The sequence below is a fragment of the Ipomoea nil genome, unplaced genomic scaffold (assembly GCF_001879475.1).
Source record: "Ipomoea nil cultivar Tokyo-kokei standard unplaced genomic scaffold, Asagao_1.1 scaffold2280, whole genome shotgun sequence".
NCBI classification, from domain to species: domain Eukaryota; kingdom Viridiplantae; phylum Streptophyta; class Magnoliopsida; order Solanales; family Convolvulaceae; genus Ipomoea; species Ipomoea nil.
In genome coordinates, this window is record NW_017618708.1 from 5663189 (window position 1) to 5735277 (window position 72089).

At 40.0% G+C, this 72089-nt stretch overlaps 2 protein-coding genes across 3 annotated transcripts; one reads left to right on the forward strand and one right to left on the reverse strand.

Moving 5' to 3' along the window:
* Positions 1-3226: 3226 nt before the first annotated feature.
* On the forward strand, positions 3227-5129 carry LOC109150689 (protein CURVATURE THYLAKOID 1B, chloroplastic). Of its 2 annotated transcripts, XM_019298662.1 has the most exons (7): positions 3227-3593; positions 3676-3785; positions 4003-4089; positions 4277-4339; positions 4653-4690; positions 4834-4915; positions 4957-5129. In XM_019298662.1, the coding sequence occupies exons 1-6, from the start codon at positions 3413-3415 to the stop codon at positions 4892-4894; spliced, it is 540 nt and encodes a 179-aa protein (XP_019154207.1). In that variant the 5' UTR covers positions 3227-3412; the 3' UTR covers positions 4895-4915; positions 4957-5129. The 2 variants fall into 2 exon arrangements, with proteins under 2 accessions (XP_019154207.1, XP_019154206.1); XM_019298661.1 differs by having other exon boundaries at positions 3228-3593; positions 4834-5129.
* Positions 5130-7348: 2219 nt separating this feature from the next.
* Positions 7349-37812, reverse strand: LOC109150685 (caffeic acid 3-O-methyltransferase-like). Its single transcript, XM_019298656.1, has 7 exons — positions 37803-37812; positions 31042-31048; positions 27126-27135; positions 12623-13057; positions 8568-8878; positions 8365-8429; positions 7349-7810 (listed from the first exon to the last, which is right to left on the reverse strand). Exons 4-7 carry the CDS (start codon positions 13054-13056, stop codon positions 7514-7516), a joined length of 1107 nt encoding a protein of 368 aa, XP_019154201.1. The 5' UTR covers position 13057; positions 27126-27135; positions 31042-31048; positions 37803-37812; the 3' UTR covers positions 7349-7513.
* Between the last annotated feature and the right edge of the window lie 34277 nt (positions 37813-72089).

A 72089-nucleotide genomic window follows, 5' to 3' on the forward strand; every position in this document is an offset into this window, starting at 1 on the left:
ATATAGGTTAAAAAGTGACCCATAGACATCAAAATGGCAAATGTTACTGTGGACCATGGTGCATGTAGCAATGTGGTTCATGAAGTAAGTATCATTTTAATTACACTTCAGTTTCATTTGACAATATTGTTCTGTTTTCAGTTTCATTTTTCACACACACTAGTTTCATTATAGCAATACCAAACCAAAATATCATTTTAATTCTACTACAGTTTCATTTGACATATACATTATTGCATGAGCTCCATTTTGTAGTTTTATTTTCCACACACGCAAGTTGAATTATAGTAATATTAAAATACTATTTTAATTACACTCTGTCTTCATTTGACAATATATGTTATTGTATGACTCTGAATTTTATTTTCATTTTCCATACACACAAGTTTCATTATAACATAACTAAAGTATCATTTTAATTATACTACAGTTTCATTTGACAATATACGTTATTGAATAAGCTCCGTTTTTTAGTTTCATTTTTCACACACATTAATTTTATTACAATTTCATTTGACGACCATGATCCATGCTATAACAACTACATCAAAATATGTACAAACCTCTCGGCCCCATGCGGGCTAACCTATGCAAACCATGTATGCTCATCATATATAAAAGGCCCAAGTAGGAATGCTCCTCAGACATGCACCACATACTCATCTCCCAATTTGAACCCCTTCAAAGGCACTGTCAAGGTCAAGTATGGTTCACTCCAACACGAGGTCAAATCAAGCTTTACAATCCATCAATCCAAACAAACGCATAAGCCTTCCACCCTCAAGACATAGGTAAGCCCCATCTGTACAACCTGTATCCTGAACCAACCTCCCTTGTACATATCTCTGTATTTTGACCAAGGAAAATGTAGAAGAAACATGTGAGGTCCTACCGGGAGTCAAACCCAGGTAACTAGATTCAAAGTCCAAACTCCAAAGTGCTAACCACTACACCATAGAACCATTATATAAATTAAGAACATTGAGTAGATAAATTGTGAACATTTAGTATATAAAAATTGTGAACATTCAGTGTATAAATTGTATAATTTTTGAAAGGTGGACCCGGATCCACAGAATAATTTGTCAAAAAGATCACAAGTATTTTCAAAAACTTGTCGATGGTATTTTAGGATCGGTCGCAGGGGGGCAAATACCAACGCGTTTGCACTTGACGTTTTGTGAAATTTTTTCCCTAAAATGCCTTTATACTTTTTTGTTTTTAAAAAAAGAGCCAACTTTGGCTCCTTTAACGAAGCATTTTGCGTCTGACTGCTTTCCCAACAACGGATGTGCAAGCTTTGAATGTTTGGAGCCTCCGTACAAACTCACACACATTAAACACAAAAGTCAGACGAAGACGAAGACGAAGACGTATATGATGAAGAACAGAGAGAGGGGAAGAGAGGATTAAGGGAATAGGAAGAGAAGACGAAGACGTATATGATGAAGAACAGAGAGAGGGGAAGAGAGGATTAAGGGAATAGGAAGAGAAGACGAAGACGTATATGAAGAAGAACAGAGAGAGAGGAAGAAAGAGAGTATTAAGGGAAAAGAGAGGAAGAGAAGATGAAGACGTATATGTACAGGAGCAACAGAAGCACATTAACATTACACACTCACGCATATTAAGTACAAATCTCAGGCACATTAAACACAAGACTCAGGCACATTAAGTACAAAACTCACGCACATTAAATACAAAGTTCAGACACATTAAGCACAAGACTCACGCACATTAAGTACAAAGCTCACGCACATTAATCAACCGCACGGGAAGCACCCAACCGCACTAGAACCTTTCAAATTATATATATATATATATATATATATATATATATATATATATATATATATATATATATATATATATATATATATATATATATATATATATAGAAGAACGCTCATATGCGGCGGGGTCTTACGGTGCGGCGGTGCGGTCAAATTCCAGAATACACCAACAGTGTTAACAATATGCACCAACAGTGTAATAAAAACACACCCCAATGAAGTGTAATAAAACATCACAAAATACACTACAGACTCAAAAAAACACACCATATAACTCACCACCCCCAATGGTGTATTTCCAAACAGTGTATGGTGTTTTTACTCACACCTAATGGTGTGTGTTTGGTGATGCAGGGCTCTGTTTACTCTGTTTTGTGTGGTGTATTTCCTAACATTGATTGTGCATATTTGGTGAACTATTGGTGTTGCCGCACCGTAAGAAATAACCGCACCGTAAGACACTGCCGCACCTGAACCCGCCTATATATATATATATATATATATATATATATATATATATATATATATATATATATTACTATTAAGGAATAAAACTTGCAACACATGTCTTCTTAACCATATAATTGAAAGACAAAAGAGAAAGAGATAAAAACTATGTTATGATTCACTTTTTTATCATGACGTATAAATCAAATGTATCTTTGATTAATTTTTATTATTGCATTAAATTAAATTAGTTTAAATCCCATGGTAATGGTCTAGAGGTTTTTAATTAAAATTGTTAATAGTAAATGTTATTTTTCAAACTTAACATCAACTTAAAACTATATAGGAGGATAATAAGATCGAGTAATAATTAATCGAAATTAAGTTTCGGCTCAGATTGGAGTAATGCTCCCGACCTTTAGCTTATTTGAAATGCATGCACAAAAACGAGATTAAGTTAATTTTAAGATCAAACGCTTATCACTATGCCAAAACGCATAACTAGTAGGGAATACATAACTTTATTTTCTTATAAACTGCCATTACATTTTCAAGAGTCAGAGTGTTAGACTTGGCCCTTGCCAGCCTCCTCTCAATAATCTCCTAATCACATGGTACTGGACTTGACCCTTACTGTCCTCCGCCAACCGTAATTATAATTTGAATATAAATTGGAGGAGTAGAGTAGTAAGGTTGCATGAGTAGATCCATCGAGGTTAGGTCATTTAATTTTTAAGTTAAGAAGCTAAGCTATCATGCATGCAGCTAGCTAGCACCATAGAATTCCTATCCGGATGGGAATAGGCATATATCCGGGCATGTGAGCATGGACATTAAGTATCCGGATGGGAAATAGGTAGGGTAGGATGGAATGAGTGGTTATCCAAGTCCGTGCTGGATGGGGATTTGGATTGGAAATGGGAGGTCAATATCCAATGTGGTCTGATAGCTAGATTTCACCTAAATAACTTTAATTCCTTGTAATTAATCCATCATTTCATATCCCCGGAGGTAGTGTGGAGTTTGGACATCTATCAAGCTAATTAAGCTAGCTTTCTAGGTGGGCAGGCCAACAATTAAGTAGTAGCTATCCTAGCTAGCTAGCTGCTGTGTCTTTGGTTTAGTAATCCGATCCGATCCGTTCCTAGGGAGAGAGAGAGAGAGAGAGAGAGATGGCATCCACCACTTCCCCCATATCAATATCATCATCCACTTTGGTTGACACCAAGGCGGCTCTCCGTCACACTACTGCACCTGCAGCTTCTTCACAATGCGTCACCCTTCCCACCCTCCCTCCCCCTGCACCTGTCCACTCTCAAACCACCAGCCGCGCCGCCAGAACCACCGCCTACTGTACGTATATATCCTCGATCTCATCTCCCGCCCTCCATTCACTAATAATTTATTAATCAGTATGTATTTATGTATGGTGCAGGCCGGAAGATTGCGAGGAATGTGGTGGCAATGGCCACTGGGGAGGTCGCAACCGCCGAAGTCGCAACTACTACCGAGTTGCCTGAGTTTGTCAAGACCATTCAAAAAACTGTATGTAATTTTATTTCTCTTTTATTTTATTCTTAATTTCATTCATTGCTCTATATATATATATATATATATATATATATATATATATATATATATATATATATATATATATATATATTTATATATATGTGCAGTGTGTCCATCCAATCATTATATTCATTCTTAATTAATAATTAGTTTGAATTTATATATAACTAATTAAGTTGAATAATTACAGTGGGATAAGGTGGAAGATAAATATGCAGTCACTTCCCTTGCTGTTGCTGGAGCAGTTGGACTTTGGGCTTCCACCGGAGTTGTCTCCGTATGCCCCCCCCCCCCCCCCCCCCCCCCCAACCATTACTTACTTAATAATAATTCCCATACATAATTAATTAACTAATGACTTAATGTCATATATATGAAGTAGTTAATAATAATTCCCATATATGTAGCTTAGCTTGCTTATTAGTTACGTTGCATAATATTATATTGTGTTGTGATATATTTAGGCACTCGACAAGCTTCCCGTGGTTCCTGGTCTTCTTGAGCTTGTAGGAATCGGCTATACTGGTGTAAGTTTAATTAACCTTAGCTTATAGCTAACTTCAATTCCTGGAATCTACCTTAACTAAAAATTTTAGACTATATATATGTCATCAAGAAATAATGTCTATAAGGGTACGTAATCCCAATCAAAATGACTAAGAATACAAGTTTAATTTGTATTCATACAGTCACGAATTCAAATCTCAGCCTTCTTAGTTTGAGTCGGTTTGTAGTAATTGCGGGTTTAATTTCCACCAAAAATGAAAATAGTGTTTATGTGTGAGTACTGTACCAATTCTGACATTGCATGTTGAATAATATTTCTCAAATATAATGCAGGTATTTGTTTACAATAACCTGGTGTACAAACCAGATAGGTAATCTTTAATTTGTCTTCTTTATATTAAGATGAGTGGATTCAACCTATAAATTATATATGTACTATATATATGTTGCTAGCTACATTATTTAGTGCATTTTAATCATAGATTAATTTGGTTATTTTGAAATTATATTACAGAGAAGCTTTGATACAGAAGGTAAAAGACACATACAAGGAAATACTTGGAACCAAAGACTGAAGTGATTGTGAAGCCCAGCAGCCTGCCCAAATAAAAAGGTCATATATGTGAATTTCAATCAGACACGCTTTGATTTGAGGCGGCGGCGCCATTATTGCACCCACCCAAAATGTAACTATATATATGTTGCTTCCACTTCCATAATTTTTCTAACAAAATAAACAATGTCCTGAAGACATATATAATTAATTTTCGGTCTGATCGATATATTTGAATTGTATATCATCATATCTTTCTTTCTTCTTTATTTTATTACCAGTATGCATGCCACCTATAGCTACAATTCGCATTAAACACTTGCCCATATAGACATGCATATAATATATATGCTTTGAAAACGTACAGCAGAAAAAATATATATATATAGACGGATCAGCTTAGACCAATGGCTTGAATGGGGTGGCATTTTTTTAGTTTCCTACACCAAGTATATTTCTGTTGTGCACTACTAAGTGTTGGTTTGTGCGCAGTGTACTTAGTTGTTGTCAATGGTGCATATTAGTCTGTAGTGTACATGGGAATGCTTGATGGCGCATTTGGACTCAAAGCACCATCAAACTTATTTAAATGTACCTTCAAGCATATTTAAATGCAAAGTGCCATTTACATTTTGACTAACCATAAAAAAAAAATCAAAAAAAATCAAAAATTTCAAGAAACTCATTTGGGACTTGCGTTTCTTGTCAGAAACGCATATCCCAAATGAATTTTTTCCAAAATTGTACATTTTTTAAAAACTTCATATTTTTGTCATTTACTCCTAACTTCTTTCTATTTAAGTCATTAGCCCTATATTTGACTATCCCTACAAGATAATACAAGGATCGTAGAATTTAACACAGATCGAATTTGAAATATTATTCTGTATATATATTTTTCAAATAATATATATAATGTGTAATTATAATTGTTTTTCCATTTAAAGAATAAATTGGAGTAAATTATCAAAATGGTCCCTCGACTATAGCGAAAGTATCAAATTGGTCCTCGACTTATTTTTTGACTGATTAAGTCATCAACTATTCAATTTACGACCAATTTGGTCCTCCGTCAGTTTAGATGTTAAGTCGCCGTCTCTTTTGAGGGCAAAATAGATCTTTCACTCTTTTCTCTTTTTTTTTTTTTGTTTTTTGTTTAACTTGCGTCGTTAGCGATACGAAGAGGCAGAGCAGCCGCAACAGCTAAGCAAGTGGCGACGGTGGGACTCCATAGCTTGGAAATGCCAATGGATATGGTGGCGATTGGCGAGCTCTTCAACAAATCCATCAACATCATTATCTCGCCAATTTTATTTTGTTAGATTTCAGATCTGGCCGACTGCACCACTACACTCCACCCTCGCCATCAACGTACGCGCCAGCCGGATCGGAAGAAGACCAGAGGTCGCCGAATCAAGCCTAAGGCCGCTTAATCGGTCAAAAAAAAAAGTCGAGGATCAATTTGGTACTTTCACTATAGTCGAGGGATCATTTTGGTAATTTACTCAATAAATTGCATTAAAGTTTTGACTTATTAATTGTTTTTATATATGCGGGGGGGGGGGGGGGGGGGGGGGGCATTGCACGAATGAATGAATTACTAGCATCCCGGGCAGCCAGTTGAATTTAGGCAATTTATATCGTGCACTAGGGCGCACATTGCATTGTGTGCCTGGTGCAAAACGACGTCGTTTTGTACTTTTTTTTGGAAATTCCCTTTTCCGTGTTTGTTGTTAACTTCTTTAAAAAAAAAAAAAAAAAACTCATGTTTTGAAAATGTACATAATTGTATAATAGAATACACATACTCTTTTTTGAAAAGATAAAACACATAATCTAACATAATACATAATACACATAAACTTTGAACTCTTAAAACAAATCTCCTATTTCGAATGTACATAATTGTATAAAAGAATGTACATAATTGTAAAAAAAATGTACATAATTGTATAACATAATGTACATAATTATATAAAAGAATACACATACACTCTGTCACGTGAACTCCCCACACAACTTAACAAAACGACGTCGTTTTGGGCGGGACAGGACGCACAATGTAGTGTGCGCCTTGGTGCACAATATAACGATGGTTGAATGGAAAAATTGTAATTTATACCCCTCCATAATATGTCAATTATCAATGTCACCCCTGAATTATTATTGGTGTAAATGTTACCCCTTAATTTTTAAAACGATACATATATTGCCCTTCCCAAGTGTAAACGTTGCCTCTCAATTTTCAAAACGATACATATATTGCCCGTCCTGTATGGTATGGGAGGGACAATATATGTACTATTTTGAAAATTGAGGGACAACATTTATACCACTGATAATTCACGGGTGACATTGATAATTGAAATATTATGGAGTGACCTAAATTACAATTTTCCTTGTTGAATTTATTTCCAATCAAGTAAGGAGTATTTGAGAAATTAAACATGCGGACAATCGTATTGAAAAATGAAAATTAAAGTCCAATAACACGCAAAATCCGATTGCTCCAGAAATATACAAATAGTAGGAAAATAATTAAAGAGCGCAGCTGACATGCATGCATGCATATATGCATCCATCATCCATCGCATTGCAGTGCTTATTTAAAGTTTAAACCATTCATGCAATGCAATATAATCTACTTGTGGAACTCAATGACCCAAAAGTTACAGGCGAAACATTCCAGTGTTATGCCTTTGAATCCAGACCCCATTGCCAAGGCTCGAAACTGCTGTTCAGATCGCTCCTTTCCGCCAGGGTTTTGAGTCAACATAATCAGATCCGTTTGGGTGACGCTTATTACAGAGGCACTGTTCTCAGGCTTTGGTGGAAGAATCCCTTCTACTGCTATCACCTTTCCGTTCTCTGGTAATGCCTCGTAGCAGTTCTTCAGAAGCTTCAGGCAATGCCTATCACTCCAGTCATGAAGTATCCACTACATACATATATACATATATAATATATGCACATGATGATGATGAAGAATTTAATTAAGGCCGGCCGGATATATTATATTATTATGACCATTAAATTAAAATATCAAATTGGAATTTGAATTAGAATGAGAATTAAATACTTGATAATTGGAATAGATTTTGGTGAAATTAAAGTATTTTGCATGTTTGGTAGTGATTACCAATGTTTGATTATGTATAACCTCATAATTGCAATAATTAAATAAATGTTTTAAAAATAGAAAAAAAAAATCAAGACAATTGATCGAGAGATGAAGGGATGACAAAATGAGGAGGTATAAGACTAGACTAATGAAATATATGATATTGATTTAAATTAGGTAGGTAATGGGTTTTGATCTTATAGACTAGGGATAATATAATCAAATCGTATATCATCTTAAAAAGTTGTCAACCAAACAATGTGTATTGATTTTCATTTGCATTCCTTTCTTGTGTCTAACCCCATGAACCAAATTAAACTAACACACCCTAATAAATAATAATATCATGTTAGTTCACCTACTATACGTACCTTCATGAATATAGCATCTCCTTTTGGTACACTTTCAAACATATCTCCCCCAACATGTTCAACCCCTGCATATATATAGTACGTAAATATGTTTGCATTATATTATATGAAGAATCAAATAAATAAGGTAGAAGGAAACTATTATTATTAATAGAGTCAATATATAGTACTAAAGAAAAAAGAGTATGATATAGGGAAGTAACTAGGATAGGCAGGTGCGGTATGGATAACATGCGGCAAATCAAAATTGATCCCCTTTATCCCTGGATATTTTTCAGTAATTATACTGAGGGTGACACCAAGCCCACCACCAACATCAACCAAAGTATTGATGTGTTCTAATCCTTTGTACTTCTCCAGGATGCTTTTGATTACGACACTTGTGTGGTTCAACATTGCCTTGTTGAATACATGGTTGAACCTAGGATCTTTCCCCGGATACTCGAATGCATGTGTTCCATGGACCCTGTCAAAGGGAACTCCTCCTTCAAGTACAGCGTCTTTTAATTCATACCTGAGATATATAAATATGATCCACTTCAAATTCCTCATTATATTGTATATATTGACTATAAATTCATCCGAACCGAACATAACCGAATTAAATTTGATTCGAATATAGAATGTCAAAAATATCACCTAAAATTTTCAGATACCTGCAATACAATTCGAGTATCACTCCAACCCCTACACGTAATGCTGACTTTATCAAAGAACAAAGGTCTATAGCAGTAGAAGTTGATCAACAACAAGATTTTGAAGATGACATATTATGTGATGTCATAGCAGGAAATATTGGGTAACAGCACAACTTAATTTCAACAAGCTAAGGAGAAAGAATTGAATTTTACAAGCAATATGACTATACCAACAACAAGGTTAAAAGCAGAGCACAAGTCTAAGAGCAAGCTAAGTATGACGCATCAGATGTGTGATAGACAGCTGTCACAACACAACTTCTAAAACAGCACCACGACTGTGATGACAACAATTAAGCCTTTCAAAGCAGTAAATTTTTTTACCTTTTTGACTATTTAGTTAAATTTTCAACCTACCTTTATATAGTGTTCAAAAGTTAACTTGTTTAGTCAACTTTTCAAAAAAAAAAAAAATATTCAAACAATTTTTAACTTTAAAAAGTATATTCATCCTACCTCACCCTCTACACTTTTCCCATCCAACCGAGACCACCAAAACTCAAATTCATACAATATATTAGTATTGTATAAATTTAAATTTAAAATAATATTAATTCTCACAATGGATCAGATTTAGATCTTATACCTCGATCTTTAATTTTGATGAATCTATAATTAATTTAAATTTAATAAACATTATATATATATATATATATATATATATATATATATATATATATATATATATATATATTCTTTGTTTATTTTCTTTAAAAAAATTTAATTATTGTTTTTAATTGTATTTTTAATGTAGTTTTTTAATATATAAATTTTATATTAAAATATATACTACACTTAACATTATTAAAAAATTAAATTTAAAATATTTTAATTCAAACCTCAGATACATAAAATGAGACAAAGCAAGTATATAGCAATGCTACAATCCCTCCTATAAATTTATAATTCTCCAACAAACTTCCCTTTTGAGGTGTCATCATCAGATTGGTAACTAAATCCCCCTTATACTAATACTAGTTTTTTACGCGCATTGCGCGATTGGGATAATGCCCAATGCTTTTTTTTAAATAAGTACTTTAAAGTATATTAAGACAGGATTATATTGAAATTGTTCATGCATAGATAATTGAAGGTTGAATTTGCGTATTTAAATAGGTAATTTTTCTCCCGAGTCCCCAACCCCAAGGGCCCCCCACACTCCGACCCGATAGAGCATTGGGGGAAGTTGTAAATCACGGTGACTCAATGGTTCAGCAAACAGGGCCAAATGCTGATACGCACAAGGAATCTGCCAACTTTGGACATAATTCTCGCACTGTCGCCGCCGAGGTTCAAACCTTCGTTTCTTCTCCCAAATACTACCCACTAAACCATTGAGCTAAGCTCATGCGGGTTAAATAGGTAATTGTTAACAAATGCAAGATAATATAGTCAAGATTGATTATAATTGTCAATAAAATAATTGTATAGGCATGGTTGAAACCAAATACGGGACATAAGGGATAACAAATAAAAATTAGGACATAGAATATTAAATGTATACTAATATTGTTTGAGGAGATTCCGACATTAGGATTTGTGGTTAAGTTTTATTAAGACTTTAATATTAGAATTAGATTAATGGTGTAGTTATAATTCTATATTAGACTTTAATATTAGAATTAGACTAACGGTGAATTAACGGAAAAGTTAAATGGATAATCATATAATTAAAGATAAATTAGAAAATCTTAAAAGAAAAAATTAAAACCTGAACAATATGAACCATTCATTTGATTTAATAATTTGGCGGTCATTTTTTCTACCCAATGTTAATAATTAAATAAATTCACTGGTCAAATCCGCTAGTATAATCCGCTAACCGCTAACTGCTGATTGTCAAACAAGGACATTGCGAGGTAGTTCTCACTTCAATTTGTTGTGTGATTTGAATACTCTCGTTGTCACAAAATCTCTCAAGTAGTTAATATGGTTGGCTTTATTAATTATATTTTTTTTTAATTTTTTCATGGTATTAATAAAATACTTGGTAAATAAATATATAGCATTATTTTGTATTATAACTTTGATATTTAATTAGAAAAATAGTGCACAAAAAAGATAATAGATAATGTAGTGAATATAATCAATTGATGAATTTGAATGTAAAAATTTTTACATTTGAGAAAAATAAAGACAATATAACTAATGAAAATATTTCTTTTAATTAATTTATTGATAATTAATAAATTATTGAATAAAGACATTGTAAGGATAATGTAGGCGAATATAATCAATTAATAAATTTGAATATAAAGAATTTTTATATTGAAGAAAAATAAGGACAATATAACTAATAAAATTATTTCTCTTATTTAATTGATTGATAATGAATAATTTATTTTTTTTTGAATAAAGGCATTGTGGACACATAATTCTAAATTAAAGAAATGCATATGTATTATTTTTTGTTGTAACTACTAAATTATTATTTATATAATTTAATAAGAGTAAAATAGAGTACTAATTATGCCAACTTTGATTGGGATGAGGTTCGAACCTAAGACTTTTTTTTTTTTATTGAAATCAATGAGTAAGTTAACGGTGAACTAACAGCAATTCTTAAAATTTTAACGGAATTAGTAACGGTGTGTGGGTATTTTAGGAAATTTTAGTGTAAAATTTAAATCTGATCAATTTTTTAATTAATCTAAGCCATTCATTTGATTAAAATCTGTGACCGCCATTTTTTCTACCCATTATAGGCCTAACTCTCTTGGGCTCTTATTAGTATATATATATATATATATATATATATATATATATATATATATATAGTAGATAGATTTGGGAGTTGCCAATGTCCCTAAAAATGACACCCCTTATTAACCATTGATCTCAAATAATGTAGAATTTTTTTATCTAACGTAACATTTCTATTTATTTTTGTTTTTAAATGCCCTCAATTTTTAAACGAATTACAATATTGTCATTCTATTGACCACTTTTCTTTTCTTCCTTCTAGACAAAATTCCTTTCACTTTCCCTTGGATTTTTCTTTCTTTTCTTTCCTCTTTTGAGGACATCCCCATGTGGTTGTTACAATGTTACCATATTCCCCTCCATTTTTTACTTTTTTATTTGTTTTTTCTCTCCAAAATTGAACCCAAAGTTAGACATTTCTTCTTCCTCCTTTCCCTTTTTTTTTTTTTGGGTGTGTTTCTGCAAGTCCATGCCTAATCAAAGACTTGGCTTTTAGCTCTTGAGAGAGCTGGAGAATCAAAGACATAGCACGTCTCCTACTTCGACGCCAACCAAGGATTTTCCGGAGATCAAAGACAAATGAAACCAAAACCCAAAGCACTTCCAAGTTCCTAATTCCCAACAGTGACATTTGTGTTTCTTGTATTACACGAGATAAACGCAGGTGACATTTGTATTTTAGGTTCACCAACAATAAAAAGATATTTTTAAAAATTATTTGGGACTTTGATTTCTGATAAAAATTTTAAAATTATTCACTTTTTAAAAACTATTTCATTTTTGTCATTCATTCCAAAATTATTGAATTGGTATTGTTGTGTTTGAGCCAGATTGAGTGAAGTGATGATGGGACATACCAGCTGTGGATAAAGACTTTGTCTTGAAGTAGTGCTAAAAGGGGCCCCAGCGACGCACCATCTTGGTTGCGGATAAAGTATTTGGCCACCGGTGCAAGGCCGTAAAGTCTTGTAACATCTTCATCTCCGGCGGCGGCGGCGGCAACAACTGAGCAGGTGAGGAGATTGTGGGTGGCCAGGAGGCGGAGCATCCGATCCAGCATGGCCGGAGCATCTGGGTTTTTGGTGGGCATTTTTGAAGCGATCTGAGAAGGTGATAGTTGAGCACCAGATCCGGCACCGTTTATGATCTCAAACACATCCAGTTCCACCGCCGCCTTCAACACCATTGGCAACGATGCACTAGTCACCAGCTGGACTGCATATGCGCACTCTTCTTCTTCTTCTTCTTCTATCTCACTCTTATGCTCTTGCTGGGTCGACGCCATTTTCATTCTTCAATTCCACTTAATTGCCTTTTATTTCTTTATTATATATGTGTACTACGAGAAGAAATGATAGTGGAGATACTATACTATTTGGAAAGCTGTCTCATTTTGCACACACTAAAAAGTGAATGCCTACACTAAAACACTGCTACTAGCCGGATTTTTAACATAAAGAAAGACTTCTTTTTTTCCTGGGTTATTACTAGGATATATAAGTCCAACAAAAAAATAGTATTATAACTAATTTTATTGGGGTTGTGTTAAAGAAAGACTTTTGTAGAACATTTGATATGCATATATAAATACTACATACAACAGTACTTGGGTGGACCTAGTGGCTAGTGTGATCATCCACGATTGTTTAAAAATATTTATGTCCATATAAGGTATACACATGATCATATGATCCTCAAATGTTAACATGTACTAAGGTATACACATGATATGATCCTCAAATGTTAACATGCACTAAATCAAAACAAGTAGCAATAGAGGAATTGCTAGTACGTATGAAAATGTAGCCTTTTTTTGTTTGGCTAGATGACAATTAAAATATCACACACAAGATCTTTTTTTTTTTTTTTTTTTTTTTTTTTTTTTTTGAAAGCACACACAAGATCTTTATTTACATCAACATTGAAATTCAACTTTTGCAAGTTTTTATTTTGTGATACTAAGCATGTATTGGAGAATTTAAGCAATGTCAACGCGCGAGCTGGAAACCTTTTAAGAAATACGGATACTACGGGTGTATGACTGAAAGGAAGACTGTGCAATGTTATAATAACACTACCTCAAAAGCGTTATTTGTCCGGTAAAGGTGCAGTCAGAACCTTGGCAAGCTTTCGACAGGCTACACAGACTAACTATGCTTAGTTCGCACCAACTATAGCATAAGTGAACCTGACTTTGCTCAGATGATTACACAAAGGGATTAAAGAAAGAAGGATAAGAAGATGATTGTTGAGTGTGTTTTTTTAACAAAAGTAGATAGCCTTTATATAGCAATGTTGCATACTGTTACAACCATCCACAAGGCTACCTACGTTTGCGCTGCTTCAATTCACACCTTCTCAACGCACATCAGCCATAATTAATAAACCTATGAGATTTGTGGCCTTTCATTTTGCTTAGAAATAGGCAAGAATAAACACATGGAAAAAGATGGATATTTATGGTTTAATTTGGACCACAGAAATCTCTCTCTCTCATAATTTTCCAACAACCCCCCACAAATTCTGAGTTGAGACGCAAAGATTTGTCTGAGCTATTCACAAGAAATAATGATCCCACATATATTCAAAGTAGAAGGCTAAAAGAAATAATGTCTGAGCAATACAAACGAGTTGATCTTAATGTTTGTGTTTGAGAACTTGAACTGACATGTAGTGACACTGAGTAATTTTCTTCCCGAGAGTGATATGAATCTTGAACTCACCGGTTAGATAAACTTTGAACTCTAATGCACACACCAACTCTAAGAAGCAGGTTCTACGAAAGTCAAACTCTTTGACTTCTTATGAATACCCTTAGTATTCAAGTCTGTTATGCTTATTTCAATATAGACCTCAATCCTGTCAAAGTCTATTTCAACATAGACTTTTAACTCTGACAAGCCTTATCGTATTATAGATTTTTATGTCTTGTCAAGTTCATCTCAATATAGACTTTTAACTCTATCAAGTCTATCTCAGTATAGACCACCTTTAAAGGATTATAAAGTAGTTAGTTAAAGACATAAATCAGTTGTAAGTCTTTTCTTTCTATCATAGGCACTGTTCTTTGCAATGCAAACGATAGTTTGTGAATCACAATGTATATGTAGTGAAGGTGTTGGACATCCCGACAACTGCACGTTTATCAACATATTTCTTAGTCACTCAGCTTCTTGGGATACCCCCATTATCTTCCATAAGAGAGGATTAACCCTTTTTCACTCAAGTTAGGGATCTCGTTAGGTCTACCTCAAAAATAGACAACCCCAATTGAGTATAAATCACTAAGAGCACTTTTGTACTCAAGAATTATGCAGTGAATTCATTAGGCCTGTCTCAACAAAACCACCCTTTTCATAGGGTTATGAATTCATTAAGAGTCGTAGCTCAACCTCACACGTACACACATTGTAGGGATGACCAATTAGTGTACTACTTTGTGATTCTTTTCATGGCTTCGTTTGACCACAAAAGTGGGATCCACCACGAATTCATCACCTCTTGGGCTTTAAGCCATTCCATCAACAATTCGACAACTAACCTCATAATTAGCCTTCTCAATTAAAGTAAGTTGATCTTCTCGATCAAACTTACGTACACTTTGACGAGTACTTTATTTACTCATAAATAATTCCTTTAAGATTTTCATGTTCAACATGAAATATTCTCTTTTACCATTATTGTCGGTACCACATAGAGACTTTTAGGAAAGAAATATATCATGAGTTAATTACCCCCACAATGCAACACTTACAAATACTTTTCTCAAAAGTATTTGATCTCTTACCCATATTGATCTTTGGCACCCATCATTCGCTCCTTTGTAGACTGAGTTTAGCAAATTTGTTTTGTGAAACATTATAGTAGCTCCACACTTTAACTAATACATAATCAATAGTTGAATATATTTCAACAAACTTGGTTATCTCAACCCATCATAATTACCCTTTAAACAGGAATTATAGGTCTTTCAAGATGACTCAACCAAGAATTTAAAATAATATATATAAATGCTCATCGTTCGTAAGCCACAGAGATAATGTTGTCTATATGCTACTTCAAGTTGGACAACATAATCACAAATTTCACATAATATTCTTAAGAGAAGTTAATCTCATACGCAAAAAATATGTCCAAACTGACATTTATTAGGGAATATATTCAACAAGGTGAATTCACAAAGTTATTCCACCTGCACAACTTTTCCTTCACTTGAGGAAATTAAAAACTCATATAAAGCATTCATATGATGCAGATCAACATTACTATTGCAGTACTTCAACAATTTCTATTGCAAGACTTTGATTGTTTAATAACATATTAAAGTCAACCTCATTTCAGGTGAATAGATCAAGTGGCGCTTCAACTGGCCTGCATGATCAACATCATACTTCTTAAAAACTCACAGGTCGAGTGGTGAAACCAAAGTTTACTTAAAAACCATCTTCCTAGACAGAGTATTCAAGAGCGATGACTATTCCATGCTATCATCAAATTGCAATTAAAGCCTTTGATCTATGCTCTTAATTTTATACGACTAATTGCAGTACAAAATTTGAGCAATATCTATGCCAAATTCATTTCAATAAATGCCATTAGCATTCAACCTACTAAAGAAATAAGTACTTCTAAGTAATCAAAATTTATGAACAGATACTACATTGTAATAGAGCCAGTAGCATTAAAAAAAAAAGTAATCAAAATTTAGACAACTCAACTAGTATTCAGTACTAAGAAAATCACATTTTTTGCGAGCCCTTAGAACTAGAGAAAATTAGAGTTACTCAAAATAACTACTTATTTAAAGAAATGCAATACTCATCTTGCTCTGTCAGATTGACTTCTACTAGTTTTTCCCTTGCAATGGTAGCATTGGTATGCTCGGTGTCCTTGCTTTCCGCACACGAAACATCTTCCTTTGAGCTTCTTGACTTTTCCACTCCTTTTGTTATAGTTATTACTTTGAATTTCATTTTCATTGGCACCGTACTTTTCTTACAGCGATTCTCAAATGACTTTTGCCAAGTCTTGTTTGACATAGATGTCAAACAATTTGTCATTCATTTGTGACAGAAGGTGCCATAACGCTGAAAGGTTGACTGTTGCTTAAATAACGCTTTTAACTGTTGGAGAATTTAAGCAATGTCAACGCGTGGGCTGGAAACCTTTTAAAAAACACGGATACTATGGGTGTATGACTGAAAGGAAGTCTGTGCTGTGTTATAATAACACTACCTTAAAAGTGTTATTTGCCCGCTAACGGTGCAGTCAGAACCCTGGCACGCTTTCGACAGACTACACAAACTAACTACGCTTAGTTCAAACCAACAATAGTGTAGGTAAACCTGACTTTGCTCAGATGATTACACAGAGGGATTAAAGAAAGAAGGATAAGAAAATGATTGTTGAGTGTGTTTTTAACAAAAGTAGATAGCCTTTATATAGTAATGTTGCATACTGTTACAACCACAAGGTTACCTACGTGTGCGCTGCTTCAATTCACACCTCTTCAACACACATCTACCATAATTAATAAACCTATGAGATTTGTGGCCTTTCATTTTTCTAAGAAATAGGCAAGAATAAACACATGGAAAAGGATGAATATTTATTGTTTAATTTGGACCACACAAATCTCTCTCTCTCAAAATTTTCCAACAACATATCCTAATCTAGCATGCATACCGCCAGGCATTACATGTATTTTTCTCACTACTTCATGATGATAAGGATAAACAAAGTCTACAGAGTAAAGTTCTTCTTGTAGCCTAGCCAAACCAATCTTCTTTCCATGGAGTTGATCTTGTATAAGGAACTGATAAGAATGAAGTAGCAAGCTATAATTAGAACCCTTAAAAAGCTTGCCAATTGAAATCATATTATAATGGAATGCAGGACAAACGCCTTCTACAAGATTAGATTACCGTGGCGCTATATTCATCATATCGGCGATCTGAATCGGTGGCCGTCTTTGTCTGATTGAGACGACGATAGAGGTGGGCGACCCACCACCGGAACCTCCTAAATCGGTTGAACAAATTGTGCAAAAATTCTTAGATGATTTGCGTTGCACTGGGTTCTCTGCCCCTACGCCGAAGATTTCACACTTGGAGGCCGGCGTTCTTTCTACGACGTTGCCTTCCACATTCAAGGCTGTTTGCCAATTATGTATGCCCATTCGAACTTTATTCTGAGTTTGACACAGCCGGAGCGAATTCCGGCGACCCTGCCGCCTGAAGGTCGATTGAGAGGCGGCGATGGACTCGTGTCAGCATCCCTCGTTGCTACTGGTGATCGGTCGACGTGGTAGCTTCTAGGCTAGTCAGTTTCGCTACCGCTCTCAAAGCATCAAAATAATATAGTTGCTTCTGGGTTGTATATGACCAACCTTACTGACCATTTGTTATGGAGTCCAATGTATAACATGGCGTGTTGGGAGCCGCTTTCCCCTTTTTTACCTGATTTTAAAATCGTTGTTGTAAATATAACGGTTTCTGTGGCCATTATCATGATTTCCCGCTCCCATGTTTCCTACACTTCTATATTATTGTACATGTATATATATATCAACGTTTGGTAATAATGAGAATTATATGGGTTTGCGTGTTATGTTTCTATCTCTGCCCTCTGTATTTACTTTACCTATGTTATGCTCTCTTCTGATCGAGATTATATAGCATCTACGCGAGGATACTATCAAACTCATAACATGTTATCAACACGATGGTTCTCCATCAATCCTTTTTCAATGTATGATCCCATTATACAGATCGTATCTGTAATGATTTCAACAAATATGATGATTATATTATATACCTTAATTTAAATAAGTTTTATTGGTTAATTTTATTATTTACATTTTATATCTTATCAATTTGGTATATTTTGTTATATTAGGACTATATAACTAAATTAATAACCTATATTAGTTATAACTCTAATTAAGCTTATATTAGTTATTAATATGAATAATTAGGTTTAGTGGTCCCACATGATTAGTGATTTTACTTCAACTGCTTTTCATTCTTTTCTTTCTCACGCCAATTATATTTAGGGTTATGCATTATTACTTTTATTTCTTTGTTTACATACGCAGGTTGCAGCAGCGAAGTGAGATGGAGAAGGCGCAGGGACGACGATTTTGACTGGTTTCAGCACAATTTTTGGAGAAAATTAGCAAGCTTTGGAATTTGAAGATGAAGGCGGGTAGAGAAAGATGCGGTAAGAGCAGTAATTTTAGGGAAGATTGTTGATTTGAAACCTTATAAAAGGAGAGCTATTCTGATGTATTTTTGGCAGATTGTTCCTTCAAATTCTTAATATTTTAGAATAGTTTACTCTATGTCTGGCTAGATTTTCTTAATCTAATTCAAGGGATTGAAGTTTGAGTTGTGAATTTTGGGAGGTTCTATTTCAATTAATTTGTTGGATTCATGTACTTCCTATGCTCATGGGATGGGCTGGGAGGCTGATCGCTAGCCCTTATGCGAGAGATCCCCTCTAGCGACACTATAAATCCCGCACCGATTTCGATCGGCAAGAATCCGCCCACTGGAGAAAATTCTGTTGGTAAAATAGACTGATAAAGTGAAAAATAAATAAATGCTATGCCATGGTATAACTACTGCCATAGAAGCGAATTCGCCGCTACCGATGCAGGCTCACAACAGTGGCGTCACCCCCGAAGGTTAACACAGCAATCCCCTTCTCTGTGCACCCGGAGCAGGGATTGGAACATACACAACATTCTCAAAGTGGAAAAGGGACAAAAGAGTTAACAAGACAATGTTTGTCTATGTGTCCTAACTCAATAACACCTCACCTTAAATAGAAAAAGGCCAAATAATTAGGACCATATACTGCTTAACAAATCTTGACCATTCACCACATTGTGGTGACCATTCACCACCTTGTGGTGAATAGTAGACTAAGAATAAGTTATCAGTAAAATATTGGCCACACACTTGCATTTTCCCAACAGTCCCCCACAAATGCAAGGGAATGGCAAGGATGCTAGTGAACGAATCTTGAACTGGCACGTAGTGACACGTGGTATCCTCTGATCTAGTGAGTGAACGAATCTTGAACTCTTAGACTAGAGGTTTAAACCAAGTGACATGCATCACACCTTAGATTTTGTGTAAGTTTCGCGAAAAACTACATGTATATTTAGTCCAACTGAACTACGGGTTGCTCATGAGTGCTCTAGAAAGATAGCCCATTATCTTTCATAAAAGACGGCTAACCCGTTTCACTCAAGTAGGTGACTTCATTAAACCTATCTCAATATAGACTACCCAATTTTGGGTATGAAATCATTAAGAGCATTTTATGCTCATCCTCTCAATTATTAAGCGGTGAATTCATTAAGTCCATCTCAATAGGACCACCCATCTCATAGGGTTATAAATTCATTAAGAGCGGTAGCTCAACCTCACTAGTACACACACACTATAGAATGACCAATTAGTGTACTACTTTGTGATTCTTTCCATGGCTTCGTTTGACCACAAAAGTGGGATCCACCATGAATTCATCACCTCTTGGGCTTTAAGTCATTCCATCAATAATTCAACGACTAACCTCATAATTAGTCTTCTCTATTAAAGTAACTTGATCAGATCATCTGATTCATCTCGATCAAACTTACGTACACTTTAACGTGTACTTTATTTACTCACAAATAATTCACTTGAAATTTGCATGTTCAACATGAAATATTCTCTTTTACCATTATTTTCGGTACCACAAAGAGACTTATAGGAAAGAAAAAGAAATATATAAGAGTTAATTACCCTCACAATGCAACACTTACAAAAATACTTTTCTCAAAAGTATTTGATCTCTTACCCAGATTGATCATTGGTGCCTCCCAGCATTGGCTCTTTTGTAGACTGAGTTTTGCAGATTTGCTTTGTGAAACATTATAGTAGCTCCGCACTTTAATTAATACATACTCAATAGTTGAATATATTTCAACAAACTTGGTTATCTCAATCCACCATAATTACCCCTTTAAACATAATTATAGGTCTTTCAAGATGACTCAACCAAGATTTAAAATAATATATATAAATGTTCTGTTGGAACCGTTGGTAGAAGTTTCGGCCATGGGTCCCCAAGTCTCGGCCTCTTAGGCCGAGACCATTGTAGTTTCGGCCACACCCAGTGGCGTGTGTTGGAAAATTGATTCCGAAGTTTGGCATAACTTAGCCCGCAAGGCCAGCCAATTTCCGGACAACATTAGTGCCCGCAGGTGGCGGCGCATACGAGCTCGGGCTTGATCAAGTCTTTTTCAATCTCGTCTAGTTGGAATTTGATTTGCACATCACCCCCCCCCCCCCCGCGCACGCGCGCGAGAGAGCCTCTATGCTATACAATTCTACAAGCTTCAAAAGAGCTTTTGTATATAAGGGGGGAAAATCCTCATTCCAAACCAATCTGGGACAAAGCTCACTTTTTCCCTTCATTTTTCCAACTCAATGGGTTTACTTTAAGAATCAATATCTCATTTACCCATTATCCGTTTTGAGCGTACAATATATCAATCTCTTCGTCTCACTACGAAGAATCCGATTCCACTTTAACCCGGCCCAAATCGGAAGTGAGCCCCACTGATAATTGTACCACAAAATAGCCACTTAACATGCCATTTTAAGCTATTTTTTCCAACATATTCATTGCTGGTAAGCCACATAGATTATTAATATCATGTGAAAGTCAAACTCATTTAACTATGTCTCAATAATTGATTACCACACTACCCCCACAATTCTCGTAGTGATCAAGCTATTTGATTTCTTATCCATATCTACTTGATTTCATATCGAAATATTTGCTATTGACATTGATATGGTGATTACCCATGCATGTAATCTATATACAACATCAATGAAAATACAATATTATATTTTAAAAAATCACAAAAATATTTTCATGTAGCTAGTCATGCCATTTATATACATACTAGCATTTGTACGCGCGATGCGCGAAAACCTATGCCCAATATTAAAATATTGTTAAGTAACAAAATTTAAAAAATTATCATAATTATGTTCATAACTCTATATATCGCAATTCTTAAAGTGATGATACTTTTGAATTATCATATATTTGAATAATATAGTGATCAAAACAAAATAAAAAAAAATTTATATTTTTATATAATAATAATTTACAAATAATTCTAAGCTAACACCCACATATATGATATATTGATATGTATACACAAATAATATACATACATATTATATATGATAATTAAATTAATTGTTATATGATAATTTTAATAAAATGATAATTAAAAATAGGAAAAATATATGATAGATGTAGGTGTATGGTAAGATTGATGGATATAATAAATACTAACGGTGTTATAACGGTGTAAGGGTGATTTTGTCCAATAAAAATGAAATGTACAATAATTAAAGCAAAATGTATATATTTATTAGCATATAAAAAAGGGACAAAAATCAAGGATATAACTTGTATTGACACATATTATGTTTTTAATTAGATATGTAGATTTATGCATGTGTATGCAAATCATATACACATTTTAGACTGAAATGCATAATTAGTCCCTATGCACATCTTATGGATATAAGAGAAATTGAACAAAAAAATAGGCTTTAGTGTATGAACGCATTGTTTGAATTGAAACTATCAGTGTTTGTCTTTTAATTTGTTCTTCATTATTCATACACTTACTTGTGTTGAAAACACACACACACATAGGGTCCGGATAAGGTGAGGACGAGAGGACTAATCTTGTGTGTTTTTTTTTTTTTTTTTTTTTTTTTTATTTGGATGACCCAAATTTGAGTTCCTAAGATGACATGGATTGATTTTTTTTGTTAAAGTGGGTAGTAGTGTCTTTGATTGAGTGTTCGCCCATGCAAACTAATCAGTATTTTTTTTTGCTCGTTCTTTTGAGTATAATATTGTCTATATTTGGATGGTCGTGTATATATACAAATGCCTGGATAGTACAATTGTGCATTCGTGTGTACTAATTGTGCAACCTAGTGTTGTAAGTTGTGCACCAAAGGCTAGAGAGTTGTGCATTATAGCATATAGTTCTGTGCATCGTAGGACATTGGGATGTCCACTGTAGGATTTTTTGGCGGGGTTTGAATGCACAACAATAAAGTTATCGATGCACAACACTCAGTATAGGAATGCACGAATATTTTGTATAGGAATGCACATCTTTTAATAAGACTGCTTTACCCTAAATTTATATATTTTAATATTTTAAAGGGATTTGTGTCCTTAATCCGTGTGATTTGTTCCTTTTAATCTCAGTCATACATCATTCTGATTTAATGGTCTAGATTAGTTCTCACGTCCTCACCTAAGATTAGGTCCTCACCTGATCCAGACCCTCTCTCTCTCTCTCTCTCTCTATATATATATATATATATATATATATATATATATATATATATATATATATATATATATATATATATATGATTATTTTCAAATACAAACCCCCCTTAAAATACAAATCTCCCTTAAAATACAAACTGTGTGCATATAAGTATGTTAATGTGTGCACGAGCTAATTCCAGATATTATTGACAGTGTGCATGTAAGTATGTAGACTTGAAGATATGAAGACTTGAAGCCAAACAGGAAATCTTCAAGTCTTCAAGATATGAAGACTTGAAGATGGGGAACTCACGAACAAGAGAGCAGAAAATTTGAAACTCATCAAGGAGATCGAATAGAGCAATTAAGCTTGAAAGAGCATAGAGCAAAAATCTCATTTGGTACAGAGCATACCAAAAATCTTCAAGTGAGAAGTGAGAAAAGAAAAAGAACTCAGAGAGCTTCAAAAGAGAAATATTCTGAAAGTTCTTAAACAGAGCAAAGCAGAGCAAAAATATCAAGTGCTTTACTTGATATATTCAAAGAGAGAAAACACTCAGAGCTATCAAGAGAAATCATTCCAGAGTGTTTATCTTCATCAAAGAGACCTGCGCATCATTGAAGATCATCTACAGAGTCTCAGAAGTTGGAAGCAAGACAACACTTGTTTTGGAGCAAAACAAGAGAAGGGAGGAAAGTATCACGGAGCTGTGAAATCCTGGATTGTCACACGGAGCTGTGAGATCCGAAGCAGCAGTGTAGGAGGCACTGGGCGTGATTAGTGCGGGCTTTGTGATCAAAGCACTAGATCACGGGATACGTTTCTACCGGAGTGTGGAAGACAGGGGGAAAGTAACGCGGAGTTGTGAAATCCTGGGATAGTAGCGCGGCGACGTGAAACCCGAAGCAGCAGTGTGGTGTCACTGGGCGTGATTAGTGCGGGCTTTGTGATCAAAGCACTAGATCACGGAAATTCATTGTATCTTGGAACCAATGAGTGGTAGATATAGTGAATTGCTCTTGGAGATAAGAGCAAGTGGAGTAGGAGGATTACACCACCTCGCGAACCACTATAATTGTCTTGTGTTCTTTACTGCTTTCTTTACTTACTGCTCTTTACATATTCGCTCTACACGAGATATACTGCTCACACAATCTCACACACACTTTATGTTTATTTATTTCCGCTGTGCACCATACTCTAACAATCTAGTTAATTAAGAGTTTTGGTTTATCTCTGGCTTAGCAATTGTTGTGCTGTGCGAAAAAGTTTGAAAGTCTATTCACCCCCCCCAGACTTTCACCTTACCTCTTTCGGGACCAACAATTGGTATCAGAGCGGGCTGTCTATTTAGGCCAAATTGCTATCTAAGCACGTGCCTAACTGGGTTAACCGTTTCTGACTGCTAGACAGATCCATTCTACAAAGTGTGTGAATTGGATTAATCTTTCATATCTCTCGTGATGATGATGAAGAAAGATTTAGCTCAAAATCTATTATTCTCACTTGATAAATTTGATGATTGGAAAGTTCGTATGCAGGTACACTTATCGGCCTTACACGATGAAATGTGGGAAGTTATTTCCACTGGCCCTATAGAAATATTAAAAGTCAATACGGCGTTTGTCCTATCCCCGGATGCTCCACAGTACGTACAAAAGTCAAAACCGGAATGGACATCGGACGATAGAACGCGGAATAATCTTGACAATATTGCCAAGGATATTTTATTCAAAGCCGTAGATGATACAATATTTCCGAAGATCCGAAAGTGTGCCACTGCCAAAGAAATATGGGAAACTCTCATCAAGATTGGCGAAGGAGATGAACAAGAAAAAGACAATAAGCTCACAATCGCCATGAAGAAGTTTGAAGATTTCAAAATGCTCTCAAATGAAAGTGTTGCAGACATGGAAGCTCGAATGATCAAAGTTCTTGGAGAGATTAGTGATCTTGGCAAAAATATTAGCCAAAAAGAAATTAATCTCAAAATCCTACGAGGCTTACCATCTGCATGGGATATGAAGGTTACGGCTATGCGCGATCACCGAGATCTAAGAGTGTTGTCTACAGACAAATTATTTAGTGATCTAAAGGCATATGAGTTCGAAATGAAGGCCAAAGATGATGATGTTCATGAAGCTCGAAATGCTGCTCTAATGGCCGAACAACCGTCAACCTCCAGGTCAGTAGAAAATAATGTTGATTTTATGACTGACGAACAGTTTGCTCTTTTTGTCAAAAAGTTTAGAAGGTTTTTGCGAAAATGAGACAACAAAAATTCCGCTCGTGGAAAATTCATCTCTCGCATAACACAAGAAGAAAAAGTCGAAGAAAACAAGGATTTATGCTACAATTGTCGCAAACCCGGACATTTTAAAATAAATTGTCCGTATCCGATCGTTAGCAAGTATCAAGGCAAAAATGTTGAATCTACGCCGAACAAATTCGAAAGCAAAAGGTTCAAGCGCGACAAAAGAAAAGCTCTCGTTAGCAACGAACCAAACGAAAATGATGATTCGGAGGATTCATCATCAAGCGATGAAAGTTCATGTTCGGATGATGATACGGCGCTAATATGCAAGTCAATTGAGTTGAGTACAAGTGAAGATTGTCTTATGCCTCTTGACGCAGAAGAAGAAGAGGTAACATCTAATTCTTTCAATTCTGTTAATTCTTCTTTTACTCGTGAATCTATTGACAATCTAATGCGAGAATGTCAAGAGATTATGCTCACTCATCCTCAATTCAAGGAGAGCAATAATATTCTAATTCTTGAAAAAGAAGAAATGAATAAAAAATTGCAAGATGCTTTACTTGAAGTGAGTAAATTTGAAGAATGAAAATATTCATCTTCAAGAAGAGTGTAAAGCTAGAGAGGTTAGAGAACATAATCTTAGAGCTACTATTGCTACGTTCACTAATTCGTCTAAAATAATAGATAAAATGGTGAGCATGCAAAAGCCATCAGGAGATAGAACCGGAATTGGTTATGACTCCACATGTTCTCAAACCCCTCAAAATCTGACTAATTCTACTACTACTTTAAATAATAAAGTTCAAGTGGTAAAATTTGTTAAAAGTCAGAATAGCACGATGAGACAAGGACTTGGCTATCAAACAAATGCAAAGTTGAAAGTTGAAAGGCCGAAACAATTCTATGATACGGCAAAGCAACAAAAATTCATCAAGCAAAGATATGCCAAAGAGTCAAGTGCAAAAAGATTTCATAGAAAAGAGGGAAGCTTTTCTAGAAATAAAGTTGGGAAATTTCACCCCACTCAAAAGGATTGGTTGTGTAATAGATGCAATGTTTTTTATATACCAAAGCAACCATTCTCTTCCCAGGTGCCAAAATATAAAAATAATTTTCAAAACCCGGCGCCAAAAATGCTTTCTAAAGTGAGTTATGATTATCGTGTCTCTAATGGTTACAAATCGCCTCATCTTAATTCTATAAGATCAAGGTGGGTTTGGTTACCAAAAATCACTAACAGTAAATGACCCAAGCAAATATGGGTACCTAAAGTTAGTTAATCATTTTTGCAGGATGTTTGGTACATCGATAGTGGTTGCTCCCGCCACATGACTAGAAATAAATCATATCTAGAGAATTTCAAAGAAATCGATGGACCAAAAGTTATATTCGGAGGAAATCAAAATTATGGAATCACAAAAGGAGTTGGCACGATCAAGAAAAATGGTTTGAAGATTGAAGATGTTTCTTTCGTTGAAGGATTGAAATTTAATTTGTTGAGCACTAGTCAATTTTGTGATAAAGGCTATCTTGTAGAATTTTCTAAAGATAATTGCCTAATCAAAAATGAGCTCACAAATGAGATTATTTTATCTGGAAAACGGCGAAAGAATATGTATGTTGTTGATTGGAGCACAAGCAAAGACTCAGTGTGCTTAATGGCCAGAAATTCAAATGAAGCTAATTGGGAATGGCACAGAAAGCTCAACCATTTAAACTTCAAGACTATCAATCAACTTGCAAAGAAAAATCTAGTAGAAGGCTTGCTAGATATCATATTCAAGAAGGACCAAGTGTGTGATGCATGCCAACGCGGAAAGCAAATCAAATCATCCTTCAAATCAAAGACACACGAGTCAACGTCAAGACCGCTAAGCTTACTACATATGGACTTATTTGGACCGGTTGATCCAATAAGTGTAAGTGGTAAGAAATATACTCTCGTTGTTGTTGATGATTTCTCCAGGTACACTTGGACCGTATTTCTCAAGAAGAAAAATGAAGTTGAGCAAGTTCTACCGAAGCTGTTGAAGCAACTACAAAATGAGAAAGAATTGCAAATATCAAAAATACGAACGGATCGCGGAACCGAGTTCGTGAATGGAGTTATACAAGCTTTTTGCAATTCACATGGAATTTCTCATCAATTATCTGCCGCAAGAACACCGCAACAAAACGGTGTTGCTGAAAGAAGAAACCAGACGCTCAAAGAAGCTGCACGAGTGATGATTAGTGCTGCCTGGTCTCCCGAAACGATATTGGGCGGAAGCTATCAACACTGCTTGTTACACGCAAAATCGAAGCATGATCCATAAGCAGTACAAGAAGACGCCATATGAGCTTTATAAAGGGAGAAAACCAAATATTGGTTATTTTCATATTTTTGGATGCAAATGTTTTATTCATATTAATGATAAATTGCATCTAAAAGCTTTTGATGAGCGTGCAGATGAAGGAATTTTTCTGGGATATTCAGCTACCAGCAAGGCATTCAGAGTTTTGAATAAAAGATCAATGGTGGTTGAAGAATCCATACACGTGGTATTTGATGAAAAATCACAGATCAAAAATGATGCACTGGACGAAGAAATTGCACAAAATGGTAACAAGTGTCATATTGATTTTTGTGATACTAATGATACGTGTGAAGATGATGTTTTGCAGGGAATGGATGAGTTGGAAATTAATTCTCTAGAAAATCCCATCCCTCATCTAGAAGAAGTTGGAAATTCTTTTAATAATAATTTTGGGAGTGATGCCTCACGTGAGAATGAGGATGCAGTACAAGTTGGTGATCCAATTAGTGATCAAGTTACTGGTGAAGTTGGTGGTCAATTACAAAATTGAATTAAATGTGGAAATTCGAACCAACTCTCCCAGTACACAACAAATGGATCCACCCAGTACCATGCACCCATTTGAACCAGATTTAAGATGGCTCAAAAATCACCCTCCAGAATTAATCATTGGGAATATTCCATGAAGGCGATGAAAACAAGATCGATCTACCATGGAAGCATTGTTCACATGTTATCTATCTCAGATTGAACCAAAAGAAATTGACGAAGCTCTCAATGATCCGGATTGGATAAATGCTATGCAAGAGAGCTCGATCAATTCAAAAGAAATGATGTTTGGGAACTTGTTCCAAGACCGACGAACCACAATGTTGTAGGAACCAAATGGGTCTTCCTGAACAAAGCAAACGAAGAAGGCGTGATTGTTAGGAATAAAGCAAGGCTCGTTGCAAAAGGATACTCTCAAGAAGAAGGAATAGATTTTGATGAAACTTTTGCACCGGTGGCCTCGACTTGAAGCAATCAGAATTTTCCTAGCCTACGCCGCACACAAAGATTTCACTGTTTATCAAATGGACGTGAAAAGCGCATTCTTGAATGGTCTACTCGAAGAAGAAGTTTATGTCGAACAACCCCTAGGTTTTGAGGTAAAAGGCGAAGGTGATAAAGTCTACAAACTTAAAAAGGCATTGTATGGGTTGAAACAAGCACCTAGAGCTTGGTATGATACTTTGTCAATGTTCTTAATAAGCTGTGGATTCACCAAAGGCCTTGTTGACAAAACTCTATTTAGAATTCAAGATGGTGATCATATTTTATTAGTGCAAATATATGATGATATTATTTTTGGAAGCACTAACAATTCTTTGTGTGAGAAATTTTCGAAGCTTATGCAGAATAAATTCGAAATGAGAATGATGGGTGAATTGAATTACTTCTTGGGCTTACAAATCAAACAACTGAAAGAAGGAGTATTCATCAATCAAGCAAAGTACACCCGCGACTTGATAAAGAAGTTTGGTCTTGATGGAAAATCATCGATCAAAATTCCAATGAGCACATCAATAAGGCTAGACAAAGATGAAGATGGAAAGGATGTTGATCAAACAAAATATAGAGGAATGATTGGTTCACTTCTATATCTTACTGCAAGTAGGCCGGACATTTCTTATGCTGTGGGCCTGTGTGCAAGATTCCAAGCAAATCCAAAAGAAAGCCACCTCACCGCAACAAAGAAGATCATACGATATTTGAAAGGCACAATCAATGTTGTATTGTGGTATCCAAAAGGTACAGATTTTACTCTAACGGGTTTTTCAGATGCGGATTTTGCAGGTTGCAAAATAGACAGAAAAAGCACTTCCGGGACATGCCAGTTCTTGGGGGGAAGGCTTGTTTCTTGGTTCAGCAAAAAGCAAAATTCCATCGCAACTAGTACCGCCGAGGCCGAATATATTGCTGCAGGAAGTTGTTGTGCGCAAATTTTGTGGATGAAGCAACAATTGAAGGATTACGGAGTTAATTGTGATGACGTTAGTATTTATTGTGATAATACTAGTGCAATCGCTATCACTCACAATCCGGTGCTTCATTCAAGAACCAAAAATATCGACATTCGACATCATTTCATAAGGGATCACGTTGAAAAGAAAAATCTGAAGATCGAATATATCCCTTACGGAAAACCAAGTTGCTGATATTCTCACAAAGCCTTTATGCGAAACGAGATTTTCTACCTTAAGGCACGAGTTGGGAATGATCGAAATGAGCTAAGTATCACTGGACATAATCTCTCTATTTAAATTGATACTTGTGCTCAAACTAAATTGTTTTATGTGAATAAATTGTTTTACGTATTTGCATGTATGTTTTTATTCGAAATTTTTATATGATAAAATTGCAATATGTGTTAGGATCTTATTTGTGCATTTGCAGGTGTTATTTAACGTGAGATCATATGCCATGCAAATTAATTTGATGAAATGTGCAATTCATGATTTATTTGATGTTTTGTTTAAAATTTCATGTTTTAATGTGTTAATCAGTTTTTGAGTATGTGTTCATGTTTCTGTAAATTAACTAACTTGTTTGCATGAACAATTTGCTCTAAAAATGATTTACCGTGTTTGTTTAAAAATATATGTGTTATGTGCAAAATGTGATTTAAAGTGTTAATTGTATATGTGTTTCGTATATATGCAGTATATGTGATATAATTTGCAATAAAATGTTTTAGAAATCTAGAAGTTAATATTTTTGTTAGTTTCTAAAATATTTTGGAATCTGATTTGTGTGCTTTTTATATAAAGTTGTTTCTAATTATAATTTAGGAATATGTGTGTTAATTTTGTTAGTTTCCAAAATGTGTTTAATTTTTGATTGGAAATTACGGTGTATGAGTTTAATATAATTGGTATGTGTGATTAATTATTTGTGGAGTAATTTTTGCTACTAACGAGATGTTTGAGTGTTATTATGTTTGTGGTACACGAATTTGAGAAGGAAATCAGGAGATAAAGGAGGATAATCAGAGTTTAATTGGGCATCAAACTTCCACCCATAAACTCTTACCCTTTCTAAACCTCCACCCAACCTAAACCTCCCCCCATAATCCTCTCCTAAATCAAATCTTTCCAAACAAGATTTACCCCCTCTCAATCGACACCCCCATCTCGCCTGTCAGAAATCTACTCTCTTAATCGATCCCCACAAACAAATCTCAAGGAGATCAGAACCCAAATCCTTCCTAAGTGTCTCTTCAAATCTCCACCCTCTACACCTTACATGCATTGGGTATTTCTAAAGAGGTGTGAGCATTAAATGCTATTGTCTGCTCATGATGACATTTTCTCTTTCCTCGTAACACTATCTATCAGATGACTCATCTACCCTAAACTCACCCAATCGACACACATCAACCAAAGGGTACAATTGAGAAGTCTCATATCTCTCACTTAAATTCGAAAAACCCCTTCGAGTCGTCCTCCTCATATAAACCCCTCACTCATATCTCAAAAACTCTTTCAAGACCTTCAGAATATCAGAAAACTCTCTCTCAAATTATCTCTCCTCGATCAATCGATTTGATCATCATGGCTCAATCTAGAAGAAAGCAAATTGATCCTATTTTTGCCCTCTCGCAACAAGTGACGAATGGGATGGTACTCAATCCTGAATTTTTCAAACTAGGTTCTACCAACAAGGACACGACCGAGAAAATTCTTCAAGCTTTAAAAGATTGTGGACTGTTTGATTTCTTCACCTACAACTACTTTGGAACCTTTGAAGAAGATGTAGCCGAATTTTATCTACATGCAGTCGTTGAAAAGGACTCGATTAAATCTAAAGTTGGAGGATCAGAAGTTTCGATCACAGAAGATGACATACACAAGTGCTTCAACTTTCCTGAATCTCAGATAATGCCAGAATCTCACAGCTATGTTGTTCAAAATTTTAGGGAACGAGATTCGTGGTCCTACGGCTCCAATTTTCTCTGATGTATCCGCTCATAAGAATGTATTGAAGTTTGAATATGAGATGTTGGTGGACATGGTTTACAAGATTCTTGAACACAAACTGGGAAGTACTGAAGATTTGACTGCATGGACAGTGTGCTTGATGGACGGAATCATGAAATGAATAAAATTCAAATGGGCAAAATTTATCTATAGGAAGATGGTTATTTTTGTTCATGCTGCCAAACCAATGAAGAAACCCGCTGTAGTGGATCGATTCTATCAAAATGTTGGATATGGTCTCATCATTGGAGAACTGCTAAGGAAGAAGACAATTCCAATGAGAAAACACAAAAATATTGGAATTTACAGAGCTCTCTTCAGAAAATTCAGTCTTAATTTTGGAAAAAGGTCAAGCCAGAGAAGAGGACAAGAAGGTGGGAGTTCTACAAGTTCAAAAACACCTCAGAGTTCCAGACCGAGAAACAGCAAAGCAATCTCAACCTCAAGTAATCAAATGGGATCAAGCAATCGATCAGGAAGAGATCGAAGCCATCAGTACGGCTATGGCAGTTGTTCCAATCAAATATGCGGAACAAAATTTGTTGGCCGAAGAAGTTAACGATACTACAAGAATGGAATTTGCAGGAGTTGATGTGCAAATTTCGAATGATCTACAAAGAAGGCTCTCGAGTCAATCTGCAGCCGAAGGAAGTGCAGGACCTATAGTTTTTGACTCAGCTCTCATTCAAGATGATCCGGAGCTGTTGAAAGAATTGATAATGGTGCAAACTTGGAGAGAATGGAAACTTGAAAGATATCATTCTTTCATGTCAAAAATCACCCCAGATTTGATACGGAGTGAAGATTTTTCCTTGGAATGGTGCGGAACAAACGTGATGCTAGATGCACTCAACATGGATTTAAATCAAGTTTATCACATGAAGCTACACGAGAAGGCAGCCAGACAAAAAGGAAAAGCACCAATAAAGGGAGGCAGTACGGCTCAAGACCGTTTAGCCGAACAAGAACGACAGAATGAAATTTCACTTCAGTTAGCTCTGCAAAGGTCAGTTTATGACACACATCATTATCCAGGTAACACATCTCTTGTGGATAATGAAATTTTTGATGAAAGAACTGAAGGGACGGCACTCATCGATGTACCAATCATAAGCACTAAAAATCATATGGACATACCTGTGAAAGTCCATGATGCTTCTTTATTAATATCTGATCTGACCCCCACAACAACTAATGTGAATCTGGAGTGCAATGAACAACTTGTGGGATCCAATGAAGCAGAAGTGTCAGTGCAAGAAGAAATAAGAGAACAAGTGTCAGAAGAAAGAAGAAGAGATATACCAGTTGAAGTTGCAGTAGAAGTTGCTACTGAGAGTAGACTGCAAATCACAGAGGATTTATCCAGTGTATTGCCGGTACACCATACCGAGTCTACCATGCCTACCATGGACCCTGTTCTAGAAAATGAAGAATTATTTGCAGACAATTACACGAGAACAGAAGTCCTAGAAGAACAAGTTGGTGATCTCAATCAAGAAGCCGAATCACCTGAAGAAGAAGGGATGCAACTTATTGATACAGTTGTTCTCACAGATTCGAATAGAAGTCCATTCGGATCTCCTCAAAACTTTGTGCAGATGAATGATCAAGATAATGGCATATTTTCATCCTTATTTGCCAAAGTGGCCGAATCCAGTGATGTTGTTTGTCAAACAATTGGAGAAAAGTTGGTTGAACAAAATCAAAAGATGGATCAACAACACACGGATACACGAGTCAATCTGAAGGAATTAATGGAGCATCAAAATATCATGAAGACTCAGATTGACAAAGCAGAAAGAATTTTGAAAGGAGAATTAACAAAAGGCTTACTTGAAGTGATTCAGCTCATGAAGAAGGAACGTGAAGCAGCTGAAAAGATTAACAACGAACGTCACTTGAGACAGATCAAAGCAATTCAAGACCAAGAAAGCCGAATCAACAAACTTGAAGCTGAACTCGCAGTTACAACAAACAAGCTTGACAACGTGCAAACCGTTTCCATTGAAACACACAACAGTGTTGAAACTGTGAAGGCAAACCAAGACCGAGACTTTAAGACCCTTGCATTTTTTGTTGATAACGCCAAAAGGGGGGAAGAAATTCTCAGTCACTTGGCTTTGCAACAACAAGAATTTATTCTTGGAAGCCAACAAAAGCCAGTAATGTCTACTCAAGGTAAAGGCCGAAGCCGCGGACAATCCTCACAAGGACCATCTCAGATTGGTTTTGCTCAGTTCGCGAATCCTAGTCTTGGTACGAGTACATCGAAGGTTGCTGAACAGATTGGCTGGTTTGAATGCTCTAAGGGTACCGCCACTCAGACAACAATATGGACTAAGGAAAATCTACCAAGCATGATCAAGAAATGGCCTGCAGCCGATCAAGCCCAATGGATCTCGGAGAAGAATAAAGAAGAAGAAGGCAAAAGGAAAAGAACCGAGATGTGGTATGAACTAAGAGATTTCACCGAAAATATGGGCATGAATCTTGGAGAAGAAAGAAGCTTCGAAGAATGTGTCTTATGGTGGGAAAACGGAGTTCTTCCGGGCAACAATATCAAAGAAGCTTTTGGACACTATATGGCCGGACAGCTTACAAAGAAATTTCAGAATGCAAAGTTCAAAGATGATTTCTTCAAGCCCAGAGGACATGTCAAGGAAATTTTGAAGAAAGACTCTGGTGTGAAGAAACCCAGAAGGTAATCTGAAAATTATCTTAAGCTGATATTTTCAATCTTCGAACCTCTATTGCGTTTTTCTCTATAAATTCGAAATATATCAATAATAATTTCCCATGGTCTATTTTGAGTCTTTAATTCTATTTGTTTAATGTAATTAGACTTTCGTGAATTAAAAGACAAGAAACATGTCAAACGCACGACAAAATTAAAAATTGATGATGATCAAAATAAAAATAATTCAAGATGCGTTTAGGAGCTTGTCTAAAAATTTAATTCACAAGTTTCTTTTGATTGTATCTAGAATACCATTTGTTAAACTCATCTTGGCTTTGTCAAATAAAATTGAGCAAAAAGATTATTTTTCAAAGACTTAAAGCCAATGACTGAGTGTAGGTTTTGGCATTATCAAAAGGGGGGAAATTGTTAGGAATAAAGTGTAATGGTTTTGATATGCCAAATTTGTATTTGTAGATCCCCCAATTTTATTTCATAGGTCTAGTAGAGTCTTAGACCATGATCGGGAAATTATTTAAATTGGAAAAGAGAAACAGAGGAAGATGCATGAAAATAGAAGAAGAAGATATAAAGCCTAAAATCAAGAATTTGTCTGGAGAAAATGACAAATTGAAGAAGAAGATGAATGATATGAAATCACGTCAATGCTACTCAAAGAAGATATCCCAGAAGAATTTTCGTGAAGAAAATTAGTATTGGAAGAATGCATGAAATTGACTTGGAGATCAAGCATCTATGGAAAGAAAGGAGTACATCAAATGTGATTGGAGATTTTATCAAAAGTTGTACGGACGAAATGGATGATGCTTGATATATTATGCGAAATGGCTCAAGTTCGAAACTCATTATCAACAATTTTACAAGGTAAAATTTGAGAAGCCAAATTAAATTAATCTGATGGAGTTGGGCGCCGATTACAAGTGGAAATTGGGAAGCAATTTCACTGGGGTGGCAATTGAGATGCAATTCCACTTGGGAGCCGATTTCATAGCAATTGAAATTCGAAGCAAGTTTGGAGCCAATGTATTCAATACCAGGAGAAGGATTCGAAGAAGACATAGGAGATAGGAGAAGTCGCACCAGGAGCAGTTTGGGAGCCAATTGCAAGTCAAAGTCAATTGGGAGCCAATTACAATGGAGAAATTCAAATTGGGTGGTGCCAATTAGCCAATTGCAAGTCAAAGTCAATTGGGAGCCAATTACAATGGAGAAATTCAAATCGGGTGGTGCCAATTACAAGCCAATTGAAATTGGGTCTCAATAATTAAATTAATCTGATGGAGTTGGGCGCCGATTACAAGTGGAAATTGGGAAGCAATTTCACTGGGGTGGCAATTGAGATGCAATTCCACTTGGGAGCCGATTTCATAGCAATTGAAATCAATTGAAATTCGGAGCAAGTTTGGAGCCAATGTAGAAATTCAATACCAGGAGAAGGATTCGAAGAAGACATAGGAGATAGGAGAAGTCGCACCAGGAGCAGTTTGGGAGCCAATTGCAAGTCAAAGTCAATTGGGAGCCAATTACAATGGAGAAATTCAAATTGGGTGGTGCCAATTACAAGCCAATTGAAATTGGGTCTCAATAATTAAATTAATCTGATAGAGTTGGGCGCCGATTACAAGTGGAAATTGGGAAGCAATTTCACTGGGGTGGCAATTGAGATGCAATTCCACTTGGGAGCCGATTTCATAGCAATTGAAATCAATTGAAATTCGGAGCAAGTTTGGAGCCAATGTAGAAATTCAATACCAGGAGAAGGATTCGAAGAAGACATAGGAGATAGGAGAAGTCGCACCAGGAGCAGTTTGGGAGCCAATTGCAAGTCAAAGTCAATTGGGAGCCAATTACAATGGAGAAATTCAAATTGGGTGGTGCCAATTACAAGCCAATTGAAATTGGGTCTTAATTACAAAGGAGAAATTCAAATTGGGTGGAAGTTCACAACCAATTTGAAGTCTGAAAACACCCAGACGTGAGAATGAAGAAGATGAAGATGAACTTACAGTGAAAATATTCTCACAAGGAAAAATACTAGTTTTAACTAGTATGGGATTAAATTGATGAATATTTTTAAATCCCAAAGATACAAGAACCACTTCAGAGCTAATCAGAGAAGCCGTTCTACACCCAGATACTCCCACTCAACGTAAAACCAGAGGAAATATCAGATGAAGTTTGGGAACCCATTTACATGGAGATGAAGCTCTAACAACGGCTAGCTTATCCTTTCTGACATCTTTGCAGAAGATAAGATAAGATCTCTGACAAAAAGATACAATATTTCAAAAATGGGAGCGTCTCTTTCCAACAGACAGATTCTCATTACCAGCTATAAAATGATGAAGATATGAAGACTTGAAGATGGGGAACTCACGAACAAGAGAGCAGAAAATTCGAAACTCTTCAAGGAGATCGAATAGAGCAATTAAGCTTGAAAGAGCATAGAGCAAAAATCTCATTTGGTACAGAGCATACCAAAAATCTTCAAGTGCGAAGTGAGAAAAGAAAAAGAACTCAGAGAGCTTCAAAGAAAATATTCAGAGAGTTCTTAAACAGAGCAAAGCAGAGCAAAAATATCAAGTGCTTTACTTGATATATTCAAAGAGAGAAAACACTCAGAGCTATCAAGAGAAATCATTCCAGAGTGTTTATCTTCATCAAAGAGACCTGCGCATCATTGAAGATCATCTACAGAGTCTCAGAAGTTGGAAGCAAGACAACACTTGTTTTGGAGCAAAACAAGAGAAGGGAGGAAAGTAGCACGAAGCTGTGAAATCTTGGATTGTCACACGGAGCTGTGAGATCCGAAGCAGCAGTGTCGGAGGCACTGGGCGTGATTGGTGTGGGCTTGGTGATCAAAGCACCAGATCACGGGATACGTTTCTACCGGAGTGTGGAAGACGGGGGGAAAGTAACGCGGAGTCGTGAAATCCTGGGATAGTAGCGCGGCGACGTGAAACCCGAAGCAGCAGTGTGGTGTCACTGGGCATGATTAGTGCAGGCTTTGTGATCAAAGCACTAGATCACGGAAATTCATTGTACCTTGAAACCAAGAATTGGTAGATATAGTGAATTGCTCTTGGAGATAAGAGCAAGTGGAGTAGGAGGATTACAACACCTCGCGAACCACTATAATTGTCTTGTGTTCTTTACTGCTTTCTTTACTTACCGCTCTTTACATATTCGCTCTACACGAGATATACTGCTCACAAAATCTCACACACACTTTATGTTTATTTATTTCCGCTGTGCACCATACTCTAACAAGCTAGTTAAGAGTTTTGGTTTATCTCTGGCTTAGCAATTGTTGTGCTGTGCGAAAAAGTTTGAAAGTCTATTCACCCCCCCCCCCTCTAGACTTTCACCTTACCTCTTTTGGGACCAACAATCTCTTCATTTCATTCACCAACTGTCTAAACACAAAATCTCTATCTTCTCTCTAAGAAGTGGTAGCTTCTTCTCCAAGCTAGAATTTGGGCATCCTAGATCTTGCAAGTTGTTTTCCAAGATTCCTACTTTCCTTATCTTGAGCATAGGGGAGGGTAAGATCCTTGATCTTTTGGTGTTTTTAACCTCCTTTTAGATGTCTTTTTCTAAAAATAGAATCTTTGTTGTCTTTTGGTTTGTTTATGAAGTTGGTGTGGAAGAAGAGCTTTAGGATGGGCTTTCTAAGGGTGAGAAAGAGAAGTTTTAGGCTACAAAGGTAACCCATGCTTTACAAAACCTATTTTCTTATTTATATGATGATTTCTTGGCTTCTACTTGTGATTCTTGTGTTGAAATGTGAGATTTGATTCATTGTCTTGTGGTAATGCATGTTTAGAGCTTGTTCTTAGGGTTCTTGAATGCCATTGCTTGGTTATTTCTAGGGTCCAAGTCATATTGTTGTTTTGTGTGAGATTTTGGGTGTTTTGGACTTGAATTTGGACTTGTTGTTGAAAATCCCCGAAGGGATTATTTTGGAGTACAGGGTGTACCTGCGGGCAGGGCCCTAACCGCCGCGCCACCCGTGGGAAACGTGGCCGCTAGGGTTGTGTACCCTCGGGCGGAACCGCGGGTGGTTGTCCACCCGTGGCCCCACCCGCGGGTGGTTGTCCACCCGTGGCCCCACCCGCGGGGAAGATGTATGATGATGGGCGGGGATTTGTTCCCTGTGATTCTTTTGACTCGGTATTGATGTTTTGACCTCCCGATGTTGTTTTATTGGGCTATTTGTGAGTCTTCTTGATGTTTCGTATGTATAGAACGGTATGTTAGGAATCCATGTAGGATTTGGTGTCTTAAATCGTGCTAAGGGTCCAACCTTTGTATTCGTTGGACTATTGTGAGTCTTTAATGTTCTATGGAACTACTTTTGGTTTACCCGTTTGATGAGCATGCTAGTTTGATGTTGAAATGCTAGTGAGTGCGGTTTGTTCTTTCCTATTGAGATTGGCAACTTGTGTTGACCATCATTTGGTGTCGAATTCTGATCCTTCGTTGTTGAGTACGGTTTCATATCTTTGTTTTGATCCATTGATTGATTCCTATGATGTGAACGTATGTAATCGTTGTACCCTTTAATTGATGCTTGATTAAGGTTATTGTTGAACCTTAGTCTTCTTGGTAATGATGATGACTTGTGTGACCATGATTGAAATTGGTTGTGTGTTACCTGAGTAAAGGCTAATATGTTGGAGGCTATGTGATTGAAATTAATGGTACTGTCGTGTACTGAGAGTTCGGCGGTATGTTAGAGGCTATGTTGGAGGGGGGACGACGGTCCCTGGCGGTACAAGGTTGGACTCAGAAGTACAGGGTGGCACTCGGGGGTAATGGTTGGAACTGAAATAAGGCCGGAGGTAGCCATAAGGTTGGAACAGGGCATAAGGTTGGAACTCGGAACTGTGATGCTTGTGACATGTAGTTTTCACTGTGGCATTTAGTTGCCAAATGTGTGAATGTGTATTCTTTGCTATTGAGCATGTCTTGATGTATTCTACTTTGTGATCAGTAGAATGCATCTCGAGTTGTATTGTCTTACACGTTTCTTGTCTTGTTGCTGTCGTAAGGATTTTGATTTCCTTTCCTTTTGAGAGTGTGAATGAGTCCTTGAAGTTGACTTTTGTAACACCCCGTGTTACGACCCCTAAAACCAATTAATCATTTAATCAAATATCCGAAGAAAGAACTAAATTACAATAATTAATTTAGGAAAGGCCCACCATAGTCCGTGGGCCCTCACCCCTAAAACCCAACCCCTAGCCCTAAAAGGAATAGAATTAGCAAGCCTATAATATTAGTTCCTAATTAGGACTCCTAGGTATATAAATAGGGGACTTAAGAGGCACCTAGAACCCCCACCACAATAATCCCTCACCACACAAGAAGTTCCAAGAATTCCCTTAGGAGAAATCAAGAAAGAAGAAAGCTTCAAGAAAGACCCTTCATAGCCAAGGAATTAATTAAGGCTAAAAGGTAACCCATGTCTCAACAAAACCTATTTTCATAGCTATTTTTTTTTTGGTGAAATTGAAGCCCTCCCAAGAGAGCATTATCTAACCCTTAGAAAAGGAGTGTTGCAGGCATCAGCAAGAAGCAGGTTGTGCAGATCAACCGGAGGGTCTTCGAGGAAGCTTGTCCCCCAATCCGCCTCCTGACCCCGATTGGCTAGCCAGCCCGCACATTTGTTCCCTTCTCTGTCAATATGAGAATTCCGAGTAACCGTGATCCTTTCCATTAGATCCAAGCAATCTTTAACGAGGGTATCTAACGTGTCCTTACGAGTAGCTTCGCTGGTCAGAATGGCCACCACCGCCGCTGAGTCCATTTCCACCCACACCCTAGCCAGGCCTTCTTCCAGACAGAGCCGTAGACCCTCCCTCAGGCCCCACAGCTCCGCCGAGAAGCTATCTGTAAGCCCGATTTTTGTCACAAAACCCTTAACCCAATTCCCCTGAAAGTCACGAATGAGACCCTCGGCGCTAGCCATACCTGTGTTAGCTTTCATAGCTCCGTCCGTGTTCAGTTTCATCCACCCTTGTTGAGGTTTCTCCCAAGAAACCCATTTCTGATGACCATGCAACGTGTTTTTGTGTTTGGCTATATAACACCGCGCCTCCATTGCCATGTTGCATGCTGATTTGATAATGGACGCCGCATTGACTCTGTTGCCTATTTTCATAGCTATGATTCCCCTCTTAGGATTTCCCCCATATTCTTGTGTGTTGATGATTCATTTTAATGATCTTGATAATTGGTGTTATGATTCCATGGGTGACCTTGATGATAAGAGGTTCTTGATGATTATATGGTGTTCTTGATTTCTTGATGATTATATGATGTTCTTGATGTTTATATGATATTCCTACCGAATCTTGATATTAGAAGATGAATTGTGTTCTTGTTGATTTAAAAATAATTAAAACCCTAGGTTATATCGTGGAATTCGTATGGTATTATTCTTGGTACATGGGGTGGGAATTCGCATGTTTGGGTGTTGATTATGTTTAGAAAAGCATGATAGGTTATGTGCCGTATGTTCTTGTTTTTGAATCTGTTAACTGTCTACGTGTTGTTGTCAATTGCGTTTGAAAGTGTCTAAGCATGGTCTCGGGTTCCACAATGGTTCCCGGGGCGTTTTTCTGTGATAAAAGAGTCAGTGGGGGGTAGGTGGGGGTAGGGGACCCGCCACCTACCCGCGAACTATGATGGTAACGCCGGCAGCTGCCCGCCGGGCACCCGCTGCCCGGAACGCTGCCGCCGGCGGGTGACCCCTCACCCACTGGCTACCCGCTGGATTTTACCCCACCTCGGGATTTTGGCTTCCCCGTTTGATGTTCCCCCGACCCCCGTGGCGTCCCAACGGACTCCGTCCATCGTGCCTATGTCTAGTTTGATATTTCGGGTACCGTTCGCAGGTTGTATGATTCTTATATATTGCATGCTAGTTGAATTGGTATCCCGTTGACCTAGGTAAAAGAAGTATGTACCCCTTAGGAATATTCTTAGTATGTGAAGGATCACACATAGGTTTTGTTATACGTTTTCTCCCCCTTCCCAATGTGTTAATGTGGGTTGCATGTGCTTGCTATGTGTTATGTATGCATGATACCCCAATCCGGTTGCGATCAGATTGGTTATTCCTGAGCTGCGGTTCAGAAGCTGGCTGTAGTCAGATTTACAATCTAGGGCTGTAGTCAACCGTTTGGTTGCGATCAAACGTTTCTACATGAGCTGCGGTTCATATTTCCTGGCTGCGGTCAGATGACATACTCTTGGGTTGCGGTCCACTGTTTGGTTGCGATCAAACTATGATGAGCTGCGGTTCATCGGTCGGTTGCGATCGACCCCTCCGTGTTGCGATACGGGGTAGGGTGCTGCGGGGCCGTGTCAGAGCTATATGCGCTGACCCTCATGTATGGGCATGCGATTGGTCCTGTGGTGCCAACAAAGTGTGCTATGTGATGAGATATGGATGATTGGATTGTTATGGAAGCGTGACCCTAGGATACATGCTAGTAACTGTATATGCTTGTTTATGACTAATGGCTGTGCTTATCTCTATCTGCCTGTGAATTGTGCATGCTTGATTATGACTGTTGGTTGTGCTTATCACAATCTGTCGAGTCTAATCCCCGTTTGAAAGCTAGAGTCTCTTAGGATATATCTTCATGCTTCGAAATGGTTTTTCGTATATCTATGTATATATCTATATGTATTGTATTCCAACTCGTTGGAGTGGGTTACCAGTATCTCTCGCTGAACAGATATATTTGGCTTTCAGGCACAGACGAGTAGATCACTGGAGCGCGCTAGAGGTTTGGGGCGTAGATTAGATAGTTTTTCCTTTCGGCCTGCGTGCCATGAATTTTAGTGATACTAATTGAGATTGTTAGAATCTAGCCTGTGCACCTGAGTTCTCTAGCTCAGGTGTGGCATAGCACCCCGTACTCTTTATATTTTGTAGAGAACTCAGGTGTGGCATAGCACCCCGTACTCTTTATATTATGTTTTGAGAATTAATGAGATTTCACCTTTATTATATGAGCTCCAAAAGTTTAAAAATTTCGGGTTGTTACAGTTGGTATCAGAGCCTATGTTTGACCCTAGGATAAGACTATTAAAACAAGCCTTAGGACGAAGACTTGAACTCTAGGTACTTAGGGACATAGGACTCAGGAATCTTAGGACGCGCGGTGAGACTGTGAAACCTACACATAACCTCCCCACACTTTATCTCTCCCTTATCTAAAGAAAACTTTCCCTCGCTTATCACAGCAAAAGAAGAGCACCGAACTCTAACTTAACGTTCTTACAAACGCTGACCCAGAAAGACGACAGCATGGTACCAAACAGAAGACAATGAAGGACTCCAGAACCCGCCGCACACGACCCCCTGACCCAAACCCTACAACAACTAACACAAGTCGCCCAGGCACTAAGTAACGTAGCTCTTCGCAACAACAGGCCCCCGCCCCCTCCAACAAACGCGAACTCAGACGTCGCCCGACAAGTTTCGAACCATCGACCACCCACGTTCTAAGGAGAAGAGGATCCCGTAATCCTGGAGGAATGGATCCGGACCCTCGACAAAATTCTAGGGATAGTAGAATGCCCGGAAGAACGTCGCGTAGAGATAGCCTCGTTCTACTTCGGACACGAGGCCGATCTCTAGTGGATCCACGAGGGGCCCGCTTACCAACAGGAACCAGGGTTCGACTGGGAAGACCTCAAAACGCGACTACGAGAACGATTTTACCCAACACACGTAAAAGCGTCCATGTACGAAGAGTTCCTCCATTTGAAACAAGGGACAACTATCGTCATGGAATACCATAAACGATTCCTCGAACTAGAACGCTTCGCGCCAGAACTAGTCCCCACCGAGGTTACCAAAATAGAGAGATTCGTATCAGGCCTCAACTTCGAGGCCCAAAAAGCACTAGTAGTAAGTAGACCTCGGACCCTCAACGAGGCTTACTCCAATGCCGCAAATCTCTATCGAATCCAACTACTCCAACGTGGGGTTCAGGAACAGATACGAAAGAGAAACACCGGAGGTAGAGCACCACCGGTGAAAAGGACGAGAAACGACACCAACACAAGACCGAGCAATCTGACCAACCAAAGGCCGCCCGTAGGGAACAACGAAGCTAACACAAGGAGCTTCCCTTGCCCGAAATGCAACAAAAGCCATAGGGGTAAAGACTACATGGGCAATCCCTGGCGATGCTTCAACTGCGGTGAAGAGGGGCACAAGGCCTTCCAGTGCACTCAACCCCAAAAGCCACGCCCCACCACCATGGGTCAACACGGGGACACCACCCACCAAGGAAACTACGGCGCTCCTGGGAAAATATTCGTCATGAGCCGCACCTAGGCCGACCTCGGGAACGAGAGCAATCTCGAGGAGGGGAACCTAACCCCAGAAGACGAGGACCGCGCAAACCCCGCGGAAGAAAACCAAGAAGATGAATTCTGTCTAGGATAAACCGGCAAATTCCTTGTAATCACCTTCGTAGTAAAACTACTTACTTACCTCAATTACTTCGGAATTTTTATAAATAAAAGATTAGATCGAAATCCGATCCTATTTACGAAGATAAAACCAAAATTATATTACAAGACAAGCCTCCCACCACTAGAAGACAAAAGAGGGAAAAAGACAAGGACCACACCCTCAAAAGCCAAGTGTTATAAATGGGAATTGAATAGTCGACCTCCCACACACAAGATCAAAGTCTTAACCACTAAGCTAAGAGTGTTTCTTAAAACCTCAAGGGAACACTATCTTCTTAATGCCCCCCATCAAACCCTAAAACCCACAAAACCCCCAAATCAAAAACCCTTTTTCTTCTTCCTCTTCCTCACTTTCCCTCCTTCCCTCTCCCACTCACCTCACTGTCCTCCCCCCACGCCGAGCCCCACGAACCACCGCCGTCAGCAACCAGACCACCGCCAACCGCCCAGACCACGCCCTACCGTACGCCGCCCTCGCCGCCGGAGAATGCCCGCAACACCAGCGCCGCCCGCCACCTACCCGAATTCCACCCGCTGCCACCACTGTCCGACGCCATCAAGGACCGCCGCTCCACCTCGCCGAGCCGACACCGGAGCCCATTCGCCGCCGCCTCCCTCCCAACGAAGAAAGTCGCACCGCCGGAAAACTCGCCAGAAAACGCACCGAAGCCCCGCCGCAGTCTCGCCGGAAAAATCGCCGGAAAGTTCGCTGGAAAACTCCGCCATCAAGTGAAGCTTCACAATGCCAAAGAAACCCCTCGGAACCTGCACCCCGAAATGGAGCAACGCCGGTTATAACGTGATCGGAGGTAAAGCCCTTGAACCCGACCAATTTTCTCCGAAATTGGTTGATATGCTTAATCACCAAGGGCTTTTGGATACGTATCTCACCATCAAGGGGGATACATACCCCGTATTGGTGAAAGAATTATACCAACATCTAGTAGCCACCAAACGGGGTGATAAGCTAGAAATCACCACCAAGGTCCGCGGCAAGGAAATCATACTCTCCGAGGGCCGCTTGGCCAAACTTTTAAAGTTGACCACCACGGGTGTGTCAAACTACGATCGAAAGGGGTGGATTGATACCCAAAATACGGGGTACAAGGACTATCTCGGGTACCTACTCAGAAAAGAGGAAGGATTCACATCGGCCACACGACCGAATAGGAAGTGGTTATCGGCGGAACAAAAGATATTGGTTATGATTGTAACCGATAGCCTTTTGCCCACAAACAATAAGAGCAAGGACATGGGGAGTTTAGAGTGCACCTTTTCTTATCTCTTGAAACACAAAATCAAGTTCAACCTACCGGCCCTCATGCTAAAACACATGGAGTTTTGCAAAACAAGCAACCGACTTAGCCTACCCTACGGGATGATCTTAAGTTGGATCATGGAGAAGAAGGGGGTGGACCTAAGCCACACTGAGGTTAAAACCGCGAATGGCATGATCTTTAACGCCCAGAACCTCCACTGCAATGATATCTACTACACTGGAGGGGGACATTACCTCACCCTCGAAGAAATTTGCCTCAAACCCGAGGAAGAGCGAAGAGAATTGGTCGACCAATTGGACATCTCCAACAAAAAGCTCAAACGAGCAATGCAGGATTGTGGGGGTCTGGAGGGAAATGAGGATCAGGAGGGGGATGACGAGCCTATCCCATCGGTGTACCCACGATCGGGAGGGAACCCAAGGGAGCAAAACGAGGGTTCGGTCAATCAGCGCATCCTAGCGCAACTCAACCGGCAAAACCAAATCATGGAGGAAGGGTTCTCGTCCTTGATCCGTATGACACGCGCGTTAGATCAGAGAGTGGCAGCAATCGAGGCCGCTTTGGGCACTCGCGGGGCATCCAACTCCGGAGCAGGAGACCAAGGTAGACCCAAACTTTCCTATCACCACACCACCAGAAGACCAGTCTACCCCAGCTAAGACAAAACGTGGGGCCACATTCCTAACCAGGAGGCCAAAATATTGGATGTCCAGGGGTGAAAGAATGGATTAACACACCGGGCTTCGGGGACAAAGGCCCTCGTAAGTGGGGGAGAGTGTAACACCCCGTATTATGACCCCTAAAACCAATTAATCATTTAATCAAATATCCGAAGAAAGAACTAAATTACAATAATTAATTTAGGAAAGGCCCACCATAGTCCGTGGGCCCTCACCCCTAAAACCCAACCCCTAACCCTAAAAGGAATAGAATTAGCAAGCCTATAATATTAGTTCCTAATTAGGACTCCTAGGTATATAAATAGGGGACTTAAGAGGCACCTAGAACCCCCACCACAATAATCCCTCACCACACAAGAAGTTCCAAGAATTCCCCTAGGAGAAATCAAGAAAGAAGAAAGCTTCAAGAAAGACCCTTCATAGCCAAGGAATTAATTAAGGCTAAAAGGTAACTCATGTCTCAACAAAACCTATTTTCATAGCTATGATTCCCCACTTAGGATTTCCCCAATATTCTTGTGTGTTGATGATTCATTTTAATGATCTTGATAATTGGTGTTACGATTCCATGGGTGACCTTGATAATAAGAGGTTCTTGATGATTATATGGTGTTCTTGATGTTCTTGATGATTATATGATGTTCTTGATGTTTATATGATATTCCTACCGAATCTTGAAATTAGAAGATGAATTGTGTTCTTGTTGATTTAAAAATAATTAGAACCCTAGGTTATATCGTGGAATTCGTATGGTATTATTCTTGGTACATGGGGTGGGAATTCGCATGTTTGGGTGTTGATTATGTTTAGAAAAGCATGATAGGTTATGTGCCGTATGTTCTTGCTTTTGAATCCGTTAACTGTCTACGTGTTGTTGTCAATTGCGTTTGAAAGTGTCTAAGCATGGTCTAGGGTTCCACAATGGTTCCCGGGGCGTTTTTCTGTGATAAAAGAGTTATTGGGGGGTAAGTGGGGGTAGGGGACCCGCCACCTACCCGCGGCCTATGATGGTAACGCCGGCAGCGGGCAGCTGCCCGCCGGGCACCCGCTGCCCGGAACGCTGCCGCCGGTGGGTGACCCCTCACCCACCGGCTACCCGCTGGATTTTACCCCACCTCGGGATTTTGGCTTCCCCGTTTGATGTTCCCCCGACCCCCGTGGCGTCCCAACGAACTCCGTCCATCGTGCCTATGTCTAGTTTGATATTTCGGGTACCGTTCGTAGGTTGTATGAGTCTTATATATTGCATGCTAGTTGAATTGGTATCCCGTTGACCTAGGTAAAAGAAGTATGTACCCCTTAGGATTATTCTTAGTATATGAAGGATCACACATAGGTTTTGTTATATGTTTTCTCCCCCTTCCCAATGTGTTAATGTGGGTTGCATGTGCTTGCTATGTGTTATGTGTGCATGATACCCCAATCCGGTTGCGATCGGATTGGTTATTCCTGGGCTGAGGTTCAGAAGCTGGCTGCAGTCAGATTTACACTCTAGGGCTGCGATCCACCGTTTGGTTGCGATCAAACGTTTCTACATGAGCTGCGGATCATATTTCCTGGCTGCGGTCAGATGACATACTCTTGGGTTGCGGTCCACTGTTTGGTTGCGATCAAACTACGATGAGCTGCGGTTCATCGGTCGGTTGCGATCGACCCCTCCGTGTTGCGATACGGGGCAGGGTGCTGCGGGGCCGTGTCAGAGCTATATGCGCTGACCCTCATGTATGGGCATGCGATTGGTCCTGTGGCGCCAACAAAGTGTGCTATGTGATGAGATACGGATGATTGGATTGTTATGGAAGCGTGACCCTAGGATACATGCTAGTAACTGTATATGCTTGTTTATGACTAATGGCTGTGCTTATCTCTATCTGCCTGTGAATTGTGCATGCTTGATTATGACTGTTGGTTGTGCTTATCCCAATCTGTCGAGTCTAATCCCCGTTTGAAAGCTAGAGTCTCTTAGGATATATCTTCATGCTTCGAAATGGTTTTTTGTATATCTATGTATATATCTATATGTATTGTATTTCAACGCGTTGGAGTGGGTTACCAGCATCTCTCGCTGAACAGATATATTTGGCTTTCAGGCACAGACGAGTAGATCACTGGAGCGCGCTAGAGGTTTGGGGCGTAGATTAGATAGTTTTCCCTTTCGGCTTGCGTGCCATGAATTGTAGTGATACTAATTGAGATTGTTAGAATCTAGCCTGTGCACCTGAGTTCTCTAGCTCAGGTGTGGCATAGCACCCCGTACTCTTTATATTATGTTTTGAGAATTAATGAGATTTCACCTTTATTATATAAGCTCCAAAAGTTTAAAAATTTCGGGGTGTTACAACTTCTCTCTTGGCATTGAAATGATATATACTGTATTCCATTTCGAAAATGGTTTTGACTTATACTTATCTATATATGCTATTTAACGCGTATTGATGGGTTACCAGCAATATTCGCTGACCAGGTGTTATCCCCATGCTATGTTTTCCTTGTTCTACAGGTTTTGAGTAGAGCCCCGAGTGTGCTAGACTTGGAGCATTAGATAGTTTTGTCCTTGTCTAGACGTTTTGTAGTTGGCCTGTGAGCCTTTCGAGCGGCATGTGTGCCTTGACTCTTTATACTTTGATGTATGATTTAGTTTTTCCCGCTTGTGCATCTTTTTGGGTTTAAGATGTGGCATAATGCCCCCGTATAGACTTGCTTCCGCTTAATGTTAATGGTTTATTAGATTGCTTTTCTCTTGCAATTAAGTTTTAAAAATATGGTAAAATCGGGGGTGTTACAGACTGGGATAGACTTGCACCACAGATTTCGGTATTCTTGCTCTTTACAAACTCTTTAAGGAGTCCCTCGAATACTAGAGCGATGACCATGGTTGTAAGAGGTCCTGATCTATCCTTGGTGTGTGTCTTAGGGTCTCGTAAGTTCATAGCACGAGTTCCCAACTCGACTTCTTGGTTTGCACGATTCTCTTTGTCAACCATTCCTAGTTGGTCGGATCGTAGAGGTTAACTGTGGCTTCGCGTTTCACGCGATCGGTGGTATCCTTTCAAAAACGTGACGTGGTCAACGTTGTTTACCAAAGTCAACATTTTGAGACAACCCATGGTTCCCTACCCAAGGATTCACGCTTGTAGGTCGGATCTTGTTGACAGTCAACAACCCTGCAACCATCACAATGGAGTTGGTTATGGTCCAACTTTGTCTTTCCTTGTCTTGGTTAACGACAAGCCCTCTGGTTCTTCTTGAAATCTGGCTCGTCGTCCATTCCCCGTTTAATCCTCTAGTGATCACAACGCTTAGGGGCGGCTTTCTCTTTCTTGGAATGCATTTGATCGACTGCCCTTGTCATTGCATAACATTTGGCGTCCTTGGGTGTCGCACGTAGTGGTTACGGTCTCTTGTAAAACCATCAAGGCTTTTGTGCAAAGATAAGATCTTCACTACAGCGGTGCTTAGTGCACGACACTTTCCATGCATTCGTAACTTCTGCCTAATCCGCCGATCCCTACTTAGCAACCATCTTAATATCGAATCAACGAACACCAATTCTTCTTTGGGCAGAGCAAGGGTTTTACTCTGCTCCAAGGGTCTTAACAGGGTTTCCAAAAGAGGGGAATATAAACTTAGAGAAATTGCAATGATTCCAATGCTCATAACAATTTAAAGTTTCCAAGGGCTCCGGTTAGGTACCACAAAGAGTGAGCAAAGGCATAATGGATGTGAACTGTTTTCAAGAATAATTAAGGATTCGAGGTAGGACTTTCAACAAATAGAGATATAAAGACGCTGAGATTTTAGGGCGGATGATAGTTGAAACTGAGGAAAAGGGGTCACAAGACATCGCAATGTACTTACCTTGTACCAAGGATTTAACTAGCAGTGCCGTCCATCCGCTACTTCACTTTCTGGTATTAATTAGCGTCCTAGTTCTCTTTCCTGTTTGTTGTAGTCGTAACCTGCACTTACCGAGATAAAGCAACTTATCAGAAGGTGCACGCCACTTTCTTGAATTGGGGGTCGTGGTAGCTGACTCCAGGTTTGTGAGTATTGCAGTCTGTCTTCTTCGAGTTAACCTCACGTCCCGACGCAAACACCACATCTTAACTGCTTTGCTTTAGCAGTCATCCAAGTCTTCCTTCTCTTGGTCACGGTCTTCATCAAGTCTTTGGCGGGAACTATAACGGGGCGACTTACCGGGTAAATGTACATTACCTGTTTACGGAAGTAAACTTATCTACTCGCACCCTTACCTGGTGCCTTAACTAAAGGAACTGAAGCTAGGTAAATAACAAGTATAGGAAACTTAAATGAAAGCGATAAACTCACAGTCTCACCGCGTGTCCTTAGATTCCTATACCCTAAGTACTTAAACACCCTAGAGTTCAAGCCTATTGTCATAAAGTCCTTTCCAAAAGATCTCAAACACTTAGAATTCAAGCCTAACGTCTTTAAAGTCTTATCCTAAAGGCATTGTCCTAGGGTCGAACTTAGGCTCTGGTACCAACTGTAACACCCCTAATGTTTAAGATATTTAAAACCTATAAAATAAAGGTTGATCTATTATTATTTTCCAAACAGAACATAAGCTAAACATGATAGTCAGGGTGTTATGCCACATCTGAGCTAGAGAACTCAGATGCACAGGCTAAACTATCTAACAAAGCATAAACCACAATTGATATCTAAGTACAAATCAAGGCACGCGGTCATCTCATCAAGGCTAGGACTATCTAAGCTAAATCCACGAATCCAACTAGCACGCTCTGAGCTACTCAATTGTCCATGAAAAACATTCGGTGTAACAACCGTCAGTGGATAATGCTGGTAACCCACTCCAACGCGTTAAGTACAATATAGGTAGATATAAGAAACTAATTTTGAAACTGGAATACATATATACTTATGAGACTCTAATTTAAATCCAAGATCAAGACACAAGGCACATTAGCATACTCAACAGTATAGAATACTCATAAGAACTAACATGCACCCTAAGAACACAATACAGGACATAACAGGCAAATAAGTATACAAATAACAATTAGAGGCAACGAAGGCATTCAAGACAATCAATTAACAAATAGTCATCAAAGCACGCAATTCATCTTCCAACCTTATACCAAGTTCCAACCTTGTAGCTCCCCTCCGTCCTTATATCAGTTCCAACGTATACCTCCAGGCCACCCTTATATCACCACTCCTTATTCCTCCGGTCAACTACATGCCCCCACCGACAAACCGCCTATCAACCACCAACATATCAAGATGGTGCGGTAGTGCCATTCACATGATCCGCACCTCTAGTGCCAATATCAAGGGGTTAGCGCATATAGCTCTAACATGACACCGCAGCACTTATAACTTGACCCATTCTCAACGGAGAGCTAGTCGAAGGTGGGTGTGTGCCTTCAGCACAGTCACCGCTATGGCCTGTACCTTTAGTATAATGACCAGGCACAAGTTGTGCCAATCTCCAACAAATAATTTCCACCAATCACAATCTCAACATCATCATCATCATCAGTCACACCGGCCATTGCGCAATGACCACGATACTCATCACCATTCAATCAATCAACACATAATCAAATAACAATCAAGACACAACAACAACGACACGTATTACACATAAATTCCTAGGACAATACCTAAAACACCAAACGAGACTCAGACACGAGAAACGGGGTACAACGGGACACGGGGAAAAACATCACGAACCACACACCTTTTCCAGCGGGTGGGTGACCACCCGCCAGCCACCCGCCGGTGGCATCCTACTGTTCCAGCGGGTGCTGGACGGGCAGTCGCCTGCCCGCCAGCTATCCGCTGGAACAGTACACGGGCAGCGGGTAGGTGGCGGTCACCCCTGCCCCCACCAACCCCCCACTGACTCATAGGTAACTTTCGGTCCCGAGATCTCTCGTGGAACCCGAAACCATGTCCGAACACATTATGACAACACCACGTATTCAATTAACGGGATTAAACCAAGAATCATACCAAATATGTTCTAACACGACTCCTAAACATACCAAGACTCCACATTAATCATATAACGGTTCGGGCGCATCCGGAACCAGAAGAATATCAAGAAATCTATATTCAAGGTCCTAAACACAAGTCCTAGGCTAGACTCAACACCCGATCATGCATAATCCCACCCAAATATAGCAAGAGCATCATAATACGAAATTCACGATAAAAACCATAGGGTTCTAGACATAATCAAAATACAAGATCATTCATATAATCAATCATAATATCAATAACATCAAGATTATCACACAAACACAATATAAACCCTAAACAAGGCTCTATCAAGACTCAATCACAGAATTACACGTACGATTATCAAAGGAGCTAATGAATAAGATATAGCAAAGAAAATAGGTTTTGTAAGACATTGGTTACCTTATTCGCTTATCAATCCAAAACAACGTCATGGGACCTGTGAATCAAATCACACTTTGCTCAATTAACAATTAAACTAGATAAGTAAAACTATCTTAACTAACTAGGGTTCAAACCCTAGCCAAACCCCCAATATTAAACACGCTTAACCATTATCCTAATGTCTCAATTACCATTATCCTAATGTCTCAAATATTACCCTTTAATCAACAGTAAACCACTAACCACTCGGACGTACGTATGTATCTCTTCGTATAAAGGTAATCTTATACTCTATATATATATATATATATATATATATATATATATATATATATATATATATATATAGAGGCGGGTTCAGGTGCGGCAGTGTGTTACGGTGCGGTTATTTCTTACGGTGCGGCAACACCAATAGTTCAGCAAATATGCACCATCAACGTTAGGAAATACACCACACAAAACAGAGTAAACAGAGCCCTGCATCACCAAACACACACCATTAGGTGTGAGTAAAAACACCATACACTGTTCGGAAATACACCATTGGGGGTGGTGAGTTATATGGTGTGTTTTTTTGAGTCTGTGGTGTATTTTGTGATGTTTTATTACATTTCATTGGGGTGTGTTTTTATTACACTGTTGGTGCATATTGTTAACACTGTTGGTGTATTCTGGAATTTGACCGCACCGCCGCACCGTAAGACCCCGCCGCATATGAGCGCTCTTATATATATATATATATATATATATATATATATATATATATATATATATATATATATATATATGTGTGTGTGTGTGTGTGTGTGTGTGTGTGTGTGTGTGTGTGTGTGTGTGTGTGTGTGTGTGTGTGTGTGTGTGTGTGTATTCAAATGAGGACAAGTATATTATAGAGGACTGTGAGGACAGATGTAGTGTGTGCCATTAGCCGGTATGTCGTGTGCATGGCCGAATGTAGTCATGTGCCACAGCTTGTATGTCGCGTGCTAGATTTTTAATTTATAGAGCCTGGGTTCGAAACTTGATGTTTACATTTATTCTTGTGTGCCATTATGTATTAAGTTGTGTGCCTTGTATAAATTTGTTGTGTGCCCATTATTTGTCCTCACAGTCCTCTATATATTGTTGTCCTCATTTGAACTCAACCCTATATATATATATATATATATATATATATATATATATATATATAGACTTGCACTCGGGTGCGAACGACTCGCCCAGGTGCGAAATAGGAATGGATTCTGTTCGTCCACGTGTCCAGATCTAATGGATGAGAAACATTGATTTATAAAAAAAAATGCGGTGGCATTTTCGTAAATAATTGAACATCGTGGTGCAAGTAAAATGTATTACAAGTGCATGTAAAATGTATTATAGGTGAAAGTAAAAATTTACACTGAGCATCAATACTTAGTTGCACTTATAGTTCTAAGTAGTTGCACCAATAGTTCTAAGTAGTTGCATACATAGGTATAAGTATTTGCATCTAGGTGTATGAATGTTTGCGAGTGGTTTTCAAGAGTATTACTACCCGCGAACTCAGATCAATGAATGTTAACAAGGCAAAATTACATGCACTTATAGGTGAAAGTAGGTGCACATATAGTTATAAGTAGTTGCACCTATAGTTATAAATAGTTGCACATATAGTTATAAGCACACCCAGGTGCATGAATGGTTGCGGAAAGTGAATGCTAACAAGGAAAAATTACATGCACTAATAGGTGAAAATAGGTGCACTTATAAGAGATTTTACTTGCACTTCGATGTTCAATTATTTACGAAAATGCCACCGCGTTTTTTTTAAGTTATTAGATCTGGACACGTGTCGCGCGCTGATTCGTTCGCATTTCCTTCCTGGACACTTATTCGCACCTGAGTGCATCCCTATATATATATATATATATATATATATATATATATATATATATATATATATATATATATATATATATATATATATATATATGTGTGTGTGTGTGTGTGTGTGTGTGTGTACATATATGTATGTATATATACATATGTATATATATATACATATATACATGTATATATATATATATACATATATATATATATATATATATATATATATATATAGAGAGAGAGAGAGAGAGAGTATACCATTACTGTTGAGATATTTGATGATATTAATCATCTATATTAATAGTCATGTGTCTCTTGGAATTTCCATATGTCTCTTGGGTTTTCCATGTGTCTCTTGGGTATTCCATGTGTCTCTTTGTTTTCTCATTTGTATTTATTTTTCATCTTGTTAGCACTATAGATACAAGTGCTTGTATTGAAGTTGACACAAGACACAATATATTAACTTTTCATCTTCTTCTTGTTTATTTGTATTCTACATGGTATCAGTCGTCAAGGTTTATACCTGCGCATAAACTCATCAATGGCTGACGACGAGCAGCCGCAGGCATTAATAGGGCTGATTAGTGGTATAGAGATTTTTTATGATCAATTGAATGCTAAATTTGATCCACGGTTGTGGATACTTGACACAGGGGCTTCTCGTCACATTACTGGTGATTCCACTCGAATGACTGATGCAAAAGATATATTTCATTGCCCTGTTGGTTTACCAACGGAAAAAATAGTGGTTGCAACTCGAGAAGGCTCGGTTTGATTAACAGACAAAATTGTTCTTAATCATGTCCTTTATGTTCCGTCTTTAGGGTTGCAATCTTATTTCTGTTTCTCAGTTAAATGATGCTATGCATCGCAATCTCCACTTTAACTCTTATATGTGTGCTATAGAGGACCAATCGGGGGAACTGATTGGAACGGGTGTTAGACGGGATGGACTTTACTACTTCAAGGTAATCGATTCAGTGCAACATCCTACAGTAAATGGTGTGACAAGTTCAGTCAATCTTTGGCATCAACGAATGGGTCATCCATCTGAAAAAGTGGTAAAACTACTTCCGTCTGTTGGCACTGCTGTGGGAAGTTTTAATAAAGCTTGTGAGATTTGTTTTCGTGCTAAGCAACCTAGAGATAAGTTTCCTTTGAGTAATAACAGAGCATCTCGAATATTTGAGAAAATACATTGTGATTTGTGGGGTCCTTACAAACATCAATCCTCTTATGGTGCACGTTATTTCTTGACTATAATAGATGATTATTCGCGAGCAGTTTGGATTTATTTGATGATGGATAAAACTGAGGTTTTTTAAATGTTCTTGTGTTTTGTGGCTATGATTGATAGACAATTCTCTCAATCAATCAAAGTCGTTCAGAGTGACAACGGTACTGAATTCAATTGCTTGCGTGATTTTTTTTCTGATACTGGAATTCTATTTCAAACTTCTTGTGTGGGAACTCCTCAACAAAATGGTAGGGTTGAGCGGAAACATAAACATATTCTCAATGTAGCGAGAGCTTTGAGATTCCAAACCAATTTGCCAATTTATTTTTGGGGTGAATGTGTTTTTGCGGCCACACATCTTATAAATTGGACACCAACACCGTTGCTTGGTAACAAAACTCCTTATGAAATTCTTTTTGGTAGTCCTCCATCTTACAACACAATTCGTGTTTTTGGGTGTTTTTGCTTTGCCCACAATCAAAAAGCAAAAGGAGATAAATTTGCTAGCAAGAGTCGAAAGTGCATCTTTGTGGGATATCCATTTGGGAAAAAGAGTTGAAAGCTGTTTGATATTGACACCAAAGAATTTTTTGTTTCCCGCGATGTGAAATTTTTTGAGGATGTTTTTCCATTTCCCCTCACAGATACGACTACTAATCCTCATGAAGAATTTGTTCACGAAGATTTTCTGTAATTGTTGAAGAAGCCGAGCCCAGCTCCACAAACGAGCCAAACCCTCAACTTGAGCCAAGCTCCACACCCGAGCCAACCTCTCAACCAGAGTCAAACTCCATACCCGAATTCAGCTCACAACCTGAACAACACACTAGTACTCTTTCTCTAAATAACCATGATCCGAATGTTGAGATGGGTCGGGGTATGAGAAATAAAGTTCCTCCAGTGTGGTTGCGCGACTATGTTATTAATTCTACTATTGCTAAAAGTCCATCCTCCGTCACACCGTCTCCACAGTCACCCTCAGGTACTCCCTATGCTTTAGCACATTATATAAATTGTGACAATTTTTCTCTACCATACAGAACTTTTCTCGCAGCAATTCTTTCTAAAAAAGAACCAAAATCTTTTAAGGAGGCAATGACACATACCGGTTGGAAAGAATCGATGACAAATGAAATCCGGGCCCTTGAAGACAATCAAACTTGGACTCTTGAACATCTCCCACCTGGGAAAAAGGCTCTTGGGAGTCATTGGGTGTATCGAATCAAATATAACTCAAATGGGTCAATTGAAAGACTCAAATCAAGATTAGTAGCTCTTGGTAATCATCAGGAAGAAGGCATCGATTACACAGAAACTTTTGCTCCTGTTGCCAAAATGACTACTGTTCGTGCACTTCTTGCCATTGCAGCATCTAAAAATTAGGAACTACATCAGATGGATGTGCACAATGCTTTTCTGCACAGTAATCTCGATGAAGAGGTGTATATGAAGCTTCCCCCGGGCTTTGAGGCATCCGATCCTAAATTAGTGTGTCGATTGCGCAAGTCCTTGTATGGATTAAAGCAGGCACCGAGGTGCTGGTTTGCAAAACTTGTTACGGCCTTGAAACGGTATGGTTTCTTACAATCCTATTCCGACTATTCCTTATTCACCTTTACTCGGGGTGGAATTCAGATAAATGTACTTGTTTATGTCGATGATCTCATCATTTCTGGGAATGATTCTGCTGCTCTTAAGACATTTAAGGCTTATATCTGCGATTGTTTTCATATGAAAGATCTCGGCACTCTAAAGTACTTTCTGGGTATTGAGGTTGCTCATAGCGCTTCTGAACTATTTTTGTGTCAAAGGAAATATACTCTTGATATTATTTCTGAAGCAGGATTGTTGGGGGCCAAACCCGTTAGTGTTCCTATTGAGCAAAACCACAAACTCGGTCTAGCTAGTGGCCCAATTTTCTCTAATCCCGCAGCTTATCGGCGTCTAGTTGGAAGACTTATCTACTTAGCCGTAACTCGACCGGATCTCGCATACTCTGTTTATGTGTTGTCTCAATTCACGCAAGAACCACATGATGAGCACTGGGAGGCAGCTTTGAGAGTTGTCCTTTATTTGAAAGGTACACCAGGTCAAGGGATTCTCCTACGAGCAGACACTGATCTAACGCTACAGGGATGGTGTGATTCGGATTGGGCCGCATGTCCTATTACTCGGCGATCGCTTACGGGTTGATTGGTTTTTCTTGGCCATTCTCCAATCTCGTGGAAAACAAAGAAACAAACTACTGTTTCTCGTTCTTCTGCAGAAGCAGAATATAGGTCCATGGTAGCCGTTACTTGTGAACTCAAAAGGTTAAAGGGCTTGTTGTTAAGTCTGGGGGTTCATCATTCCAAAACCATAAAGTTATTTTGTGACAGTCAGTCAGCCCTTCATATTGCAAAGAATCCAGTCTTTCATGAACGCACAAAACACATTGAAGTGGATTGTCATTTTGTTCGCGATGCAATTAAAGATGGTTTGATCTTCCCTTCCTACATTCCTACCAATTCACAATTAGCTGACATCTTCACAAAGGCTCTTGGGCAAAGGCATTTTGAATTTCTTCTTCGCAAGTTGAGCATTTCAGATCCGCATGCTCCAACTTGAGGGGGGGTGTTGAGATATTTGATGATATTAATCATCTATATTAATAGTCATGTGTCTCTTGGATTTTCCATGTGTCTCTTGGGTTTTCCATGTGTCTCTTCGTTTTCTCATTTGTATTTATTTTTCATCTTGTTAGCACTATATATATACGTGCTTGTATTGAAGTTGACACAAGACACAATATATTAACCTTTCATCTTCTTCTTGTTTATTTGTATTCTACAATTACCTTTGTACACCATGCTTGGCCCAAAACCCCTTTCTAACCCAAGTGCCCAACCCATAATAGTAATCATATTACTATTATTATAAGGAGTATATGTATATATATATATATATATATATATATATATATATATATATATATATATATATATATATATATATATATATATTTGGGCTCCGGATTTGGGCAAGGGTCCATGATCCACTGTGGGCCACATTAATCCCTTAAGGGGAATTAAATCATTTTTAATTGTTCGAAGCAGAATTAATTACATAAATAATTCCGGGCTTGAAGATCGTAACACGGGGTGTTACACAACTTATCAAGGAACTTGCGACCGTTCCGAGAACGTTTTTGCACGTATCTCAAGGTGACCGCGGTGAGACGGAAGAGTTGGTGGAACAGCGGAAGGGTGGTGACGGTAATAATGTTACCGGTAATAATAATATTATAATAACGCTATGAGAGAGAGTAACAATAGTTGTATTGCTTTTGTCTCAGTATAGAAAATACAGTCCTTTGCTAGCTGAGGAGAGCCCCATTTATACTTAGAGTCCTAACGGTAACAACATGGGACATAAATGGGGAGCCTAAGCCTTTAATTCTTTCATATCAATGGGGGCTTCAATGCTGGCTTCAATGACAGTAAAGGTGGCACCTGTTGGAATTCCTAACCGTTGGAGTTCTGCCCGTTGGGTTCCCATGTGATGCTGAGTCAGATGCCCATTTGTGATCCGGGTTGGGTGCCAGCCCTATTATCCTGTCACCAGTCCCCCCTACTCCTGAGTCAACGGATGTGTTTGAGTTGACTTGGGAGTAAGGCTGAATCTATCTTGATCCTATGTAGAATACTGCTTGATTTAGGATTTGTGATCTTATTTGATCTAGTGTAGAATCCTGCTTGATTTAGGATTTGTGATCTTATTTGATCCTGTGTAGAATCCTGCTTGATTTCGGATATGTGGTTTTATTTTCCAAATCCCTAATTTGTGCCTTCCAAATCCCTGATTTGTGCTTTCCAAATCCTTTCCTCCTTCACTTAACTTTTTTATCCCAGGCTCCTCTCGAATATAAACCCTTGTCTCTGAACAGTTTGAGAGCACATCTTCAACAACTTCTGCCCCAGCTCTGTAAGTCTCTGTTGTCATTATTATTTTACAATTTATTTATGTATTTAATATATATGAATATACATGTCTTGCTCCTCTTTTTTTTTTGTTTTTGTTTTTTTTTTGATCGACGCACCGCGCCTCGGCTTGTGGCCGAGGCAACGGCTGAGGCGCGGCCTCAGCCATCTGGCCGAGGCGTCGCCTCGACCAGGAAGCCGAGGCGTGCGCCTCGACCAGAAGGCCGAGACGTGCGCCTCGGCGTAGCCTCAGCCCTGTTTATGTTTTTTTTTTTTTTTTTTTGCTTGGCCGAGGCGGACTTCGGCTCTTCGGCCGAGGAATGCGCCTCGGCCACCCGAGTTATGTCTCGGCCAACTCGTGGCCGAGGACTCGGTTCTCTATTTTTTTTTATACGCTTCTTTCCTGACAGGCAGTTTTGTACCCAAGTCTTGCGAGCTTAGCTTATCTGTAACCGAGGTGAGGTTAGTGTCTTTTGCTTATAATGGATGTTACTCCCTTGATTGATGTCGGAGAACTTGACTTTGATGAGGAATACCTTCTTGAGCATGATTCCCCTCTTTTTGAAAATTTTCCCCCTCTTCGGTTTGTTGTTGACTCGCCCACATCTAGGCCCCAACTAAAAAAGAAGAAAAAGCGCAAGGCCTCATATTCTGCTCTTGATAAGTCCCTCGTCCTGTCCATACGGCCTTACTAGGGCTACGGGATTGGGATGAGATGAGATGTCTCCTTAGTCCTGACGTTCTGACTCTCTTTGCTGACCCTCAGGATAATATCACCAACCCACCCCTCGATAAGTATTTTGGGGTCCACCTTCTGTCGCTACAGGTTGGGCTGCGGATTCCCCTTCATAGGTTTGTGATAGATTTTATGAACCACTACGAGATAGCCCTCGGCCAGCTTGTTCCCAATGGTCACCAGGTAATTGCGGGCTTTCTTTCTATATGTAAGGACAAAGGGATAGAACCCACGCTAGATCTTTTCCAGGCTCTTTCCATAGTTGGTAGGGCTTCTCATGAGGGTAAGGGATTTGTCATGGTTTTGAGCAGGCCGCATTTCAAACTCTTTGAGGACCGTCCTACTTATAACAAGGATTGGAAACCCAAATATGTCTTTGTCACCCTTGTGGGTTGTCCGTCTCCCTTTCGTGTCACGTGGGGATCCCATTTACGTTGCCCTCCTACTCTTGACATGAGTCCCTCCCTCTGCCGAGATGTAGATGATTTACTAGGGGATGGTCTTCTATCGATCGTTGATTTTACTACCGAGTGGAAGCTCGCGGGCTTAGGCTTCGTGAGGGCTCATCCGGTTGTTCTTTCACCCATGGGTACTCTTCTGTTACCACTCAATCTTTATTCATCAACCACTAATTCTAACTTGTCTTCTTTTTATTGCAGGTACCATGTCTTCATCTTTGAGAATCGGTCGATACTTGTCGCGACAGGATCCCCCCTCCAAGAAGAGCAAGGTAGAGAAGGGTAAAAAGAGTCAAGCCGAAGCCGCGGAGGTGATGCCGCCTCCGCCGGCACGCACGCCGACTCCATCCAAGGTCGTTGAGCGTACGCCTACCCCAACCAAGGTCGCCGAGAGGGTGCGTACGCCTACTCCAACCAAGGTTGCCGAGGGGGTGACGCAACCTCCACCGACTCGCACACCCAAGGTCGTTACCTTTTCCCCTCAACCCCCCCAGGTGCAAGGATATATTTCCACTGAGTCTGGCTCGCGTGTTCGTACCAACTTGATCCGACTGGGAATGGACGTGCCACCCGGAGTGTCATTAATAAATAAGAGTCTTGATGCGGTTGAGTATGCCGCTCGTATCGCTCCTCCTGCGGACTTGGAACACCTTGTCGCCACGGATGTCAACATGCTGCAAGAGCATTATCTTAGACACATTTTTTAGGTCAGTTTCCTCATACTTATGTTCTTTCTCTGCCCTGGCGTGTCTTACTTCGTCTGTTACTTTCAGGCCCTGCTAGAGAGACAGATCATTCATGCCCAACGACGGCGGGTGACGGACGCGCTCATTGAGGATGTTAAAATTAGGGATGCGGACAACAAGAGCCTGAAGGACCTGCTATCGATCTTGAGAAGTGGCTTTGAGCAAGATGGAAGGACAGCTTGGGGCGCTAAGGAAGGAGCACCAAGTGCTGTTGGCCCAGGAGGAGGCTCTGAGCAAGATGGAGGGCGAGCTTGAGGCTCTGAGGAAAGAGCACGGAGCGCTTAAACTTGCCCTCGTGACGCAGCGGGAGGACCATGAGAGGACCCGTGCTGGCCATGCTGACGCCCTCGGCCGAGCTGTGGAGGTCTACAAGAGTTCAGCCGAGTTTAGAGAGGACGCCATGCACTATATGAGTACTCCTGAGGCTATTCGGGAGTTCCTCAAAACCGAAGCTGGCCAAGAGGCGGTCAAGGCCGAGGCACAGGTGTCTTTTAACGTTGGGCAGTATACGAAGCAACAGGAGATTTTTTCAGTGCTGAGGGAGAAGGTTCCAAACATTGATCCCGTGTCCCTCGGCTTGCCTGTCATAGAGAAGAATCCCGACCCTGATGTCCAGAATGAATCCACTGATGATGTTACTGACGCTCGTGAAGATTCTTTGGTGGACGAGTTTCACGGCATCGACACTAGCAACGTCCCCAATGTTCCACTTGATCAGATTGTGATGGAGGAGCTCTTGGACCATGAGTAGTTCGTAGTTGTACTTGAGATTTTCCCTTGCTTTCTATCTATGTCTTTGAACAATTTGCTTTCTGTGTTTGAACAACTTGCTACTATTTTAGAATATTCGGAATAAACCAGTTACTTCGGAATAAACATGTTGCCTCTTTTTTTTTCCTTGTCGAGACGGACTCGGCGTTGGTCGAGGCGTGCCTCGGCCAAACCGTGGCCGAGGCGTGTGCCTCGGCCAGCCCTTGGCCGAGGCGTGCGCCTCGGCCAACCATTGGCTGAGGCGTGGGCCTCGGCCATCCGAGCTTCTCTTTTTTTTTTTCTTTTTTTTTTTTTGCCGAGACGGATTCGGTGTTGGTCGAGGCGTGCCTCGGCCAAACTGTGGCCGAGGCGTGTGCCTCGGCCGAACCGTGGCCGAGGCGTGCCTCGGTCATCCGAGTTTTTTTTTTTTTTTTTTTTTTTTTTTTTTTTTTTACAACACAGGCAGACCATGAGCACGAGATATTATTTCAGAAAGTTTCGTAAAAGATGATAACGAACTTGTTTTACTAAATAACATGGACGGACCATGAAAATAAGATATCATTTCAGTGAACTTTAGTGTGTAGTGCGGACGGACCGCGATTACCAAGTACTAGTTCCAATGATTGCTACTACAGGATTTTTAAGGAAAGTACTTGATCAAATGTTCCGAGTTCCATACCCGATCGATCATTCTTCCCCCTGTAGTTTTTTAACTTGTATGTTCCTGGGCGAACGACTTCTTCCACGGCGTAAGGCGCCTCCCACTTCTTTGCGAATTTTCCCCCTGAAGGGGTTGGCTGGTTTCCCTTCGTCGCAACACAAGGTCGCCGACTTGGAAATACCAGGGTCGGACTTTTGCATCATGGTAGGTCTTTAGCTGATGACCGTAGTTCTCCATCTTGCAGAATGCCGCTTCTCTCTTTTCATCCAAGAAGTTCAGATCCACCCTTTGGTGGAGTTCATTTTGTTCTGACTCGAACTCCTCCACCCTTCTACTAGGTATGATTACTTCCACCAGGGCCCCAGCTTCGAATCCATAGGCGAGTGCGAACGGGGTTTCTCCGGTGGCCCTTCTTGGCACGACGATAGGCCCAGGGGATGCCGTCGAGTTCCTCCACCCAGGCTCCGCCGGCTACTTCTAGCTTTTTCTTGAGGCCGTCGAGGATGGTTCTATTCGCATTCTCCACTTGCCCGTTTGCCTGAGGATAAGATACCGCCACTCGGCTGTGCTTAACTGTAACACCCCAAAATTTCAAGACATTTAAAACTTATAAAATAAAGGTGGAATCTCATTAAATCCCAAAACGTAATACAAGAGTACGGGGTGCTATGCCACACCTGAGCCAGAGAACTCAGATGCACAGGCTAACTAACTAATATCCTTGATAATGTAAATGCATAAGCATGGCACGGAAGCCGAAAGGGAAACTATCTACTTCTACGCTCCAATTTCTAGCGCGCTCCAGTGACTTATTCTTCTGTGCCTGAAAGCCAAATATATCTGTTCAGCGAGAGATGCTGGTAACCCACTCTAACGCGTAGAAATACAATACATATAGAGATATATATATATATATATATATATATATATATATATATATATATAGATATACGAAAACCATTTTGAGCATGAAGATATATTCTACGAACTCTAGCTTTTAAAAACGGGAATGACTCGACAGATAAGGCTAGACACAAGCAACAGTTATAACAAGCGTATACAATCCACAACAGGCAAGACAGATAAAGCTGAGCACAATTAATAAACATAACCCAACATAAACAATCCCCAGCATAAATCCCATAGTCACATCCCCCAAGATACACATAACTCATCCATATCTCATCACATAGCACACTTTGTTGGCGCCACAGGACCAATTGCATTCCCATACATGAGGGTCAGCGCATATAGCTCTGACACGGCCCCACAGCACCCTGCCCCGTATCGCAACACGGAGGGGTCGATCGCAACCGACCGATGAACCGCAGCTCATCATAGTTTGATCGCAACCAAACAGTTGACCGCAGCCCAAGAGTATGTCATCTGACCGCAGCCAGGAAAGTATGAATCGCAGCTCATGTAGAAACGTTTGATCGCAACCAAACGGTGGACCGCAGCCTAGAGTGTAAATCTGATCGCAACTTCTGAACCACAGCTCAGGAATAACCAATCCGATCGCAACCGAATTGGGGTGTCATGCACACATAACACAGAGCAAGCACATGCAACCCACATTAACACATTGGGAAGGGGAGAAAGCGTATAACAAAACCTATGCGTGATCCTTCACATACTAAGAATGGTCCTAAGGGGTTCATACTTCTTCCACCTAGGTCAACGGGATACCAATTCAAATAGCATGCAATATATAAGACTCATAAACCTACGAACGGTACCCGAAACATCAAACTAGACATGGCACGATGAACGGAGTCCGTTGGGACACCACGGGGATCGAGGAAACATCAAACGGGGAAGCCGGGGTCCCGAATGGGGGAGATTTCCAGCGGGTAGCCGGTGGGTGGGGGGGGGCACCCGCCGGCTGCCCGCCGGTAAGCACTGTTCCGGGCAGCGGGTCGCCGGCGGGCAGCTGCCCGCCCGCCGGCTGCCCGCTGCCAGAGACGTCCCTTCTGGCCGCGGGTAGGTGGCGGGTCCCCTACCCCCCCACCTACCCCCCACTGACTCTTTACACACAAAACGCCCCGGGAACCATTGTGGAACCCGAAACCATGCTTAGACACTTTACAACGCAATTAACGATCAACACGTAGACAATCAACGGATCAAATACGAGAAACGTACGGCACATAACCTATCATGCTTTTCTAAACATAATTGACACCCAAACATGCGATCGATTTGCCCACCCGATACACCAAGAATAATGTCATACGATACAACCTAGGGTTCTAATCACTTTTATACCAACAAGAATACGATTCGTCTTCTAATTACAAGATTCGGTATAAATAACACATAAGCATCAAGAATGCCATACAATTATCAAGAACGACATATAAACATCCAGAACTCCACATGATCATCAAGAACACCATAATTATCAAGAATCTCCCAATATCAAGATCACCCATGGAATTATCCCATCAATCATCAATAATAATATCACAAATCATCAATACACGATAATATGGGGAAATCCTACGGGGGAAATCATAGCTATAAAAATAGGTTTTGTTGAGACATGGGTTACCTCTTAGCCTTAATTAATTCCTTGGCTATGAAGGGTCTTTCTTTAAGCTTTCTTGCTTTCTTGATTTCTTCTAAGGGAATTCTTGGAGCTCTTTTGGGGTGGTGAGTCGTTTATTGTGGTGGGGGGGGGGTTCTAGGTGCCTCTTAAGTCCCCTATTTATATATTTAGGAGTCCTGATTAGGAACTAATATTATAGGCTTGCTAATTCTATTCCTTTTGGAACTAAGGATTGGGTTTAGGGATAAGGGTCCATGGTCCATAGTGGACCATATTAATTAATTAATTAAAGGGAATCCTAATCGTAGTCTGAATAGTAAAAGGCCTACTTCCTTTATTCCTAATTGATAACTAGGTCTAGGATTCCTAATTAGAGTCTGAATAGTAAAGGGTTTAGTTTCTTTATTCCTAATAGGCTTAGAACTCTAATTTAGGCAAGGGTCCACGGTTCATGGTGGACCTTATTAATTAATTAAAGGAAACCTAACCGAATTAAATCATATTTAATTATTATTAATGGGATTAATTAAATAATTAATCCGGGATTGAAGGCCGTAACACGGGGTGTTACATTAACGCCCCATCCTGCTAAGAATTCTGAAAATTCTCAAGCCTCGAACTGACGACCATTGTCTGTGATTACCTGGAGAGGGATACCGAAACGATAAAGGATATTTTTCTCGACGAACCTTTTGCATCTTGCTGCGGTGATGCTTGCCAGGGGCTCGGCCTCCACCCACTTCATGAAATAGTCGATGGCCACGATGATGTATTTCCTGCTTCCAGTCCCCGTGGGAAGGGCCCCTACCAGGTCAATTCCCCATCTTGAAAAGGGAATCGCGGTGCTTACCGGGGTGTAATTCGTCGCAGGTCGACCTGGTAGTGCCTGGAATTCTTGGCACTTGGGACATCGCTTTGTATACTCGGCGCAGTCCCTCAGCATTTTGGGCCAAAAATACCCCTGTAACATGATGCATCGTGCAATGGTGTACGTTCCTTGGTGGGCGGAGCATACCCCCTCGTGGACTTCTTTCATCACCAACTTGGCTTCATCTGGATATAGACACCTCAGTAAAGTGCCATTGTAGGAGCGTTTGTACAGCTTATCGCCCGAGACAACGTAGCTGGGTGCCCGCAAGTTTGTTACCTTTGCTTCTGCCTCGTCTTGCGGTAGGGTGCCATCTGCCTTGTATCGCTTGATATGATCAATCCAACATGGCTCCCTAGCTAGTCTGCACAGGGAAGACCCACGAAACGTCGATACTTGAAGTCTTGAGGTCTTCTAGTCGAGCGATTTTCCGATGCTTTGAGAGCATGTCAGCGTCGGCGTTTTGCTCTCTCGGTACCTGGTGTATCTCATATCCCTCAAACTCGCACAGGGTTCTCAACACCGCGTCTCTATATTTCTGCATGCTTCCTTCGTTGGCTTCATACTTCCCAGACACCTGGCTGACAACCAGCTTGGAATCGCATCGAATTCGGACCTTTTCAGCTCGTAGTCCCGCCGCCAACCGTAGTCCATTGAGGAGGGCCTCGTACTCCGCCTCATTGTTAGATAACTTGAAGTGGAACCGGATGGCATAGTAGGCGCGGAATCCCTCCGGAGTGACGAGTACTGCGCCGCCGCCGCAACCTTTGCTGTTGGAAGAACCGTCTGTGGACAAGGTCCACCACCCTCCATCTTCAGTTTCTACTTGGTCCGTCACTTCCCGAGCTGTGCACTCCACTATAACGTCTGCAAGAGCTTGGCCTTTGATGGCGGGCCTTGGTTTGAAGTCTATGTCAAACTGATTGAGGTGGATGGCCCACCGTGCCATCCTGGCGGAGCTGTTAGTATTCCGGAGGAAGCTCCCCAACGACTGGTGTGAGAGTATGTGGATGAGGTGAGCTCAGAAGTAGTGGGCCAACCTTTTTGATGAAGTGACTATGGAAAATACCGTTTTCTCCAACACACTGTACCGGAGCTCCGCGTCGTGTAGGGCTTTACTCACGTAGTAGATGGGACGCTGAGTCGCTCCTTCTTCTTTGACCAGCACGGAGCTGATCGCACCCTGTGACATGCCCAAGTATAAGATTAGGGCTTCACCTGCCTCTGGCTTTGCAAGCAGGGGCGGGGACAACAAGTATTTTTTCAACTCCTCAAAGGCCTTTTGACAGTCTGGCATACACTCGAACCCTTTGCTCTTTTTCAAGATTTGGAAGAAGGGGAGGGAACGTTCAGCCGATTTAGATAGAAAACGGCCTAAAGCTGCCAGACGCCCGTTGAGTCTCTGGACTTCCTTTATGGACCGCGGAGGCTCCATGTCAAGGATAGTCCATACCTTTTCTGGATTCGGCTCAATGTCGTTCCTAGTGACCATGAAGCCCAAAAATTTGCCCCCATCAACGGCGAAGGTGCATTTTTTTGGGTTCAAGCGCAAATTAAATTTCTTCATAATGGAAAATACCTCGCTGAGATCCTCGGGCATGGGAGGTGGCCTTGCGACTTTCGTCCACGTATGCTTCAATGTTTCGTCCCAGTACTGACTTGAACAGCTTTGCCACCATGCGAGTATATGTGGCCCCGGCATTCTTCAATCCGAACGGCATGACCAAGTAGCAGAATATCCCATCGGGAGTGGTGAAAGCGGTCTTCTCGGCATCCTACTCATGCATGGATATCTGATAGTACCCACGGAAGGCGTCCATGGAGCTCATGAGTTCACATCCTGCCGTCTCATCCACCAATTGATCTATATTGGGTAGTGGAAAACGGTCCATAGGGCATGCCCTATTGAGGTCCGTGTAGTCCACGCACATCCTCCACGTTGATCCTTTGGGAGCCAAGACTACGTTGCTCAGCCACTGTGGGTAGTAAATCTTCTTGATGTGCCCTACGTGGAGTAACGCGGTCACCTCCTTTTTTTCGAACTCTCTTCGTTCTGCCGACATATACCTTTTTCGCTGATGCACAGGTTTTCCGCTGCGGTCGACAACGAGCTTGTGGGCTATGATCCTTCGATCTATGCCCGGCATGTCCTCTGGCCCCCATGCGAACACCGTGTGAGAACGGTGGATTACATCCACTATCTGGGCCCTTAGCTCTGGGCTTATGCCTGTGCCGATCTTCACCACTCAGTCTGGTCTGGAGGGATCCAGAACTATATCCTCCGTTTCTGACACGGGCTCGGCGCGGGGCCAGGCCTCTTCTTCTTTGAAAATTTTCTCCGCGATCGTGTGGACCTGTAGGTCCTTACTGCCAATCTTCTTGCATGCCTTCACGTAGCAACTGCGGGCTGCCCGTCAGTCCCCTCTGACGACTCCTATTCCATTCGGAGTAGGGAACTTCATACACAAATGTTCCACCGATACTATGGCCTTGAGGTCCTCCAGTGCTGGCCTCCCCAGTATGATGTTGTGCGCACAAGTGAGTCTTACCACGATGAACTCCATGTCCAGCTTGCGAATGTTGGGGCTCGTGCCTATCTCCACGGGCAAGGTCACCGACCCTTCTGTTTCCACCGAATCCCCAGTAAACCCAGGGAGTGGAGTTCGTACCTCTTTGAGCTGGCCTCTAGGTAGCACTAACTTGGTGAAGGTGTCGTAGAACATCACATTGACCGAGCTCCCTGTGTCAACCAAAATACGGTGTACGATCATATCATTGATGCCCATCTTAATCACTAGTGCGTCGCGATGGGGTAAGGGACCCTCGGGGAGGTCCTCGTCAGAGAAAGTGATGGCCTCCCACCGCTGCTTCTTTCTTTTGGGAAGACTTACCACTTCTCACAGGTACAGCTGTCTGCTCCACTTCTTCCTTTCTGTGGGTGTGTCGCCCCCCGCAGGTCTACCATAGATAAAGTGTATGGTGTGCTTCCTTTGTCGTCTGGGCGCCACCTCGGTTTCATTCTCGCTATCATCCTGCTCAGATATCTGGTTATGTTCTCTTTTCTTGGCGTTCGAGGTGGACGCCTCGGCGCCATCCTCCTTCCACCAGACATTTTTTGGTGGATTTTTTGATGGATCGTGTTGCGGCTGTTGTTGTAACACCCCGTGTTACGGCCTTCAATCCCGGATTAATTATTTAATTAATCCCGTTAATAATAATTAAATACGATTTAATTATGTTAGGTTTACCTTTAATTAATTAGTAAGGTCCACCATGAACCGTGGACCCTTGCCCGAATAAGAATCTTAAGCCTGTTAGGAATAAAGGAAGTAGGCCTTTTACTATTCAGATTATGATTAGGATCCTCTTTAATTAATATGGTCCACTATGGACCATGGACCCTTATCCCTAAAACAAGCCCTAGCCCTATAAGGAATAGAATTAGTAAACCCATACCATTCAGGCCCTAACTAGGAGTCTTAAATATATAAATAGGGAACTTAGGAGGCACCTAGAATCCCCACCACAATAATCTCTCACCACCCAAAGAGTTCCAAGAATCCCCTTAGGAGAAATCAAGAAAGCTTAAAGAAAGATCCTTCATAGCCAAGGAATTAATTAAGGCTAAGAGGTAACCCATGTCTCAACAAAACCTATTTTCATAGTTATAATTCCCCTTAGGGTTTCCCCATATTATTGTATATTGGCGAGTTATGATGATTATTATTGGTAATTGATGTGATGATCCCATGGGGGATCTTGATGATCTTGATATTGGGAGATTCTTGATAATTATGGTGTTCTTGATGATTATATGGAGTCCTTGATGATTATGTGTTGTTCTTGATAATTGTGTGATGCTCTCGATGCTTATGTGTTATTCTTACCGAATCTTGCAATTAGAAGACGAATCGTATTCTTGTTGATATAAAAGTGATTAGAACTCTAGGTTGTATCGTAAGATATTATTCTTGGTTTATCGGGTGGGGAAATCGCATGTTAGGGTGTTGTTTATGTTTAGAAAAGCATGATAGGTTATGTGTCGTACGTTTCTCGTATTTGATCCGTTAATTGTCTACGTGTTAATTATTAGTTGCGTTGTAAAGTGTCTAAGCATGGTTTCGGGTTCCACAAAGGTTCCCGGGACGTTATTGGGTGAAAAGAGTCAGTGGGGGGTAGGTGGGGGGGTAGGGGACCCGCCACCTACCCAAGGCCGAGAAACACCGCCCGGCAGCGGGTAGCCGGCGGGCGGGCAGCTGCCCGCCGGCGACCCGCTGCCCGGAATAGTAGTTTCCGGCGGGCAGCCGGCAGGTGGCCACCCGCCGGCTACCCGCTGGAAATTATCCCACTTTGGGATCCCGGCTTCCCCGTTTGATGTTCCCCCGTTCCCCGTGGTGTCCCAACGGACTCCGTTTATCGTGCCTATGTCTAGTTTGATGTTTCGGGTACCGTTCGTAGGTTTATGAGACTATTACATTGCATGCTAGTTGAATTGGTAGCCCGTTGACCTAGGTGGTAGAAGTATGAACCCCTTAGGACTATTCTTGGTATGTGATGGATCACGCATAGGTTTTGTTATACGTTTTCTCCCCCTTCCTAATGTGTAATGTGGGTTGCATGTGCTTGCTATGTGTTATGTGTGTGTGTTACCCCAATTCGGTTGCGATCGGATTGGTTATCCTGAGCTGCGGTTCAGAAGCTGGCTGCGGTCAGATTGATACTCTTGGGCTGCGGTCCACCGTTTGGTTGCGATCAAACGTTTCTATACGAGCTGCGGTTCGTCCTTTTTCCTGGCTGCGGTCAGATGACATTCTCTTGGGCTGCGGTCCACTGTTTGGTTGCGATCAAACACTATGATGAGCTGCGGTTCATCGGTCGGTTGCGATCGACCCCTCTGTGTTGCGATACGGGGCAGGGTGCTGCGGGGCCGTGTCAGAGCTATATGCGCTGACCCTCATGTATGGGCATGCGATTGGTCCTGTGGCGCCAACAAAGTGTGTTATGTGTTGTGACATGGACGAGTTGTGATTACGAGTGTCTTGGGGGATGTGACTATGGGATTTATATTGGGGGATTGTCCATGTTGGGTTATGATCATTGTTTATGCCTTACCTTATCTGCCTTATGTGTTGAGGACTGCATATGCTCGTTATAACTGTTGCTTGTGTCTGGACTTATCTATCGAGTCATTCCCGGTTTTCAAAGCTAGAGTTCGTAGGATATATCTTCATGCTCAAAATGGTTTTCGTATATCTATATATATCTCTATATGTATTGTATTTCAACGCGTTGGAGTGGGTTACCAGCATCTCTCGCTGAACAGATATATTTGGCTTTCAGGCACAAAAGATTAAGTCACTGGAGCGCGCTAGAACTTGGAGTATAGAAGTAGATAGTTTTCCCCTTTTGGCCTGCGTGCCACGTTTACGTAATTACGCTTTGAGGATATTAGTTAGTTAGCCTGTGCACTTGGGTTCTCTAGCCCAGGTGTGGCATAGCACCCCGTACGCTTGTATTTATTTCTTGAGATTTAATGAGATTCCACCTTTGATATAAGTTTTAAAAAGTCTTGAAAATCTGGGGTGTTACAGTTGGTATCAGAGCTTAAGTTTGACCCTAGGATAAGACTCTTAAGACCGGAATTTTGGACACTAGGCTTAAACTCTAGGTACTTAGGAACATAGGATCCAGGAATCTTAGGACGCGCAGTGAGATTGTGAAACCTACACATAACCTCCCCTCACTTCATCCCTCTCTAACTTAAAGGAACCTCCCCCTACGCTTACCACACCAGGTAAGGGTGCGAATAGATAAGTTTACTTCCACAACTGGGTAACGTACACTTACCCGATAAATCGCCTCGTCCTAACTCCCGTCAAAAGACTTGACAAGGACCCTGACCAAAGAAAAGGAAGATTTGGATGACTACTAAGAAGAGGCGTTACAGTCAGGACTGCTAAAAGGGACGGACTGCA

Bases quoted from the DNA above. Each gene is read 5' to 3' on its own strand.
- LOC109150689 (XM_019298662.1), top strand. From the start codon at position 3,413: ATGGCATCCACCACTTCCCCCATATCAATATCATCATCCACTTTGGTT. The intron at 3,594-3,675 runs GTACGTATATAT...TGTATGGTGCAG, and splicing joins CGCCAGAACCACCGCCTACT to GCCGGAAGATTGCGAGGAAT. The intron at 3,786-4,002 runs GTATGTAATTTT...GAATAATTACAG, and splicing joins TCAAGACCATTCAAAAAACT to TGGGATAAGGTGGAAGATAA.
- LOC109150685 (XM_019298656.1), bottom strand. From the start codon at position 13,056: ATGAAAATGGCGTCGACCCAGCAAGAGCATAAGAGTGAGATAGAAGAA. The intron at 8,879-12,622 runs GTATGTCCCATC...TATATATCTCAG, and splicing joins AAAGTCTTTATCCACAGCTG to GTATGAATTAAAAGACGCTG. The intron at 8,430-8,567 runs GTTACTTCCCTA...ATATATATGCAG, and splicing joins TACCGCACCTGCCTATCCTA to GGGTTGAACATGTTGGGGGA.